This window comes from Mustela nivalis (assembly GCF_964662115.1).
Source record: "Mustela nivalis genome assembly, chromosome: 2".
NCBI lineage: Eukaryota > Metazoa > Chordata > Mammalia > Carnivora > Mustelidae > Mustela > Mustela nivalis.
This window is the reverse complement of record NC_139021.1, coordinates 54,784,555-54,856,643: the sequence shown is the minus strand read 5'-3', so window position 1 is coordinate 54,856,643 and position 72,089 is coordinate 54,784,555. Positions and strand designations below refer to the sequence as shown.

The window sequence follows — 72,089 nt, the reverse complement described above, 5'->3', positions numbered from 1 at the left end:
TAAATAAAGAGATGAAATTCAGATGAATTAAATTCAGCGCTAATACTCATTACTCTAACTCCCCTCACTGCTATACCATTGTGTCAGTGGGGTAAAAGTAAATATAAACATAGAAGACTAATAATAATTTCATATTTTGGAAGGGCTTTAGCTTACCAGATGCTAAGTTATACATTTTATTTTTAAATTTATCTTCTGAAAATTATATAATGACTATTGACTTTTGAATCATTGATAAAACATTTATTCAACAACTCATTTTAAAATGTTCCATGAATACCTACTAGGTACCTACCAGTGCATGTATTTATTTACAAGCATTTATTACTTGCCTAGTATGTAGCAAGCATTATCCTGGTTATTGAGGATCTAATGAACAAAAGAAAGAAAGATTATATTTGCTTTTTCTTTTTTTTCAAATGTATGGTCTACACAGACTATAAATAAATAATTATATGGGGTTTTGTAGAGTTACTCTTATAAGACAAAGAATATAAGTATTCTCTCTCCTGGAAATACATAATTGAATTAGACAGATAAAATACACATATACGAACACTAACTTGTCATGCAGATCAGCCATTATAAGTGGAATGCTGTAGTGGACACAAAAGCACACTGCCGAAATCCTCCTTTTCTCAGCAAGGACTGGGTGCCTCAGCCATCAGTCAAGCCTCCTTTTGTTAGCATTTTCATGGTTAGGTGCAGCTATTGATAGCCATGTTATATAAGAGTATGCCCTTCCTGTGATGACCCAAATCTAATGACTGATCAAGGTAGTAGGACGAAAGCCCAGTCCCCACTAGAGCTGAAGGACCTTTCTGTTGAGATATATATACTTCATTAAAGCTTCATTGGTTTTCTTTGTAGTTTGACTTCTCCCTCTGACCAATCCTTTATCTCTCATCTCTCTCTTTAACAGTTGCCATGTCCTAATAGATAGCCTGCACATTAAACCCCACCTCAATATCTGGTCTGATTTTGAAAACAAACAAACAAACAAACAAACAAAAAACAACTATGATCTTTGGTGTTGGGAGTCATCCTAGAAAACAGGTGACAAGGTGGCATTTGGGGAGCTGTATCCTCCACAGTCTTTGCTGGCAATGAGAAACTCCATAAGCAGTAGGTTGAGCACAGATAGTTCCTGGCATAAAATGATGATCCAACTATTAAAAAAAAAACTCTCACTGACAGTGAATTGAGATGTTATAACTCATCAAGCAGTCAAAAAGTTTGGAAGAAAGACTAAATTGAAGGATAATGAGTTTGGATGGCTATTACTAAGTGCCACTGATAACCTATACAAATATAAGTATGAGATGCTAATAATTAACAAGCACTTGAAAACCAAATGTAAAAAACATTAACCTTACTAGAAATTTACAAATAAGCTCCATCTCATGTCTCAAAAAAGAATAAGGCAAAGAAAGGTGAAAATCAGGCCTGGAGCTTAATAATCAGACCATTCCAGCAAACTCCAGAGGCTAAATGCCAACAAGTCAGATCTGTTATGCCAAAGGCAGACCCTGCTGGAAATAAACAGGACTCTGATAGTTGAGATAGAGACATTTAAGTGAATTCTTATGAAAAATATTGAACCCACAAACATTCAGAAACCTATATGCATGCAAAAATGATACATTTCTTCCTCTTAAGAATTAATGCTCCATACTTGTCTGAATAAAACTGCAGATGCCTTTTTGAACAAGACAAGATCTGCCTCTCCTTCTCTCCATCTGCTAACCCTACAACTAGAGTCAAGTCATGACATAAACTAATTTGGTCTAATAAAGAAATAAACAAACAGATCTATCTCCCAGCGATACCTAGACCTAACCAACATATACCATCAGGAGCCAGGAAACAATGTATGGGAATAGATTCTTAGGATACTTAATCTAGGGGACTGGAACATAAAACTGGATCAAGGAGCATTTATTCATTTGGGAGCATTTTCCCAAGACATAGATTTAAATGCTCTAGCAATGACCCCATGAAACGTTGAGAACTCACTACTAGCATGGCTTCCAGGGGCAGGGAAAAAGCAATGGCCCATGATAATTAAAATTAAAATGCCAGAGCTTCATGGCAGACTGTGAAAAATGGGATTAAAAGGCTCAGTAACGTGAACATGCTGGAGTGAATAAACCGTGTAAAGCAGAAATACTCACTGCAGAGGGCATAGAAGTTATGCCATTACTAAGGTCTTAAGGAATGCACTAGTAAGAAAGGCAGTGGCAGTACTGAAAAGTTTGATAGTGGTTCCCCTCTATAAGGAGGGCTGACAGTAGAAGAGATTCACTAGTAACAATGGCCATGCTAGGACCTTGAAACCATAGAGGCCAGGAAGCTGAGTTTAAACACTAGAAGCTAGAAGAAAGCAATTTTACAATGAGTTTAAGGGCCAGAATGATAGCCGCAGGTGCTTGATCCACAGAGTCATGGAGATTGTTAACAGAAGATGGCAGCCCTGCAAACAAACTAGATGGGCAGCTAACAAAGGCACTATCCAACTTGTACCATCAGAAGAAATCAATGTGAGCTGGTAGGATCTGGGCATTCATTTCAACAAAAATCATAATCCTTATTCCAAGTTTCCAGACTTGAAGGAAGGAGTATAACACCAAGACAATTTTAAACTATAACAGTTCTCCTAGTCTTTCTTCAAAGGGATCCATAGTAATTTTCTTAGATAATCGTGCATTGGGGGAAGGGAAAAATTTTCATGTTGGATACATGGAATGAAACAACATTGATACCTGAAATATAATGTTTTGCTAGAGTGGGGGACATGCATGCCACGTAATAAATCAATTCTAGTCTTTCTTTTTGTATACCCAATGGGTCTTATCCCTGAATGTTTGACTGAGAATGGCATAATTTGTAGTCAAGTAGTTAGCACAACCCGCCCATTGAATCAGTCTTTGGCCTTTGGAATAAGAGAAAATATAATAAATGCATTATTCAGAAGTCTCCAAAGAAATGGAACAAACAAAACTTTACATTAACACACACACACACAGAGTTAAACATACACATATAAAATTATAAGTTATAAGCATATATTGCATACACATGAAATATATATATATAAATATATGCTTATATAGATCTGAAGTTCTTTATATCTTACATATATATGTCTTACATATATAAAGACATTTGTTATAAGGAATTGCCTCACATGGTTGTGGAGGTTGAGAATTGTAAGATCTGAAATTAATAAGCTAGAGACCGAGGAGAGCTGATGGTTAAGTCTAGTCTGACTTGAAAGCCCTGAGAATTAGGAGACTGATGGAGTAAATTCCAATACAGAAAAGGCTAAGCTTAAGCCCTAGAAAGAGCTGTTTTAATTAGAATCTGAAGATAAGAAAAAGACAAGGTCTCAGGTCAAACAATTAGGAAGGAGGGGTTTCTTGGTTAAGGGGGTACTGGCTCTTTGTTCTCTGCTGGCTTTCATCTGATTGGATGAGATCCACTACTTTAGAGATGGCAATCTACCTTACTCAGTCTATTAATTAAAATATTAATCTCATCCACAACACCCTTGCAGACATACTCAGCATAATGTTTGACCAACTAACTGGGCATCCTGTGGCCCAGACAAATTGATACATATTAAACCAATACAGTGAAGAAGACCAATGGGATCTTCTGAAACTAATCTTCCGACAAGATAAATAGATAAATAAATAAATAAATAAAAATTGCATTTTAGGAATGATCAAAAGTTGGTGCTATCCTTAAAGATCTAAAAGAGTAGTAGTGTCTATCACATCTTGATTTAATTTATGAATCTGGCTTTGTAGAAACCAGATGAATTCTAGAAGATTAGAGTAGATGACTACAAACTCATACTTCAATTTTAGCCACTTTAACAGTGTATTAATGGTGACTTTTAAGGTGTATTAATGGTGACTCAGTTACATGAAATATACCCTTTGATCTGATGATTATTTTATAATTTAGTCAAACTAGAAGAAAATGTACATTCAAATAAAATATACAACTTTACAGCAAAGAAGGTGTTGCAAACCCATGGCCATGAATCCACTGGCTATTTACACACCACACCATATAAAATCTTCGGTCTTGGTGGAGTGTTGTAACTATGTGCTGACTTGCAGCAGAAGCACTACAGTGGAGGTAATAAGAGAATCAGCTGTTATCATTTAGGATGCAGGACACACATTGCATCAAACATCTTTACACGTTACTGTGTTCCCATTAGGAAAAATATATAGTTTTGGAAAATAAGAGATTAAAAGAGAAAAAAATTCCACCTACTATCATTCCCAATGACCCACTAGAGTTCCTTGTCTTCCCATCTGCACAATTCTGTGAGATTAGAGATTTTGGTCCCCCTATTAGTCAGGGTTCTCCAGAGAAACAGAACTAACATAGAAAGTGATTTTTTATAAGGAATTGGTACATGTGATTATGAAAAATGGGAAGTACACAATCTTTAGTGTAGGCCAGCAGAATGGATACCCAGGGAAAGTGATGGTGCAGCTCCAGTCCCTAGACCAGTAGACAGAAACCCAAGAACACCAATGGTGCAGATGAGTCTAAGGCAACATATGGGAGAATTCCCTCTTGTTCAGCCAGGCTGGTCTTTTTCTTCTATTCAGGCCTTCAATTATGGATGAATCCACCCCTATTATGGAAGACAATCTGTTTACTCAAAATTCACTAAGTTAAATATTAATCTCATCCAAAAACATCTTCCAAGTTGGCATATAAAATTAGCCATTGCAAATCTACCTTTTGTCAACTGGACACCATACTCACCTCCTTAAATTATATATAATTTCCAAATACAGACAATAACAAGGTTATGCTTCCACCTAACATGATGCCTAACTATTCTGTATAAAACAGAAAATGCACTACTACTTCCCCTAAAAGAGGAAGCAAAGTCCTTAGATAATGTTTACTCTCATTCATTATTGCTTCAAATATGTCTTCTGTTCCTATTTCTCTTTCTTCTCCTCCTGCTATTCCATTGCACTTGTTATACCTTTAGCACTTGCCCTATAATTCCTGGATATTCTGTTGTTGTTGTTTTTATTCCTTCCTTTTTCTATTTGTATTTGAATTTCAGAAACTTACATTGATTTCTTTTTAGGCTCATTTAGCCATATTTAGTCTACTGGTGAGCCAATCAAAGGTATTTTTCACTGCTGATTAAAATGTGGGTTTGTTTTTTATTTGTTTTGTTTTTTAATTTCCAGCAATTCCTTTCTTAGAGTTTTCATCTCTTGGCTTATATTATCCATATGTTCTTGCATGTCGTCTACTTTCTCTATTAGCTCTTTCAGCATATTGATCATAGTTGTTTTAAATTCCTAGTTTGATAATTCTAATGTCTCATCATATCTAAGTCTGGTTCCGATGCTCTTCCTCTTCAAATTGTGATTTTTGTCTTTTAGTATGTCTTTTAATATTTGGTTGAAAACAGAATGTGATATACTGGGTAAAATCAACTAAGCTGGGATAAATCTGCCTTTAGTGTTAAGTTCTGTCTAGAGACTAGGCTCTATTTAATGTAGCTCTGTTTAATGTAGCTGTGGCTTACATTTCTTCCAGTACCCTGTTCTTGTTTTCTGGATATCTTTGGGTTTCCCTAGAGATTTCTTCTTAAATAAGGTTTGAGACTTGCAGACTGTAATCATTTGTTGTTATATAGGAGCTCTACTGATGTGGTGGTAAGGTATGGGGGAAAGGAAGGATAACATTCCATATCTTATGATTTTGTCTCAGTCCTTTTATAGGTGTGACTTCCCAAGTACATCTCAGCCTATTTACTTAGGGGGGACAGGAAGGCTAGAGGGAACTGGAGATCACTTAGTCTCTAGTTAAACCAAGCTCAGCTAAATTCTAATAAAGTAGTTTCTCTTGAAAGCAGTCATTGTTAGAATAGGATTCTCTGGATGTATTTGTAAAAGGTTACTTTTTCCCCTCCCTCTGTCAAAAGCATTGGTTCTTCTCCAGCCTTCACTGTGAGAACCTGTATTTCTTTCATGGAGATAAACAATTTTCAAAAGTTTGGAGGCCTCTTTAAGACTGCCTTTTCTAGGTTTTCATTGTTGTTGTTGTTTGTTTGTTAATCTCTCAAATTTGTCTACAATGTGCCTCCAGCAATCTGTCAATTACAGTTTAGGTCTTCTTATACAAGCACTGGTTCCCATGCAAGTTCTGCATCTTGGCTGTGCCCTGCTAAGCTGTGATTCTCTGTATCCATCTGTCAGTCTCTCCAACTTTGGGGGCAAATATTAGCTCTGCAACCTTGATTATTAGATGTATCTGAGAAGAGAGGTTAATTTTCAGTTTAGTCAGCATTTATCTTGCTGTGAAGTTTAGAATGATGCCTACCAAGCCTGATTTTACAGGGGTTTTTTGGATATCAAAGGACTGGATTTTTGTGTTTAAAGCAGTCTCTGCTATGGCTGGTGCCATAGCAGTGTGTTGATCAGGCAAGCTCCCCATATCTCCCCAAAACATGTCTATGATTACCTATAATGGCAATTTTTTCTATAGATGCTAAAAATATATTTGATTGGACTTAGCCTTCATTTATGAAAATAACTATTAGAATTAGAATAGGAATAGGATAGTTTCCTAACATGATAAAGAATATCTACATAAAGTATTAGCAAACAATATGTATTATAGTAAAATTGGAAGAGTAATTCCACTGTAATGAGCTGCAAAACAATAATGTCTATTCCTGTGTCCATAATTCAATTCTGTTTAAAGGTTTTACCCAGGGCAGCTGGGTGGCTCAGTGGGTTAAGCCTCTGCCTTCAGCTCAGGTCATGATCTCAGTGTCCTGGGATAGAGCCCCACATCAGGCTCTCTGCACAGCAGGGTGTCTGCTTCCCCCTCTCTCTCTGCCTGCCTCTCTGCCTACTTCTGATCTCTCTCTCTGTAACATGAAGAAATAAAAAATCTTTTTAAAAAAAGTTTTATCCAACAGAATCAGAAAATAAAATATGAGTTATAAATATTGGCAGGGAAGAAAATAAATTTTCATTAGTTGCATGTTCCCTTGGGAGGGAAAACAAGAGAAGCAATGTAAAAAAAAAAAAAATTTAAACCCTCATGAGAATTCATAAAATATGTCTTTCATTAACTAAATATGCAGAATTAAATTGCATTACACAGTATTTACAAAAACCAAGCTGAAAACAATATCAGGATATAATTTACAACAAAAATAACAATAATGAAACATCTTAGTACAAACTTAATAAAAAAGACATTTTTAAATAGACAAAAATTATAGAAGAGTAGAAAATAAAATACAAATAAATGAAGATCCATAGCATTATTCTTGGTGCAAAACTCTAATATTGTAAAGGTGTTTGGTTTCTTCTAATAAAATTAATTCAGTTTCAACAAAAATTTTGTGGTCTCACACTGGATAACTAAAGCCATCCAAATATTAATTTTTTTGTACATTCTCCAAAAGCCATTCAATCTCACAAAGGGAACATTTAAATTACTCATATCTCAAAGAAACAAGGATGCTAAAAAAATTTAATGACATGTGTGTGGGGAAATAAACATTCTGAAACCATTACAGCCAATCCTAGAATACACAACAGAATTGAGTCAGACAAATAAAATGAAAGAAATCACTGGAGTCATACCAATAGCCAAAGAAAGGGAAAAAATTTTTTTAAAGGTTTTATTTATTTGACAGAGATCACAAGTAGGCATAGAGGCAGGCAGAGAGAGAGAGAGGGATGCAGGCTCCCTGCTGAGCAGAGAGCCTGATGTGGGGCTCGATCCCACGACGCTGGGGTCATGACCTGAGCTGAAGGCAGAAGCTTAACTCACTGAGCCACCCAGGCGTCCCAAGAAAGGAAAAATTAAACCTGACCCCCACCCCCCTAAAAAACCTTCTACACTATGTGGGAAAATGTTTAAAACAAACCCCAGACTGATTCAATCAGAAAACTGCTTGATGGGGAAACAAAGAAAAAGCTGGAGAGTTCATAAGAACAGAAATAACAGTCATACACGGCATCATTTCTAGGAGTTCACTTAGGACAGGCAGACACCTCTTAGATAGAACTAGAAGAAAAGAAGGAAGTGATAGACATTAACAATCCTACAGAAACAAGATGATCATGAAACCAGAAGACCAACCATCTTCTACACACACACACACACACACACACACACACACACACACGATTCAATAATGTGTTATTCTGTAATTCACTATGTGGGGGTCGATTCTCCATGGGGTTCTTATGTTTCTGCTCATATTTGGGGAAGAAATACTAATAGCCCCTTTTCTGACGTTTTTAATGAAGAGTGCATTGCTAACACTTTGGAAGATGGAGAAAAATACCTTCCTCTGGGCAATGGTCTGGCAGTTTACATGGAAGCCCATTTTGAGAGATTTGGATTGCCCAAGGTTTGTACTCTGAGATGTTATACAAACCCACTATCTAGTAATGCAAAGCCTCTCTCTGGGCCATTCCATGTTACCCTTATGGGACTTTGGGAGCAAGTAAAACTGACATGACAAGGAAGCATATGGTGTTTGATGGTTGTGAACAGTAAAGCTTTTTGTTTCTATATTTTCCTAACATCTACAAAACAACAGCAGGTTCAGTGGCTGATTTGCAAGTACTGCAAAATCTCTACTTCTTCCCTGTACTTACCTCCTAGCAACAGAGAGGTTTTGAAATAAAAACATACCTCTTAATGTTTCTGATTCTAAAAACTGAGACATTTGAAAAAGAATTGAAAAAGGAAATCAGTACCTATATTACACCTCTATAAGAATAAAACAGAAAATGTTAATTGAAACATGTTAATTGATGGAGATGTTCACCAATAAACCACCACAAATCAAGGAATCTTGTGAAGTAAAACTCCGGAAAAAATGCACTACCAGAAACTTCTTTAAGACTCACAGTGGAAGCAGACCAAAAAAAAAAAAAAAAACCTTAGAAAATGAAGAAAATGAATAAATTCATTGCCAAAACGAAGCCTAAATATAAGGTCCCCACAAGATAATAATTTTGTCCAAAATTTTAAAAAGGCATTGAGAAAATAGAAAGAAATAAAAGTTGCAAAGAAAATGAAGATCAGGGGCGCCTGGGTGGCTCAGTGGGTTAAGCCTCTGTCTTCGGCTCAGGTCATGATCTCAGGGTCCTGGGATCAAGCCCCACATCGAGCTCTCTGCTCAGCAGGGATCCTGCTTCTCTCTCTCTCTCTCTCTCTGCCTGCCTCTCTGTCTACTTGTGATCTTTCTCTGTCAAATAAATAAATAAAATCTTAAAAAAAAAAAGAAAATGAAGATCAAAAAAGAAAGTTTTTAAATGATTCAAGAATTATGTGCCTATATAAAGATAACCAACGCTGAATTATAAAGAGCAAAGGAAGCTAAAAGTGCTGTCCTGTAATTGACTTAACTTTGACACATCATTTTCTAGTTGATTTAAAAAAAAAAAAAGTAAAATATTTTGAATTAATCGATTGCCTGTCACACATATTCTCTAGAAGCCAGCCTCAGAAAAAGTTTAAACGGACTTCAACACACACACAGTTTACTGGGGAGCGACTTTGGGCGCAGCACCTATGGAAGGGAGGGGAGGCTCTTGGATTGAAATGGCCTGTCCAATGATTGTCTCACTTTGAGCCAAATGGTTTGAACTTCATATCCCCCACTTCCCTCAGTCGCTGGATTGCCTAGGGAGGGTATGAACTTGGATGACGAAGCTCCATGCAGCTGAGGCAATTCTTACGGGGATAGCAGTTTAAAGGTTATTTCATTCCAAGCAGTTACATTCCAAACAAGTGGGAAAACAAGCCCGTTCAAGGAACCGAGATCATGGGTGGTGCATCTGTAGTCTAACATACCAGCAAAAGGTTTCTTCTCTGAATAAAAATTAATTTTGTTCTTTTTCCAATCATTTCTAATAAAAGTTTTCACACATATAGCGAAACTGAAAGAATTTTATGATTTCCACATTTCCACCACACAAATGTTATCGTTGACATTTTATTATATTGCTGTATCACATATGTATCTGCCTATCTCTGTCAATCTGTCATTATATGTTCCCGTCAAAACATTTCTGATGAATATCATTAACTATGATATCATTACTTGTTTAAAGTTTCATGCAAAATTTACATAAAATGAAATACACAAATAGTGAGTGTATATTTGCTGAACTTTCTCAAATGCGTACATCTGTGAAACCCAAACCTCTATCAAAACATAGAGGATTGCTATCAACCCTGAGAGTTCCTTCATTTCTTTTCCCAGTTAATCCTCCCACCCACCAAGAAGAAACCACTGCTCTGATATTTTGTGACCATAGTTAACTTTTTTGTCTGTTCTAGAATTTTGTATAAATGAAATCCTATAGTGTATACTCTTTCGTGTAAGTCCTTTTGCTCTTTAGTATAATGTTGACTTTCGTGTATGTTGCATTGCTATCAGGAACTAGTTTGTTGGTTTTTGTTACAGACTACACTTCTATTGTATCAAGTTTGTTAATTATTTTCCTGTTGGTAAATATGGGCCGTTTCCAGTTTTTAGTTTTATGAATAAAGCTGGTAAGAACATTCATGTACAAATCTTTTTCTGAGTGTTTTTTGTTTCCCTTGCATAAATACCTCTGGGTGGAAATGTAGGGTCACAGAAGAGGTTTATGTTTGGTTTTATAAAAACAGACGTTTTTTGAAAATAATTGTATCATTTTATATTTTGATAAAAATTAAGGTTTCATTATTTTCACATGCCTGTCAACATTTGTTAATTGTCAATTTTTTTAATTTTAGACATTCTGATACTTTTGTAACATTAAAGTGTTTTAATTTAATTATCCATTATAACTAATGTTGAGGAACACTTGGGTGGCTCAGTCTGTTGGGCATCTACCTTCGGCTCGGGTCCTGATCCTGGAGTCCTAGGAGTGAGCCCTATGTCTGACTTCCTGCTCCACAGGGAACCTGCTTTTCCCTCCTACTCTGTTCCTCCCTCTGCTTGTATGAGCACTCTCTCTCTCTCTGTCAAATAAGTAAATAAAATTAAAAAAACTAATGTTGAGTACTTTTCTATGCACTTATTGACTCAACATATTTTCATTTGTACGATAATTTTCAAATTTACCCAATTTTTACTGAGTTGTATTTTACAATTAGATTAAAAGAATTATTCATAATTTTGGATACCCGACCTTTGTCCGAAAAATGTTTTGTGAATAATTTCAGCAGTCTGTCACCTGCCCATTTCTTTTCTAAAGTGTGGTCTTGGTTAAATAGAAGTTTTTAATTTTGATGACTTTCATTATTTTTGTGGTTATTAATTTATGTGATGTGTCCAAGAAAATTCCTGTTGTTGTTATTGGTCAAATATTTCATTTTGGCTTATTACATTTCAAAAGGAAAATTTTTTACACTTAAATCACAAAATATTCTCCAATGTTTTTCTTTTAAACAGTTATGGTTTTAGTGTTTACATTTAGATCTATGTTTCAACTCTAATATTTATATATAGTTAGAGGAAAGATTTGAGTTTGTTCTATATGTATATGAAAATATTCTAAAACTGTTGTACGCACTTGTATTTCTTCTACTTTATTATTTTGGCACTTTTGCAAATTCAAATGACCATGTAAGTGTGAGCTTCTTTCTGACTTCTCTATTTTGTTCTGTTCTACTCATGACAATATCATGCTCTATGGATTACCATTGCTTTATAACAATTCCTGAAGCCAGGTGGTCAGATTTTCCAATTTTGTTCTCTCTTATAGACTGCTTTGGATAGTCTAGTTATTTGTGATTCAATATACATTTTGGAACCATCTTGACAATTTCTATAAATATGCCTGTTAAAATTACTATCAGAATTATGCTGAATCCATAGAACAATTTGAAGATAAATAACATCTTAAGAATACTGAGTTTTGTAATCCATGAATATGGTGTATTTCTGCATTGACTTGGGTTTTCCTTAATTTCTCTCAACAATGTCTTATTTCTATTTTTTAAATGTTTGTTTATATTTATTTTTATTTTTATATTTATTCATTTACTTTTGACATAGAAAGTTGTATATATTTAAGTTGTACAACAGTTTGCTCTGATACAGATCTGCATTCTTAAACGATGACCACAATCAAACTAATTAACGTATCCATCACCACCCATTGTTACTTTTTTTTTTTTTTTTCAGCTCAGCAATCTCATTTCTGGGTATGTATCTAAAGGAATTAAAATCACCATCTCAAAGAGATATCTGTACTTTCATTTTCATTGCAACATTATTCACAGTAATCAAGATACGCTAAAACGCCATGTCTGTTGACAGATAAATGAATAAGAAAATGTGGTAAGTATATGTATGTACGCAATTTTCATATAACATATGAATATATATAATATATACATATTGTATTCTATCACATATATATGTATACACACACACACACACACACACACACAGAATGGGATTAAATTACCTTTAAAAAATAAGGAATTCTTCCCACTTTTGACAACAGAGATGAACCTGGGGAACATTATGCCAAGTAAAATAAACCAGACACAGAAAAAGAAATATCACATAATCTCACTTACATGTATTTAAAAAAAAAAAAAAAAAAACAGACTCACAGGAAGAGATGGCAGACAGGGTTTATCAGAGGCTGTGGGTAGGGGAAAAGGTAGATACTGATCAAATACTATAAACTTTCAGTTATAAGATGAATAAATTCTGAAGACATAATATATAGCATGATGACTATAGTTAATAATAATGTATTGTACACTTGCAATTTGTTAAAGGAATAGAAATCAAGTGTTCTAACTAGCAAAAAATGTAACTATTTTTACTGTACACATCAAATTATTGTAACTTTTTAAATATAGTGCTGTATAATTTGTTTTTTGATGCCATGATAAATAAAAGTCATACCTTTACTTTCTAATTTTTTATTGCTAGTTTAGAAAAATGTAATTGACTTTTATACACCATGTGCTCTGCTAATTTAACAAATTCAACTTTTAGTTTTTTTATACTAGTTTTTGTTGTAGTTATAGTTGTTTTTAAAGATTTATTTGTTTATTTGAGAGAGAGGGAAAGTGCATGCGAGAGCACATATGTGAGGGATTAGAGGGAGTGGGAGAGGGATAGAATCTCAAGCAGATTACTCACTGAGCAGGATCCTGATGCTGGTGCTCAATTTCATGACACTGATATGATGACCTGAGCTGAAATCAAAAATTGGACACATAACCTACTGAGATATCCAGGTGCCCCATACTAGTTTTTTATAAATCCTTTAAAATATTCCATCAACAGATAAATGGATAAAGAAGATATGGTATATATACACAATGGAATACTATGCAGCCATCAAAAGAAATGAAATCTTGCCATTTGTGATGACGTGGATGGAACTAGAGGGTATCATGCTTAGCGAAATAAGTCAAGCAGAGAAAGACAACTATCATATGATCTCCCTGATATGAGGAAGTGGTGATGCAATATGGAGGCTTAAGTGGGTAGGAGAAGAATAAATGAAACAAGATGGGATTGGGAGGGAGACAAACCATAAGTGATTCTTAATCTCACAAAACAAACTGAGGGTTGCTGGAGGGAGGGGGGTTGGGAGAAGGGGGGTGGGGTTATGGACATTGGGGAGGGTATGTGTGATGGTGAGTGCTGTGAAGTGTGTAAGCCTGGTGATTCACAGACCTGTACCCCTGGGGATAAAAATATATTATATGTTTATAAAAAATTTAAAAAATTAAAAAAAATAAAAATTTAAAAAATAAAAATTTAAAATTAAAAAAATAAAAAATAAAAAAGTCATTTTCATAGATTCTTTAGGATTTTCTATATAATAATATATTAAGATGTTATCTTATTTCATTCATATATTATTTAGAAATATATTGTTATTTTCCAAATATTTATTTTCCCTAAATATCTCATTATTATTGATTTCTGCCTTAATTCTATGTTCATCAAAGAATATACCTTCTCTAATTTCAATCTTTTTAAAAAAATTATTAAGACTTGTTTAATCCCTAGCATATGGCAAGTCTTGGTGATCAAACCATGTACATGTGAAAAGTATGTGTGTTCCACAACTATTGCACATGGTTTTTCAAATAAAATTTCATTAAAGTAGTTGATAGTGTTGATCATATCTTTTATATCTATAGTGGTTTTTGTCAAATTATTGTTAGTTGCCAAGAGTGGGGTATTAAACTCTCTCTTTATAATTATGGAACTTCCTATGTTAGTAGAAATTTTTGCATTTCTGTGTTTGATATTTTATCAGTTATTAGTTCATCTGTTTTGATGTTTGAATATAAGGTACATAAAGATATATTAATATCATGTCTTTCTGATGAACTGATGTTTTTATCATTCTGAAATGCCCCACCAGTACTAATACTCTATTTTTTAAAGCATAACTTAATCTATTATTTCACATCAAGGCAGCACACAGTTGTATTTTGTTTTTTAATCTATTCTAGCCATCTCTAAATTCAGATTAGACTGTTCAGTCTATCAGCATTTAGCAAAACTATGGATATGGTTGGATTTAAGTCCATTATGTTAATAATCTGATTTCTGGTGTTCCATTCCTTTTTAGTTGCTGTTTTTGTTGTTGTTACTTTTGTTCCAACTTTTCTTCCTTCTTTTGGGTTTTTATATTTTTTGAGGAAGGAAATTATACTTCTTTGCATTATGGGCTGTTCTAGAAATTATATTATATATTTTTAACCTTCATACTCTATGTAGAATTACTATTGTACTACTTTGCTTTTAAAAAGATCCACATTATCCTCCTTCATTATGATCTAAGAGAGAAAACATTAATAGTAGTGAAGCAGTAGTTTTCAAACTGTGTGTGTGTGTGTGTCTATGTGTGTCTATGTGTTAGAAATGTCTTTTCGAATAGAATCTTATGAAGTTCACTCTAAAAAGAAAAAAAAAAACAATTAATTTAGGACATCTAACTGAAGTGCTACCTCAGGCCTGACTGGGAAACCACCTCTGGGACTTTTTTGAACTATTTGAGATCCACTAATGTAGAGATTGGACTTAGTAACCATAAGAACTCCTTTCAATTCCGAAATTATTTTACATTATCATATGTGTATTTAGAGTCTGAGATGGTGATATGCAAGTTTTAGGAATAGGAGAGTGGACATTTGAAGGTCATGGCTGAGGAGTCATGTAATCCTGCTATCGGTTCTTTTAGAATTATTTCTCTTATCAGTGCTCAGGGGTGATCAGGCCCCACAAATGTGCATAAGAGCTTAAGACACCATGGTTCTCAATTATTAATTTTTAGTGAGACATCATTGCCATGGAAACTGTAAAACTCAACATTTAAGTGATTAAAGACATTCTTTCCTATAACAGAGATGAACAAGTCACCAAATTGTAATCTGACAGTTTATTACTCTAGAAAGTGTAAAATTAAAGTGAAAGAGATAGAAACATTCTAACAAGAAGTCCTTAAGCTAAGACTGCTTGACACTCTTTCCTAATACAATGAAAATCTTTTCAAGGGAGTAGAATTTTTGAACTCTGAGTCGGGCTTCCACTCAGTCAGTGCTAAATGCACCCTAACCAATTTCTGCCTTTAATCTTCATAGTTGTGTCATCCTTAGGTGATAAGGTTTTGTGTGTTTCTTTTTTTTTCCTTTATCTTTACATGTGCTGTATTAATTTCCTAGGGCTGCTGGAACAAATTATCATAAACTTGGCAACTTAAAACAACAGCAATTTATTTTCTCATAGTCCTGGTGGTTAGAAGTCCAAAATCAAGGTGTTGGCTGAGTCGTGCTCTCTCTTTGAAGGCCCTAGGGAAAACTCCTTTCTTCCTCTTCCTAGGTTTTGGTGATTGCTGGAAATCCTTAGCATCTGTTGGGCTAAAGCTGCATCTCTCCAGTTTCTGCCTCCTGCTCCCATGGTGTTCTTCCCGAGTGTGCATCTGTGCTTTCAAGTAGCATTCTCCTCTCTAAGACTATTTCACTGTCCAAATATCCCTCTTCTTATAAAGACATCAATTATGTTGAATTTAGGGTCCATTATAATTCATTATGACCTCATCTTAACTTGATTACATCTCCAAATACACTATTTCCAAATAAGATCATATTCTGAGGTTCCAAATGGACGTGGATTTGGGGATGACTCCTTTAAAACCAATACATATGCCCATCACAATGTCTAGTCAAGCTTTAATGCATGCACATATAATATTTTGTCTTATTCTACACTCTGATTCAAGGCAACATTTCAACAACCAATTTACAGGTTATTTTGAGGGATATATTCCCCATTTTCCATTCTTTCCTTTCCCCTGTCCCACCTCATTGTTAGCATCTTTCTTCTTTACCCTAACCTTATCCTCTCATGTTTCTTCTTACGTGTCTTATTTCTCAAATGCGGTTATCTCTACCACAACTGATTCTAAATTTACTCATTCTGCCAATGACATGTTTCTCTTATCTTTCTGCTCTGAACTTCATTCTAGAGTGGGAATGATTGATTCTTAATGTTTAATTTAAATTATAACTTGCTTAAAATGTTCAATTGGAGAAGAAGTGTACTGGACATGAAATAAGGAGATGGTCCCATAAGAGGCCATGTATGTATTTCCAGAAGTTCAGATAATCTGAAAAAGCCTGTCACAAAATAATTATTGTTTAACTAATGTGTTTTATTAGTCATGTGCTATAATTTATTATGAGGTTTCAAATTAATATAAAGATGGATATGATAAGTATCTGTTTATCAAAAGTAAGTAGCCATAAAAAAATGAAATCTTGCCATTTGCAACGATGTGGATGGAACTAGAAAGTATTATGTTAAGCAAAATAAGTCAATCAGAGAAAGGCAATTATCATATGGTCTTTCAGATATGAGGAATTTAAGAGACTGGGCATGGGGTTGTGGGGGGAAGGGAGGGGAAAAAATGAAATAAGATGGGACCGGAGAGCTAGACAGACCATGAGAGATTCTTAATCTTGGGAGACAAATTGAGGGTTGATGGTGGGTAGGAAAATGGATGGGGTGGCTGGGTGTTGGACATTGGGGATGGTATGTGCTATGGTGAGTGCTATGTAAGACTGAGGATTCACAGACCTGTACCCCTAAAACAAATATGTTAATTTTCAAAAAAGTAAATACGGATTTTAAAAGATTGAGAAACATTAAAAATATACTGTTTCCTTCAAATATATTTCCCCCTGAAATGGCTGGTGAATTTCTTGCTTAAAGCGTAAAGTTAACAAACATTAAGAGACAATTGAAATTAAAACACTGGCTATAAAACCTATGATACCCTTGCCCAAATGTGTGGCAATTACCCACATTAATTGAGTAAACTTAAACGTAGCTATCTTCAGGTTAAAAAGTGTTTTTTTAGTATCTATACTGAATAACCTGCTCATAATAAGGAAGAATTTCAGTAGCTTGCTGGAAGGGTCTGATAGAATGGCCAAGATTTTCAGCAATTTACAGTCCATAGTACACTTGTATACCACTCAGTATACTATATTTCCTACACTGCCCAGTTCCTATACTATTCAGTCACAGGAATCCCTTCTGTGATTCACTGGGACTGAGCAGTCGCGCACTTGGATTTTAGTTTTTCTCCTGGTCTTTAACCGGTCTCTGACAAAGAGTCAAAAAACTCTAGGAGTTTGTTGTTTGACATCAGTGATTTCAATTCTTTCACAGTGTAGGAAAAGCATAAATTTTAATCAAGTTCTCCTTAGATGGGGCTAAATCTCTTCAGTGATAAAGAGACCGTAAGAACAGTCCAAATTTCATATATGAGCATATATGAGCATGGTGCGGTTGTTCTCTACTCATCACCTTAAAGACAATTGTCGTTAACTGTATGAAGCAGTTCCATAACATGTTCCCATTATTCTCCATTGAATCTTATAAGATGAATAATATACTTTTATAGCATTTGTAATATGGAAAACTGGCAAAAATCGCAACAGTATCCCTTGAAAAGATCAAATATCTATGCTCTTTACCAACGTTTACTTCACATTAAGAAAATAGATTATATTCATGGGCTACTACAAATCACTCTGCAATAAGTACCCATCACATGGAGACTCCTGAAGGCAAAGGGAATTTTGTTTATGCTCTCTGCCCTCCTCACCTACCCTCTACCAAATCTCACCTGCTTCTAAAAGAAAGTGACCCAGAACAGGAATGATGCAGTATTCTGTTGAAGATTAATCATTGTTAAAGGAGTTGAGCTTGAGTCAGCACTGGTAGACTGCTTGCTAGGCTATCTTGCACAAGTTTCATGATTTCTTGATGCCTCAATTTCTAAAGCTCTATACCAGGCATGACAGCAATGACATCTCAAGTTTTTATTAAAGAAAGAAAGAAAGACTGCATTCATGCCTTTCAGCACTCTCAAGAAAGGTTAGCTGTTATTTAAATTTTGTTTTCCTTTTTGGGGAACTCTTTTGTACTTCTGAAATATAAAATGCAAATAGTCCGTGAGTAAAGATTAGAGAAAAGGTGATTCTATTTACACTTAAGCTAAAGTATGTTATGATACTCACAAAAAATTAAGCATAGTCAAAGATAACATGTAGCAATAGCTCATCAAGTGGATCCACAAAGAATTAAGCATTGATTTAATGACACAAACATTGTCTATGGTGGATAGCCATGGTGGCACAGTGGTGGTGGTGGTAGGCATGGCCATGTGAGCATATAAGAAGAGAACTGGGCACAATGTATCTGAACAGAATTACATCTCCAAATAAAGTCTTGAAAGGTTTCAGGGAGACTCATCAAACTTCCCTGGGATTTAACATGGAATAACTCGTATCAAGATTTTAGCTAAGCCAATCCATGGTATTGCTATGTCAGCAACCATTTTGTTTGGCCAAGGAGACTGTGGGAGTTCTTAAACCAACACTGGTCTCCTGGTGCAAGTGTTTGGCTTAGATAACAGCCCTTGGGGCCACAAGCAAATGTGAGCTACTGATTGGACTTCCCCAATAGTCTCCCCTGCCTCCCTAGATAAAATCCCCAGGCAGATGTCCAAACCCTCTTCTTTTTTAGTTTGAATTGACCAATCTGTTAGACGAGGAACTTTAAAACACTCCTCCCACAGGCCTTAATAAAATCATATGCCCCAGCTCCTGCCTCTCTTTCTGCCTACTCCCTGCCTTGACCTCCCCTTGTGGTCCTACGAAGCAGAGGACCTTCTCTGGAGTGTACCTTCTCCAGGACTTCTGAGTAATAAACTTTTCTCTTATAATTCCTCTTTTGGTCCATTGTTCAACTATTGAATTGGGACTCCCCACCTACAGCACCTTGTGCTCCCATAACAAATGTTAATTTGGGGCACCTGGGTGGCTCAGTTGGTTAAGAATTTAACCCTTGATTTTGGCTCAAAATCAAATGGTCTCAGGGTCATGAGACTGAGCCTTGCGTCAGGCTCTTCGTTGAGCATGGAACCTGCTTAAGATTCTCTCTCCCTCTCCCTTTGTCCCTTCCTCCCCAGTTCACTACTACTTTTCTCTCTCTTTAAAAAAATTAAAAAAAAAATTAACAAAGTCATAATACCTCAACAGAACCATGATTCCAAAAGTATTTTGCTCAATATAAAGAATAGAAAGAACAAAAACTTGAAGCAGAAAACCATGCAGCATCAGGTCAACTTGAAAAAATGGCAGTCATAGTTTTATAGATGAGAATCTGACAATTTAAAAATTGTTTTCTCTTGATTATGTGTGGATTATAGGGTGTTATCTAATCTCCACATATTTTCCAAATCGAGTGTTCCCATTTTAAAGATAAGATAGCCAAGAGATGCAATATATCCCGATTTAACTACAAAAACCACTTCTGTATTTGAGACAGCAACTGCTTTTCCCTTAGTTTCTCTTGGGTATTATATGTAATATTACAATATGAACTATAAAGGAGGTTGAAATGAGGAAGAGCCAAATAACCGCTAGCAAACAGCTAAAGGAGAAAATAACAGGGAAAAAGACAAAGATTCTTCAGAGATGACACTATATAAGAAAACTAGTCTCAGGGCTTCTTGGAGAGCATGGTTTTGATTTTTAATGCTTTTGCCATAAAACTGTAACTTCCCCTAAGAAACTATTCTTATCCTATTGATATTAAAGCAATATAATACTTAGCTTAAAATTACTCAGCTGGGTCCTGTACTTGTTCTATATCTTGAAAGGGATAAATACTTACTTCCTTTGTTGAATAGAAATAAAAATACAGAATACAATTCAGGCCACAAGGCGCCGTCTTAGAGAGTTTGAAGCATCTGTTTTTTCTTCAGTCATTCAATGAGAACATTTCTGCACAGCTACAATTTGTGACATGTAACCTTATATAATATACAGCATTTTAACTTTATAATGATTCTTTAAATTTATATTTAAAGGGGGTTCTTATGTCATTCAGAATAACAGGAACCCATGTTCAGCTTCCCCTGATCCTGATAAGGTATGGAGGAGGGAAAGTATTCTATAGTCTTGTGATTAGTTCTGTCTTTGGGTAAGCCTGTACCCATGGACTGCGCCCTTCACTAGTGCATACCCACTCTCCTCCCTCCTCCTTAGATGAGACAGGGTGGCTAGAGAGGGGGTGAAGTTAGGCATTTCCCTCCCCCTCAGGTAGATTATGCTCCAATGAGTCTACAGCAGTTTAGGATCTGGTTAAATAGTTTCTTGTAAAGGCAGGCCTTGTTTAGGACAGAATGTTCTGAAGTCTTTCAAAATGGTTGCTTATCCCCGTTCCCCTGCTAGAAGCAAGAGGGAATTTTTTTTTTTTTTTCCTGATAACCACTGTGAGTACTAGTAGGATTCCTAGATATAAAACTCACCATGATTGGATCCCCTGGAGTTTTTAATTCTCAGAGTCGTCTACACTGAGGCTCCAGCAATTGGCCCAATTACACTTAAGGTTTTTCTGCCCTGACTCTCGTTTCTGCAGTTTCTGCTCCAGTAAGCTGTGATCCTCTGTATCTTCCTGTCTGTCTCTCCAACTTCGGGAGCTGCAGTTTGCTATGTGACCACATTTCTCTGAAGGATCATAGAAGACATATTGCTCTTTCATTTTCTTCAATTTTTAACTTGTTGTTACAACGGTGTGATGACTTCTAAGATACTTACATGCTGGACCAGAAACTTGAAGTTGAGACTGGAAAAATTTTGAAGGACATAATAGAGAAAGCCTAAATTGCCTTATTTAACCAGACTGTTAGTAAAAATCTAGAATTTTAGAACACCATCACTAAGGGCTCAAAAGGACGTCAGGAAAACATTACTGGAAAGTGGCAGAGAAAGGATGGCTGTCAGGTAGTCGCTTAGAAATGTTTCCTCTTGGGACACTTGTGTGGCTCAGTTGGTTAAGCATCTGACTCGTGATTTTGGCTTAGGTGGTGATCTCATGGGTCTTGAGATGGAGACCTGTATTGGGCTCCACACTCAGCGGGGAGTCTGCTTTGGATTTTCTCTTTCCCTCTCTCTCTCTGCCCCTCCCTCCAATCCCTCTCTAAAATCAATCAATAAATAGTTTTTAAAAAGAAATATTGCCTTGACTGAAGTCATGTGAAAACAGCATGTGTAAATGATGCTTAGTTATATAGTGAAGGAGAATTTCAAGCAAAGGTTTAAAGTTTCTTCCTGCTTATAGGGATGCTTTTTGGAACCTATGGAGGACCATATAGTCAAGTGAAAGCACATACCCTTAGAATAGTAGAGCAAAACTATAGATTTTCTGTAGACAAGTTCTCTCCCTTTAGAATATTGTTGGCTTTGTGACTGGGCCTTTGTAGAGACTGAAGTCTCAACCATAGAACATAATGGTACTGTGTAGCCTGAACTGCCTATCATGCACTAGATGTTGTTTAATGCACCAGGTGATAAGACTGGGACACAGCAGTACTCTGTCTTCAAATATAAGTGGACTATATGATATCAGACTCAAACAAATCCTGAATACACAGGTAAGTTGCATGTGGAAGTGGCTCTCAGTGGTCCCTACTCCTGATACATTGCCTTTTCTCTCACTCAGTCAACACCTATGACTCTATGAGAAGTTCCCTATGACCAGTATACCAAGGTAATTAAAATTCAAGTCTGTTTAGCTGATGGTTCAGATACCACCGGAGAGGCAATCATTGCAATACTTCCTTCCCACACTGAGACAACTCTGAAAAACAGTGGTAGAGGAAAGTCATCAAAGTGGGCAGAAGTTCAAACAGCCCATTAGCTAGTAATTTTTCCTGGGAAGAAGGATGGACAGTGATACAAAGCTATTTCAACTCAAAGACCATGGCCAGTGGTTTGAATAGATCTTTAGGGACTTAGAACAATATTGGAAAATTGATGGCAAGGAAGTCTGGCGAAGACATATGACCTCTTCTGAATGAATATAGATTATTAGGAGATTTGTGTCCCATGTAGGCTCTCCTCCAAAAGATAGCCTAAAAAGTAAAGAATTTACTTTTAATCAAGGGGATAGGATGACTCAGTCTGTGGATGCCAGCCAGCTTCTTTCGTAAGTTTCTCCTGTCATTGCTCAGTGGGTTCATGAACAAAGTGGCCATAGTGGCAGGAATAGAGAGAGGTTAGGAATAGGCTCAACAACATGGTCTTTCACACACCTAAGGTAACCTGCAATATAGTTACAGCTGTGTGCCCAATCTGTTAGCATCAGGGGCCAATACTGGGTGTCATTCCCCAGATACTTGGTGTCAGGTTGATTCTATTGGACAACTTCCACTATGGAAAGGGCAATACTGTGCTCTTTCAGGAATTGACATTTACTCTGAAAATAGAATTCTATTTCTTGCTTTCAATGATTCTGCCAAAACCACCATCCATGGACTAATAGGATGCCATATCCACCATTATGCTACTCTAAGAAGTCTTGTTATGACCAAGGAATTCATTTCACATCAAATAGAGTACGTCAATGGGCCCATGCTCATGGAATTCACTGGTCTTATCATGTTCTCCATAAATCTGAGCAGCTTGCTTGATATAAAGGTGGAATACCCTTTAAAATCTCAGATATGTGATAATACCTTATAGCATTGTATACTATACAATACGATTGTAAGGATGCAAGGATGTAGTATATGCTCTAAATCTGTGTTTAATATATGGTCCCATTTCTCTCAGTCAGAAACAAAGGAGGGGAAATAGGAATGGCTTTTCTTACTCTTACTTCTAATGATCTTCTGCAAAACATTTCTTCCTGGTGCCCATGAATTTAGGCTCTGCTGGTCTAGAGGTCTTACTTCTAATGGCAGAAATACTTCCAACAGAAGACACAATAATTCTATTAATGAAAATTTAGGCTGCCACCTGGACACTTTGGTCTTTTAATGTCTCTGAATCAACAGGCAAAGAAAGGAGTTACTGTACTCCCTGGAGTGATTGATCCTGACTATGAAGGGAAAATTCAGTTGCTCTTAAACAAGGAAGTAAAGAGGAGTACATCTGGAATACAAGTGAAGTTCTGTGTTGTGACTGAAGTAAATGGAAAACAATTCAAGCAAGACTCTGGCCTGTACCCTTCAAAATCAAAGATCTGAATCACCTCACTAAGCGAAAAAACCATGATCAGCTGGAGTATTTACTGAGGCCAAAAGGAATACATAGAGGGTAAAGGAAAAAGCAGTTATTAATACCAGCTATGATCACATGACCAGTTGTAAAAACAAGAACAGATCGAGTAGTTGTAATTATGTTTTTTTTTTAATTTGGTCTGCATATATATTAGCCAACTGTTTTATTTTTCTTCTCTCTTCTTATCATCTACTATGTGTTAATAAAATAAGGTTTATTTTTAAGTATTGAAATCATAGAATATTTTGTTCAAAGACTTTGTATTTCTTCTGCAGGTTAGTTTAGTGTTTTTTGGTGTCTGTAGGGCAGTTGCTTTATGGTTAGTGAATCTAATACTTTGCTACTATCTTTATCTGGAAACTGAGTATGATTTAAAGATATGTGTACATACACCTGGGACACAATAGGTGGATTCATTAGGCTTAGTGATGTGTCAACATGGGCATGCTAATCTGCATTCCAAGACTTTCTTTTCTGCTAGGTTTCCAGTTAGGGTAAATTATAGGGGAGTTTCTTCAGTAAAAATAAAAAAATGTAGGGAGAAAGCAGCTACTTAGAGCAAACACACACTTTCTCAAAGTGATTCCATCAAACATTACTCTACATGTTGCTGTAAGAAAACTTTGTAGATGCAATTACAGTTCCAAATTAGTTGATTTTTGAATTAACCGAAAGGGAGATTTTCCAAGTTGGACTTGAATAAATCCAGTATAAACCTTTTAGAAAGGAAATAGGCCCTTCCTGAAATTTAGGGTCTCTGAGGCACAGCTGTGACTGTAATTTCTCTCCCTTGGATCCCCAGGATCTTTCCATCCTAACTGCTTCCTCGTGGACTTGGGTTAACTTAGCTTGCAAACTGGCTTCCTTACAAATCCTTCATGTGGACATGAGAGGAAGGATCAGCTGTCCAAGGCATCTGCATGAGAGCAGTGATGCAAAGAAACAGAGGCAGGGGGGATTCTTTTCTGGCAAGGACATTGGCAACACTGTTTTAGCAGTGCTAGAGCATGAATGTAGGATCAGGGGCCCTCTTCAATGACCGTGTAGACTGCTGCTTCACGAGTCTAGTAGTAATAACAGGGAATCGCTCTGTGCTGTAACTGCTTCTGCACCAGCTTTTTTATTCCTGATCAGTTTCTATCTCAGTACTCCAGAACTCCTAAGACATCTGTGAGCTGCGTGATACACTTTCAACATTTCTCCTTTCTGATTAAAGAAGCCACCAGTTTCTGTTGCTTACGACTAAGAACCCTGCTTGGTATACTTTTCACTTGGACTCAATAACCTGAGATCAGAACTGTTTACTCTGTTTCCCTCCTGTTGTTTCCTAATGTTATCTAAGAAATGCTTCTTGCATGTATCCATAAATATATGAATCCGGGTCTCTCAATTGTTGCCATATTCCCAACCAGTTTGACTTGTCTACTGATACTTTCCTTTTGTTCCTTTTGTTCATTCTTCCGCATTTTATTTTATTTTTTTAGTAGAGTGGTTAAATGTAGTCTCTAAAATCGAACTAAATGGATTTGAATACTGGTTATAATTTTACTGGCTTTGTGACCTTAGGCACAGCACTAAAACTCCATATGGCTTTTTATATTAAAAATTGGCTTGATTCTAGGATCTAACACAAAAGGTACCAGTAATTAAATTTTAATCAGATAATGCAAATAAATGACCTATTTGCTATTTTTGTTGCTGTTTTTACAATCATTTAGAGCACCTGCTAGGTTTTTTTTTGTATTTTTATATTTTCATAATAAAAACTTTATAAGGGAAATTTTATCATGTAATTATACTAAACCAAAATATTTAATATGTTATAATTATCCGTAAAGCAAATTTTGTTTATGTGGTATTTTTAGATTCTAAAAACCAAACTAATTTGTGTAAAATCTGTAAAAAAAGAGACTACTTCCATCCCTTCGTCGAGTAGGATTTCTTTTTTTTTTTTTTTTTTTTTTTTGATTTAAGAGCAGAGTCAGATCATTATATGGAGACACTCAGTAGAGGATTTAATGATATCATTATGTAAGTTTGTCTTCACTACTCTTTTCAGTAGTTGTCCGAAGTTTAAATATTACGTTTATCCACAAAACATTTTGATGGGGAGCAATAAAATAATCCATGCAAACAAATATTACATTGCAGAAAGCCTAAAATTAAGTATGGCCACCGCTTGAAAAAAATGTAATGCAGAAGCATAAAATACGTATGAAATTATGTAAATAGGGTGGAAAAAGCATTCCAACTAAACTTGACTACTAGTTTTCTGAAGGCTTGCCAAACTCCAAATAAAAGCTGCATTGAGTAGAATGTTTAGACATCTGGATACTTTTTCTTTAAATTCCAGGAAAATATTCCGCATTTAGTTTGAAATGTGGCTACCTAAGTCGCTATTTCCACTACAGTCAAAATAGTTATTCTTTGTAATTTCCTGTTTGTCATATTACTTCTTTTCAACCAGCTGATGATCAAAGATACTCACAATATTTTTTTAAACTGTTTTTCCTGCCTAATTTTCTAGTTAGTGTTTTAACAGGCTTGCACTGGCAAGCCAACTTTTCCTTTGACCTATTCAGGCTTTCAATCTTTAGACTTCACTCAGCTGCCAGAGCTATGCAATTTATTAAAATTAAATTGAACACTGCAAAAAATATTAACAAAGTTCAGCAGTTCACCAAATTTAATGTTGAAAATTATTTTTCCAGTCATGTTCATGTTGCAGGAAATTCTTTGAATACTGAATCTATCTTGGGCAATCTATAACAAAACCAGGAAGTAGGCCTTATACTATTATGTGACTTTCTTCTTCAAAATCCTATATGTTAACCTCTGGAAAACTAAATGTGTTTAGTTTAGTTCTGTTACATAAACCACATTTGGTGTCCTTATTATTTCACTAAGAATCTCCCAGTCTGAGCCCTAGCTCAGTCAACATTTACTTAATCACATATTAATAAAATGCAGACAGTTAGGGTGGTATTCGAGACAAGGCTTTACATAGTTAATCCAACTTCTGAATAAAGAAATTGGAATTCACACAAGTTAAACATATGTTCAGTGGAAAATAAAGTGTCTTCACAATGTATTCAATCTACTTCAATGTTATTTCTCACTTACTTCTCAACGACAATCAACATGTGCACTAAAACAACATGGCAGACACAAAAGAATGCTCCATCTGAAAATAGAAATATTTTTTGCTCACCTTTAGAAATTATTCAAGACATGAATTTACAAATTACCTGTGACTGCTGGCACATAAAGGGTGTGTTTATCTTTTTATTGTATCACATAGTGTTTTCTGAGTATATTCTCCTTGAGAAATCTTAAACCCCATACATTGCTTTTTGTCACAATATGTCATCACATGTCATCATCAAAGAATTGAACTCTTCTCTTTTTATTTCTGTTTATGAATATATAAAAACCATAATTCTTTGAGATGTTTATTATTGTAGCAGAGACTAGTTCCACATTTAAAAAGAAATAAGAATATCTATAAATACCCAGACCAGTTTTGGGGTTACTCTTGAGATAGGAATGTATTTCTATAGAATGTGCCTCTTTTAATTTTCTTTAAATTACTTTGTTTTCCATATATAGAAAGAAAATAACTAGAACAAAGAATTTTCATAAACTTTTAATAATCAAAGGATGAGGTTTAATATAGATAGAACTTAGTACTAAATATGTATATATAAGAAACTCTTTAATGAACATTTCATCAGAAGCTTATTATTACCATCATCTCTGAAAATTAAGCTTGCATAGGTAATAACTGACTGTAAGAATGTACCTGAAGATTGGAGATTTTTAAACTAATACACTGAATACTAGTAAAAACTATTTAAACTCATTTAAGTAGGTACCTACTTGTGAAAAAAAATAATAGTGGACTAGATATTGTATAATGTTTAGAGTGTTACTTAAATTTAATCATTCTAAAGTCAAAAGAATGACCATGGTAGCCCAACTTTGATGGGTATTTCTGTCTTCTCTGTGTTACAATTAGTCATACATGTGATTGTGTTCTGTTTAGGGTGTCTCTGTATTCCACTCCATTAAATAAAGTTTTAATAAAACTGAAATTGAAAAAACAAATATGTTTTCTTTGCATAATGCCAATACCAAAATATAGAGGGACCTGTGAAGTAATTAATGGACTGCTTCTTAAATAAATTATTTATGATACCAGCCAATGAAAAGTTTTCAGAGGAGGTATAAGAGAGGAAGGACTTTAAAATGGAGACTCAGGGGCACCTGGGTGGTTCAGTCAGTTAGGAGTTTTACTCTTGGTTTCGCTTAGGTCATGATTTCAGGGTTATGAGATTGAGCCCCAAATTTGGCTCCATGCTCAGTGTAAAGTCAGCCTGAGATTGACTCTCTCTCTCTCTCTCTCTCTCTCTCTGTCCCTCCCCTCCTCTCAAATAAGTTAAAAGAAACAAAAAAAAAAAAAACAAACAAAAAACCTTTAAATAAATAAATAAATAAAATGTAGGCCCAAGTGTATAATGACTGTTCTCAGCATAATACATTAACCTGAGATTAACACTTTATTTATAGATGAGATAGCCATTTTCCATGATTTATTTTAAATAATAAAACATTTAAATATTAATTTCATGGAGTGAAGATGGACTATAATTAGAGAAGGCAGAATAGTTTTATGTTTGTTCAGTCTTAGAATCTTCTAAATTGGAGTTAGGAAAAGAGATGATTATAAAACCAGATAAGTTGTTCACATAAACCAGGAGGTTTTTCAGCTTGTTGTTAGTTTGATGAATTTCTATCACCACAATAGAAATTAAGTTTTCTCTTTCATAAGCTATATTTTTTTTTCTGGAGACATGATTTGGAGCTAGGATGTATTTATCTTGTAACAGAATAATACTAGAGTTAAAACTACTTAGACAATCCAGGTACATTATTTTTTAATTATGTTTAAGGCTATTGGTGAGTTGCCAAGTCAATCAGAACTTGAGGAGCTAAGCTCTTGGAAAATAAAAATGTAGAAAGATGAGAATCTACAGATCACAAGCCAATTTTCTTCTGGCATAATGGCTAATGATTGGCATTACACTGGATCCCAAGAAGTGAAACAAAAGCCTACAAGTAAGAGTCATAGAAGGTTTTAACAAAGGCAGAAAATTTAATAATTATATAAAGCTGGTATAGCAGAAAACAGAGTCAGGGCCATCAAAGCAGCCAAAACATGTTGATTGAAAAATGAAATTCAAAGAAGTGAACTCTATATTCAACAATTTTGCTCCTTGGCATTAGACAAATTCTTAAACTACAACATAAATAGAGGTTAAAAATTGAAGTAAAGGTCCTCTGAAGAGCAGGGTGGAACATTGTACAATCTCAAGAAAAGGGAAAAAATAATTAGTTCAGGAACTGCTAAAAGGGAAGATCCTTAGTAAGCAGCATATCTCATTTGGGATCTCTGGAGAGCTATGTTCTAAGAACCAGGGTAAACCAGAGATGAGTGAAACCTTATAAAAAGTCTAATCCAACTTTTAATCAGATGATTAGTCACTGAATTAAAGTAATTCCAACTAAGTTTATCAGCGCATCAAAGGAAAGAATAAATCCTCTCTGAAGGAAGATCACATCATTAAAAATATTTATCATACATAAAGCATAACATTCAACAAAAAATTACTAGATGTTCTAAGAAACAGACATGCACTGCCCTCTCCACACATATACACACATAAACACAAACACAAACAAGAACAATAAAAAAAAGGTGATAGAAACAGAGTTAGCCGTCATTGAATTCAAAATTGCTATAATAAAAATGTTCAAATACAGATGAAATATTTCACCAAAAAATTAAAACTTATAAAAAAACAATGGGACATTTATAAAGTTAAAAATGAAATTATAAAATTGTGAAAGAATTGGCAGAAGATTGGACATAGCAGAAGAGAAAATTAGTGAAGGGAGCAATAAGTTCACTAATTGAAATTAATATGAAAGTGTCTAGGACAAAGCTCAGAGAGCACAAAGAAAAGCCAATCTTGAAAGGAATGAAGAGCAATGGAGATGATAAAACATGGATCAGCTTAAACAAATGTTGAATATATTATATAGAAATAAAACAACAATGTCTTTGGGATATAAAAGATAGAGTTAAAATAAATGACATACTATGGGGCACCTGGGTGGCTCAGTGGGTTGGGCCTCTGCCTTTGGCTCAGGTCGTGATCCTGGGTCCTGAGATCGAGCCCCGCATTGGGCTCTCTGCTCAGCGGGGAGCCTGCTTACCTCTCTCTCTCTCTGCCTGCCTCTTTGCCTACTTGGGATCTATCTCTCTGTCAAATAAATAAATACAATCTTAAAAAAAAAAAAAAATTTTTTTTAAAAATAAATAAATAAATGACATACTAATATAAAAGAGAGAAAAAAGATATGCAATTAAAATGGTCCAAATACTAACATTGCTTGTAAAGTAGTAGATTATAATATGATAAGGATGCATTTGGTAATCTCCAAAGAAATGTAGAATGATAAAATGATAATTGACAAGTTAATAGAAGTGGAAAATAGGGGGAATGTTGGTGGCTCAGTATGTGAAGTGTGTGCCTTCTGCTCAGTTCAGATACCAGGACCCTAAGATTGAGCCTGAGCCCTACATCAGGTTTCCTGCTCAGCAGGGAGCCTGCTTCTCCCTCTCTCTCTGCCCCCTCCCTCCCCACCCATGTTTTTGCTTGCTCTGCTCTCTCTCTCTGTCACTTTCTCTCAAATAAATAAATAAGTGGAAAGTAGACTAATACAAATATTTTGTGGGAAAATGTGAGATAAATAGGAAAAAATTGATGCAATTTTATGTATTTAATTATAATTATATATACAATTTTTATATTAAATATACATGGATTAAATGTTCTAATTAAGATATCAGCAGAATGGATAAAAATAAATGCTTGTTACAAGACATACACTTTAAATATTAAGAACACAAAAAGGTAAAAATAAAAAATTAAAGAAAAGACATGTATGAAAACACTAATCAAAGGAATCTAGTGTAGTTTAAACCATATTAGACAATATAGACTTAAGGGTATGATACATAATGCCTGATACCTGTTGAAGCAGGTAATAAATCATGGCATTTAGGAAAATATAGCTGGTCTTCTAGCCGTCAAATCAAATTTGTCAGAATTGAACAACACTAAAAAATAACTGGTTAAATTTTAACAAAATCTAATCAGCTTCTGAGCAAAGGTGGTGGTAGATGTGTAGAACATACTATTCAAGAATTGATAGATCAGAAATACTAAGAAATTTAGAAGGATATTCTCATGTTTCTAGGTTCCTAGAACTATGACCTGAATTTTCTAAATAACAAGGTTGCATAAATTGTTAATCCTGTACTAAAATATTTAAGGACACAAATTGTGAAATTAGACCCAGATTTGGAGTCCAGACCACTGCTTGTCTTTGTGGCCTTGCCAAATAAGTTATCCACTGGAAGCCGCAGATAATTTCAGGGACCCAAACTGTCTAGAAAGAAGTTGTAGCCTCTGGGTGGGCATACCCCCTTAGCTGGCTAAAACTTTGCCCTCATGGGGACAGGAGATTCTTGAGGACATGCTGAAGGGATCTTTAAAGTGAGGTGATCATGCAAGGTCTTCCAGGTCTAAGGTACCACTGTCCACTTATAATATGTCAAGTTTTAGTATTTAATGTTTACCATATTTATCATCTCCCTTTCATTTCTTGCAGCCTGAGGACAATTTATGACCCCTTATGAATGATTACACTGGCACTAACAAGGAGTAGATAAAGGTATAGGTGAGTTTCTGAGATGCTAAGAAAATGACTTTTAGTTCTTTAGATGTGCTTCATGCATTGCTGTCATATCATCACTCTAAAAATTTGATTTGATTGTTTAATGCCCTAAGGAAATAATTTCAAAAGTCATATTAATAGCAAAGTCATGCATACCTGTTTGATTCCTGCACTATGATAACCAGGATTCTCACATGCCCTTTACTAGACATTTATGCTCACATTGAGTTTCTCCTAGATTAATCCACGATGATGATAAATTTAAAATTCTGGGAGTTTTTGCACTAAAGAAATATGACACTAACATACATATGATACTAACACAAATAGAAAACATACAAAGAAATATTTTATTCAAATATAAATGAAATGCTAAGGTTACCTTGTCAGTGTCTTTATTTTACCAAAATTTGATTATACAGTCAACGCTTGATTATCTGTGGGCAGCTTTTTATTATTTTAATTAATATGAGCTGTATTTTATCCTCTCTTTCTTTTTAGTATTGTTATTAAATTTTATTGAAATCCCCTGTTGATTTTCCCCCACTTTTATTCATGACCAGGTTTAGGCTTACACTAAAGAAATGCTCTTTATGGTACACTTTAAAAACCAAGTACATAATTCTCTTCCCCCCACTGTCCTCCTCAAACCTCATCAAAGATAGACATAAAGAAACAAATGAAAAACTTAGGGAGAATTCACATTAAGTCTTTGTGGGAGATGATAATGGAGAAACAAAGAATGGGACAAATAAATAGCATAAGGAAACTACATAACTTTTCCCAACTTTTCAGTTCAATCCTTCAAAATGTATTTTACCATAGCATCTAGTGGAGAGCCAGTGTATCTTAGGTATTCAATGTTTTTGTGCTGACCTATATCTATATCATCTATACCTACCTATATCTATAACTATATCCGTGTCTATATCTATATCTGAAATCAAACTTCCAATAGTGTAGCAGGCTTTGTTAGTTTTCATTGCTATTGCTTTAGTTTTTTCCATCAAATTTCAAAAAATTTGTTCTGCTGTAGCAGCCAGTGAACTGAACTGGAGAGATGAGATGATAGTGAAATCCCGAACACAAAAAAGGTGTGTCTGATTGCAATGACAAGGCTGCCTTAGTAGTTTATGATTTAGTGAAATGTAACCTGTGTCTCAAGAATACAAATTATATCTGCTTTGTGATATAGGCATTAGGCAACTCTAAAAGCAATGGAGGAAAATGACCACTAGAACTTTTATTCTCATAAACATCATACAAAGCTACTGTATAACTGGGTCTTAATCTATTTATCACTATCTACCTCTCTCTCTTTGCAAATATATATCCATTTGTATATATTTATGTATATATATATATATATATATATATATATATGAGAAAGAGTAATAAGCACATTAAGAATTAAAAGGGTGAGGCCAATTAAAAGGACCATAGATAATTTACATAAACTCTTCATTTCTTGAAGTTTATGAATCACTTTCAGGAAGATATGGATGCATAATTATCAAAATTTGACAAAGAGGGGAGTTAGGTTTTGGTAAATGAGGTTCACTAAATTTTAAAAAATCAACACTAATTTATTGTTTTATTTCATTTTTTTTCAGTGTTTTAAGCTTCATTGTTTATGCACCACACCCAGTGTTAATTTAATATAAACAAGATAAATTTCAGAGACCTCAAAATGAATTTAATAAAAGCAAAATAAATTGTGTAAATTTTGTATTCTTTCACTCTAAACAATGAACTCTAATCAACTGCATATATATATGTTGCTATGTCTTAATATTTCAATTCTAAATGAAGAATACTAAACTCTCTCATATACTAAACTCTTTCATATGCTAAAAACTACTTTTCATTAAGTAACTCCAAAAAATTAGGTTGAGCTACAGACTGAACTATACAGTCGCTGATCTTTAGAAAAAAAGAAAAAGAAAAAGAAAGAAAGAAAGATGCCTATATCAAAATCAGGTAATAAATCCACAATGAGCATATATATATATATATATATATATATATACACACACAAACTATTTCATTCACTTGCTTCTGGAAGTATACCTTTTCTTCTCTGTATGCAAGCATTTTTGTGTGTTTTAAATATGGAATTTGTGATTATACAAACAAAATATATTGTAGAAACCAATTGAAGCAAATGGAAATTATATTATTTTCTGTTATTATAGCTGCAGTCTAATAAACTAACTAGTCTCTAGGAAACCACTTAGCACCATAGAAAAGGTTACTTGTACTTAAGACCCATTGCTCATAAAGAGTTAATCTAGTCCCTGTGGTGAAGCACTTTACTGTCAGAAAGCTCTTTCTCTTCACTCCTGTTCACCATAGGAACAGGCCAATTGATAATAATATACATCTCTGAAACTGCTGTGATGAATAAACATCTCTCCAAATTACTCAAATTAATTTCAGCAGGTTGCAACATTTTCTGGTATGGATTTTTTTTTTAAGTCCATCTTTGTTCAAATGAGTTTTTCACAGACAAAACAGTTTCCCAGACCTGCATGCCAAAACATAGGCAAATGTGCAAAGCTATGGCATTTAAACAACATAAAATGGGCCATTAAGCATTCACAAATATTTTGGCTAGTAGTCTTTAGTTTCAGTCCTCAATACTAAACATTACTATTTCCATCTGAACCCTTTATGCACAAGTGTCATAATTAAATATCACTGACTTGCTCTTCCTATTGACCTTTGATGCATGTAAATAGGCTCTTGGGAAGGAAGGTGGGTTTTGTAATTCTGAGAGCTTTTATTGCTCTTATTAGTGTTTTTTTTTTTTTTTTACCATTTTTTCAATGTTCCAAAACCTCCCTAAAATACTATCTTATGTTTATATAGATATTCTTCTCTCAGAAACTCAAGATATTAAGAATATGACACCTCAGCCACCCTCAGTTTGAAGGTGGAAACACAACTTTTCGTTTTACAGAGGACAAACCTGGTGGAAATTTAATACCAAGGGTTTTCTTACCTGCACTCTCACAAATTGAATTAAAGATTTGCATAATAATCAGACTTAAGGCAGAAAAAAATAGTGTACTTTTTAAAAAGGGCTCCCTGGCTGTGTTTGAATAGTACAAAACATTACTCCAGGTTATTCTGAAGTTCTATGCTTATAACATAAAGTTCACTTTTATTCATAGCTTTAAACAAATGAAGGTATTTCTAAGAATCTTAAGATGTGAATAACAGAAAATTCTAAATTCCACTTTCTTCCATTTCTCAAGGTTTTGGGTTTTCAAGGAAATTGGGATATTTGTGTTCTTCTGATGTGTTTGCGGGGAGGTTAAAAATCCCTGTGGGTGCTGGAGATTGGCTTTTTAAAAGGAACTGTAAGTTTAATAATGTCTTAAAACTCTTCCTGTGATTGCTTAACTGTGGCCAGTCTTTAGCAATCACATATTTAGAATGCAAACTTGACACATAGTTTCAGGGTAAAAGAACATTTAGTAATCTTTCCCTTCAATTTCATTAAATGTTACTTGATGCTAACAGCATCAGTACCTTGGAACACATAGGCATCCATCTTGTTCTTCTGTTCTGTGACAGTGATATAAGTGTGACATTTGCAATAAAGGCAACATTCTACAGAATGTTCATTTACTTTCTTTTTCATTTTAACAAAAATGTTTATTAAGTGCCTCCTAGACTTAGAGAATGTTCTATGGGCTGGATACATAATAGTGAAAATACAGATGAGATCCTTGAAACTGAAGGTATATTCAGTGATGCTATAGTATCAGAAGTATGGATCTACATAAAGAAAGGAAGGGCATAAGAGAAGGAGTAAGTGAAGTTAAAATAAATTTTTTTTTATTTTTCTTGTTCCATATTAATATAACAAGCAACAGTTTCTTCAAAATAAGAATTGCAAAACTATTAATAATTATCTATGCTTATGTATATTTTATATTTGTTTATTTATATGTTTATGTATGCTCACATGTAATTAAAATTAATGGCAGTAAAAATACATGAGGCTGGGGAAAAGAATTAGAACCATTTTGTTATTATAAAGTACTCACATTACCTGTAAGTGGTATACTATTATTTGAAATGAATTTGGGCAACTGCTAAAAAAATAAAAAAAGAAGTATAACTGAATGCCAAAGAAGGAGAGAAAAAGGAATAGCATTAAATGTTTAAATAAAATCACAAAAACAAAGAACTGGGGCAACAAAGAGGATAATAATATTAATCCAAATATATAATAATCATTTTGAATTCCAATGGTTTACAAATAGAGAATAATAACATGATAAATATTACCTTAAATATATAAAAATCACTGAGTATCAGTGGTTTAAATTTGCAAATTAAAAGACAAGGATTGTCAGAGTGGATCAAAAAACAAGTATCGGGGCGCCTGGGTGGCTCAGTGGGTTAAAGCCTCTGCCTTCGGCTCAGGTCATGATCCCAGGGTCCTGGGATCGAGCCCCGCATCAGGCTCTCTGCTCAGCAGGGAGCCTGCTTCCCCCTCTCTCTGCCTGCCTCTCTGCCTACTTGAGATCTGTCAAATAAATAAATAATATCTTTAAAAAAATTATCAAACTATATGCTATCTATGAGAAACCCACTTTAAATACAGAGACATATAGATTAAAAGTAAATGTATGAAGAAAGATATAGCATGCTAATAGTAATCTAAAGAAATTAGTAGTATCTATATTAATTTTGGAAAGAGCAGACTTCAGAGTAAAAAAGATATCAGGGATGAAGAACAGCATTACATGATGATAAAGGTGTCAATTCTTCTAGAAGACATATGATCCTTAGTGTACATGTGCCTAACAACAGAGTATCAAAATACATGAGGCAAAACTGATAGAACTGTGAGAAGAAATAGATGAATCTGCTATTACAGTTGGAGACTTCTTCAGCATCCCTCTATCAGAAATGTACAGACCAGCAGACAGAAAATCAGTAAGGATATAGTTGAACTCAACAATACCATCAATCAACTTAATCTAATGGATATCTATAGACTACTTTATCCAACAACAGCAGAATACATATTATTCCTAAGCTAACATGAAATATTCACCAAGATAGATTACATTCTTAACAAACTTTAACAATATTAGAAAAACATAAATCATACAATGTCTGCTCTCAGAAATAAATAACAGAAAGATAGCTGGAAAATCCCCAAATACTTGGAGAGTAAAAACCAAACTTCTAAACACCACATGGATCAAAGAGAAATCTCAAGAAAAATCTAAAAATATTTCAAACTAAATGAAAATGAAAACACAACTTGTAAAAATTTGTGGGATGTACAAAAGCAGTGCTTAGAGGAAAATTAATAGCATTGAATGCATATTTCTAAAAAGAAAGGTTTAAAGTCTATAACCTAATATCCCACCATAGGCAGCTAGGAAGGGTGAGGGGGAGGCAAATTAAATCCAAAGCAAGGAGAAGAAAAATATAATAAAAATTATAGCAGAAATTAATGAAATTAAAAATAGGAAATCAATAGAGAAATTCAAATAAACGAAAGGTTGGTTCTTTGAAAAGATGAAAGAAACTGATAATGCTCTAGAGAGGCTAAGAAAAAAAGAGCAAGAATATATATTATTCATATCAGTAATGACAGAGGGGTCATCACTACAGATCCCATGGACATTAAAAGGATGATTAAGAAATAGTGTGAACAACTCTATGTTCACAAAATTCATAACCTAGGTGAAATAGACTGATTCTTTGAAAGGCACAATCTACTCAGTCTCATAAGACAAGAAATAGACAATCTAAATAAGCCTATATCTATTAATGAATGTATAAAGAACTCCTCCTAAAACTTGAGAATAAAAAAATAAACAACATAATTAGAAAATGAGCCAAAGCCTTAATTCATACACTTCACAAAAGATGTATAGATGACAAATTATAAGCATATGAAAAGATACTCCATGTCATATGTCATCAGGGGTATGCAAATTAAAACAATAGTGAGATAGCACTACACAGCCATTTAGAATAGCAAAAATCTAGAACACTGGTAATACCATATCCTGGTGAGGAGCTGCAACAAAAACTCTCATTCATTGTTGGTGAAAATGAAAAGTAGAATGGCCATTTTGGAACATAGTTTGCCAGTTTCTTATAAAACTAAATACACTTTTACCACACAATCCAGCATTCATGCCCCTTGGTATTTACCCAAAGGAGTTGTAAAATTATGTCCACATAAAAACTGCCACACAGATGTTATAGCAGCTATATTCATAATTGTCAAAACTGGAATCTGCAAAAGATGTCCTTCATTAGGTGAATGTATAAATAAATGGTAGTATATCCAGACAATGAAATATTCAGTGCTATAAAGTCATGAAGAGACATGGAAGAAACTTAAATGTATATTGCTAAATGAAGGAAGCAAACCTAAAAATTTTACATATTATATGATTCCAAATATATAGCATTTTGGAAAAGGAAAATTCAGAAAGAGACAAGTAAAAAGATCAACAGTCTCTTTAGGTGTTGAGAAGGAGAGATGATTACACAGAGAACAGGTGATTTTTATTGCGTGAAACTGTTCTGTATGAAACTATAATGATGGAAACATATCATTACACATTTGTCAAAACTCATAGGATGAACAACCCCAAGAATTAAATAAACTATGAACTTTGGGTGATTATGATGCATCAATATAGGTTCATCAGTTTTAAGCATTGTACTTCCCTGGTGGGGGATGTTAATAACAAGAGCAGCTCCGCATGTGTGGAGGAAGAGGATAGATGAGAAATCTCTTATTTTCTGCTCAATATTGCTGTGATCTTGAAACTGCTATAAAATATGAAGTCTATCTAAAAATAGAACACAAAGAAAGGGCCTTATCCAAAAAACAGAAACTCAACTATGAACACTAAGAACACCCCCCCCCCAAAATTAAGGAAAAAGTATTGGAAACAGTAGTCAAACATACAATAAAATGCTTTTGCTGGAGAAAATTTGCAGTAGAGAAGGGCTCTACCTTTTCCATGCAAATGGGATACTGGTAAAACATTTGAGATGAGATCATGGAATCACTGTAGGTTTGACATCCTTCAAAAAGGGCTTCCTTCACTGCAGATGAGCAGATCTTTACTACCTTGGAGACAAATAGGACAAATAGCAGTGATCTTAGGAGACAGTACCATTCTAGTATTCATCAATAACACCTTGAGATGGCAAAAGGCAGTGGCGGGAATAACAGTTCAAGAATGAAATAAACCAGAACCCTATGCTTCTAGACACAGTCACATAGTCCTGGCTGAAATCTGTGTGTGCCTCTGGTTTCTTAGACAAAACAAGGTAAAAGGATAAAGAATAATGGGGAAAGAAGAGAGTGAAACCACCCATATGACCAGTGTACACTTGAACATGTTAATTAACAGACTCCAAGAAGATATAATCCTTCTTGATTAAAAGTCCATATTACATTGATGTGGAATCAGTCCATTGCTCTTTGTTTTGTTTTGTCATCAAGTTTAGATGTGTGAGACTCTAAGTCTGTTTTGAATACATAGAAAAGTAATTGCCAGGGCCTCCTAGGTGGCCAGTCGGTTAAGCATCCAACTGTTGATTTCGGCTCAGGTCATGATCTCAAGATTGTGAGATCTAGTGAGAAGTCTGCTTGACATTCTCTCCCTCTTCCTTGCCTCCCCCCCAGCTTATAATCCTTCTCTTTCTCTTGTTCTCAAATAAATAAATAAATCTTTAAAAAATAAGGAAAAGTAATTGCAGTAGGCTGAGTCACTAAGCATATATTTAGATTTAATGTAGAAAGCAAAAATTAAATTACTAAAATCCAGAAAACAAAATGTCAAGGAGGCACTTAAAATGGAAACATAGAACAAAAATATAAAAGATAAAAGTGAATCAGCCCAATCCAAATATATGGTAATAAGTGAAATCAATCAAAATCTAAATATATACTGATTTAAGTATCTAAAATAAAATAAAAAGACTTAAAAACAATGGTAAGAGATATGTCAAACTAAGGTAAAATTAAAGCAAGGTGTAAGGGATAGTAAAATTTCAGGTCCAAAGAATTAATGGAACAAGAAGGTTATTTTCTGCTGATGAACACTTAATGCATATAATTTGTATAGAATATGATAGCATTGAACTTATATGTGCTAAGTACCACTGCATCACTATTACAAAATTGGGGAATACTAGGAGAAATTATATAAGTAAAAATTTTATGGGAGAATTTTTATATCATGTACTCACTTTCTAGTAGACTGAATGGACAAAATATAACTAAAGACAGAAATGAATGATGTAATTGTTAAGGTATAACACATATATATATCAAATTTTTTAATCTGCAAACCCTCCTAAGTGTTCATAAACATTTATAAAACCAATCATAAGCCAGACCATAGCAAAAATTAATTAACTTCAAAAGTTATAAATGGGAAGGGTTACATTTTTTGCAAGCACAACAAAAACAACACAACAAAACAAAAAGATTTATTTAACCTCTAAGTGTTTTCAAGCAGCAAGAGTACCCTTGGTAGGTTAACATATGCAGCTCATTTGGGAGACTAGCTCAAAAGGCTTTAAACTGAGAAAGTAATTATTGCATACATACATTTACTAAATATCTGAAAGTCACATCCTTATGAGTAATTTCTACACTTTTGTTTTTATGTGTCTGTCCTTATCAAATATAAGTGTTGCTACCTGTCCTTAATGTATTTTTAATGTTTGCTTTCTAGCTTAATATCTATTCTGTTCCATCCCAGATAATTTAATGTATACTCATATCATCAGGATGGTTTTATATCTGTTATCTATATGCCCCAGTCTAGAGTTAGTCACCAAATGTACTGATTGCCCTTTTCCATCTGACACAGTGCTAAATAGTTTGTTAAAGAAATGAATAAAACATGGACTAATTCAAGAGGTGCAGAATGGCCTGTACAATCTCTTCCTGAAATACTGTAGCAGAAACATATGCCTTGGGGCGCCTGGGTGGCTCAGTGGGTTAAGCCGCTGCCTTCGGCTCAGGTCATGATCTCAGGGTCCTGGGATCGAGTCCCGCATCGGACTCTCTGCTCAGCAGGGAGCCTGCTTCCCTCTCTCTCTCTCTGCCTGCCTCTCCATCTACTTGTGATCTCTCTCTGTCAAATAAATAAATAAAATATTAAAAAAAAAAAAAGAAAAGAAACATATGCCTTGAGTCTTGTGGGATTTGGGAGGTTGTCTGAGTATTGTGAACCAGTGGTCATGGACTCGAGGAGGCAAGAAAAATATCAACCAAGAGACAATGGATAAATCGAGAAGTAAGAAGGAATAATGTAGCTTGGGAAAAGAAGTGAGACACAGAAGGGACTGGATGTTCAAAAGTAGACCCTCCTTGGCTTTACACCATCAATACAGTCAAACACAGAGTGTCTGCAGAAGAACAGCAATGGACGGAGCTTCATTGAAACTCTTCAGGAGCATTCCTGAAAACATTCAGTCTAGCATACTCTGGATGTATTTTTTAAATAGTAATAATTAACTTTAATAATAATAATAATTTTATAATGATTTTAAATAGTAATAATTTTAATACTCATTCAATCTTTATCATGATTCCAAGTTCAATTTTGGCTTTTTATTTTACCCTTTTGCAACTGCACATTCAAATTCCTGTGTCGGCCCATTTGCGTGGTTACTCATTTACTCATTCATTTACTAAACAATTGGTGAAGCATTTCCCAAGGAACGAGAATTGAGGAGGTGATTTTTTGAAGGTGAATACAAACTGACATTTCTCCAGTGTTCCATTTCTCTTTTGAGTCTAGTTACTTATTGTCTGAAGGCTTCCCAAGGAGTTACAAACATTGCAAAGTTAGTACCAAATGAAATAACTTTGATATAATTAATGAAGAAAATATATCCCAAATAAAACATTAGGGTAGGTGAGGGGGGAAAAAAAAAAAAAAAAGCTGAATTTTCCATATTTCTTGCTAGTTTAGGTATCACTAGTCTAAGCCTAAATTGCCATGTCAATAAAATGCCTTTCTTTTCTTCATATTAGTTATTATATATTATTATGGCCCAATGACTCTGTTTCCTCACATTTTTAAGAAACAGAATGCGTTTAGATCAAATACGAATTTTTGCTGTTGCTCCTGAGGTAATACATGCGAGCATTTACCCCTTCTCACTGCACCTAAGGAAGGAAATGTATCAGATGTAGAGTATTATCTGAGTAAAGGCTTCTTACATCTGGAGAAGCATAGAGCAGAACCACAAACACTAAGAGCTTTTTCAGAAGACAGCCTTCAACATATAGAGAAGTCGATAGACTGGATGGGGCTCAAGAAAACCTCTATGTACAACAGGACATATGAGGAAGTTGGTGCCAATATCATCAAAAATGATGTAGTTAGAACGTAGTTAGAACTGGTTTCATGGTCCTCAAATTAACTGAGTTATCTGACCACGATGTTTTTTCACAATCATTATCTTTAGATAGGCATTTAGTTTTATGAGCCAATCAGAATGATCTCTCCTCTCCAAATAGCCAAGGCCTTCTAATGTTCTAAAAAAACAAAACAAAACAAAACAAAACAAAACAAAAAACAGCCACTCTTCTGCGTCTTACTGAGAGGTTTGCTGTGCGCTTAATTGGAGGTACGGTATAATAAAATCGCTTCACCAGATGACTTACCAACTTCTGCCTTTTTTTTGAAGGTTCACATGCCAGATGCACTTAAATTCTGTCCATGGCACATGGCCTTGCAAATTGTAAACCTACCTAAAAGAAAATATTGGAGCCCAATTTATAACTACACCTTAAAGAATACTGCTGTTTATCGCCTCTCCTTCCCCCCATCCGTGCTTTTCATGTGTTCTAAAGATTCAGATTCTCAGTATTCTCCCAAAGGGTTGAGGATTATTTGAGGCTGCCTAATAGGAGGTATTCAAACAAGATACATATATATATATATATATATTTTTTTTTTTTTAAATCATGGGTTTTGCATCATACAGGGGCCAACTGCACTACCTTTCCAGGGAAAGGATACTTTTCTGTAACATTTAGCCAGTGTGCTACATATCTGCCAACAACACTGCTAAAAAGTCTCACTTTCAAGGGGAAGAGAGAGAGAAAGAGAGAGAGAGAGAGTCATTTCCAATCAAGCATCATTAAATTTTCTACCTTGAGATTGTCAAGACCGTGCTACAATGATCAATTACATATAGCAAATCACCTTTACCATACTCTGTACGGTATGAGTTTTATAGTTCCTAAGTCATCATTTGTTGTCGTTGTTACACCATCAAATGTCCATTTATGATTAAGATGGCATTAGCAATGCATTCAGAAGTTGTGGATAATTAAGTACAATGGAGATTGGAATTGGAAGTGGAAAACATTCAAACCAAGATTCTAGTCCGAGTATTGTGGAAATGACTTGATCTGAGTATGTAGGGCCAATATCCCCTGAACTGTCATATTAGTGTCCCACACTGATTAACACTTCCTAAAAACTTAATCCCATCAGAAATCTTAAGGTAGAGGGGAGCTTAATTGTCTCTTGAAAGTCTGCTACCTTTCACCTGCACATAAGACAGCCATGATGATTTTCTTTTAAACCAGCAAGAGGGACAGAGAAAGAAAATCAGCCAGAAGTATTTGTCGGCAAGATTCCTTAATGTCCGTTTCAAAAGTCACAGATTACAGTTTAAAATGGAAGTCCCCTTTTGAACAAAGAAGGAAAGGTTATGAGAAAATACAGTTTGCCATTATTGATGTACAAAGCCAGCTCTGATTGCCTCTGTCCTGTAGCTCCCCCACATGCACCACTTGGATATTGCCTAAATCTCTGGAAATGAAAGAGAGGAGCTTCTGTCAGAGCGCTCCCCGCTGCGGCTATGAGAACCCAGCTCGCAGAGCATCACATCCAACCTGTTTTTCTCATTGCACATACTTTATAGACTGCTTGTCAGGTGGTCTCTGTGTGGTTTGCTCAGGTAATCCTAGAAACATGTAAAAGTCATACAAATTATAATTTAAGAAAAGGAAATAAAGTCAATTGACCATTGATTGTTCTTTCCTCTTATCCCAGAACCTGGTAAGAGCATCCAAGTGTAATGATTGTTAACTCAAAGAATTTCTGTCTCACTGCACTTTATCTTTGCTGGTAATGAAGTTAGTGGTTTCAACTTTAGTCTCTCTGTCTTTTTCTTTCTCTCTCCCCTTCTGTCTTTCCAAAGGCCACCTCCATGAAAGACAAAGAGTAATTATGCTGTTTTAGCCCAACAGTCAGCCTTCTTTCTGTCCTTATCCCTTAGTAAATGAGGGAACGCACTAAAGAAACAGAAGCAGGCTACTTAGAGAGCGAAATTTAAAATTTTGCTTGAAAAAGCGTCAATATAAAGAATAGAGCTGACCTGAGTTTTAGGAATATAATCATTTCCTGATCATCTGTTGCTAATAACAGAGTAGGGTTTATACTTTATGTCCTAGTTTGTCCCAGTGGGTGACCACCTCCTATAACCACACCCTTCTCTGTTTGGGTTGCAGAATAATATTAACTTGTGTGAAACGTCCTGCTCTTAGACTGTTAAGGGATATGGGATGTTTCCTCTGGTATTCTGTGCTGGACACTGGCGCAGAGGGCTTGAGAAGCCTTTGCATTTATATAGATTTCTCCAGCCCCTTTTCTTCTGTATGTCACTATTCATTCCTAAGCGTATTCATCTACATTTTGTTAATTGTGATTTAAAATTCCATCTTAAAAGATGTACATCTATACTACAGTAATTTTGAAGGCAAGCTGTTATTTCATTGGATTGTCACTCTTTCCAGAAATCAAACCCTCCCTGTCACATATAAATAGATTGCTTGATATACATGCAATATCCTGTTGGTGTCATGCACTCTTTTCTTTAATCTGACTGACATGGCACATAATAAAATGCTCACTTCAATATATGTCTGTTGCATTTTGCCTAATTCTGGGCTTAGTTTAATATTAGTCATGAATATTTCCTCCAACTAGACGGGAATTTGAATCTGTATAAAAGCACAGTTTATGTTCATGCTAAAGCACAAGCTTCAACCTTATTCTTTATTGCTGACTCCATTTGTGATGAATTAAGTCATCTCAAGGAAAGACCTGAAAGCAACAGGGACCAGAACTGTTATCTTTATCCAAGAGTCAGGTGCAGAGCGAGGAGGTGAAATTCAGCTGCTGTGCTTTACTTTCCCTGAGCTTCAGAGCCGAGAGTTGGAGGGAGCTGCTCGGTGGGAGGAAATAAGAACAGATGAAACCATATTATATCTCTGGACTCCTTTTAGGCTAAGAAGCCACAGTAGACTCAAATGCCAAGATAACGTTATATTTATTTTATATTCCTTTCTATCATAAGTAGGGACGAGTTCGTCATCATTTCTTATTTGTATTTTACGTATCAAATTTAATTAATGGAAGAAGAAAAGTCATTACAGTGATATGTATGTGAGTGTGTGCATCAATGTACACATGTCCCCACACCCAAAACATGTAAACACGTACATTTGTTTAAGCAGATGCGGCGGTGCCGATGGGATTTTATCAGTTTAGGTTCTAATAACTTGAGAAAATTTTCTTCCCGGATTAAAATAATTATAAAATATTTTGAAATTTTTCTTCACCCTCTCAAATTTATCAAGAAAAACAATTCATGCTCCTTTTCTCTGTTACCTTCTATTTTGTAAATGCGTATCACGTGTTAACAGCTGTAATAGTGGGTTAATATTCCTTATTTTTTTTTTTTTGCATCCTCTGTCTCAAGATGGCAATGCCATATTTAATATGAGAATCCACAGGTCAGCTGGCTTGTATATGGGGCTGTGATATTCCTATGCAGGGAGAGTCTCTAAACAGAAAGAAACCTAAATAGAAAGCTATCCAGTAAGAAACATCCCATTATAAAGTGACTTTCTATCATAAGGATTTAAAAATCTTAGAGGGCCAAACATGTTCTTCATGAGCACCATAATGTACATTAAGTGTTCCTCTGCAAATAACAAAGAGAGGTTTCAAAGAGTGCTGCCCACCTCCTCTAAAATTAGAACGGATTTTTTTGTGTTTGTGTCACTCTAGTGTTTGTATGGATATATGTATGTATCTGTCTTGTTTCTGGACATCTCTCCTCTCCTTAGCAGTTCTGCTGTTGTATATTTTTTTTCTTGTGGCTCTATGAGATATTTTGTTTCATAGTCTGTCTGGGAAACAAAAATTTACACCATTTCTACAAAGAAAGAGAGCACACATTGTTTGTACGATGGGCAGCGTGGACTCCCAATGGATGGAGACAATAGATAAAATGAACTACTGGCTAAAACAGATTAGATGCCAAACTCAGTTAGTCCTTGCCTAATTCTATAAAAGTATGTCAGTTAGGGACTTACTTGACCTAAGGAAAAAGCAAATCTCGAAACAATATCCGAGCTGATTACTTATTCAAACTGATTATGCTGCCGCCACTGCTCTGTTGAAACAAAATACAGTCATGTAAATTTAGCCCATTCCCTTGGCCAGCCTGCATAGAGAAACTGCCATTACAAGGTATTTTATTCAATGACACCGGCAACATAGAGCAGATTAATTACAAAACAGAACAGTGAAACAGAAATTATATCCTCGTTACAGCCATTTTCTGTAAGAATTTTGCATTGTCCTCACTGAGCACTTCTGCTATGCTTGAAGTTTCGTGACACGGTTGTTCTGAAAATCTTAGGATCGTCTACAGCCATTAGCTTAATACCGTGAGTTTTATTAGATAATTACTTCTGTCACCAAAATGCTAGAAGATGGGACAGAACTAAAAAGTCAAATATTGGGGAGACAATGCAAAACTGATCCCCAGGAGTCCGAGTAACCAGGTCCCGGCGCAAGAAACATTGACCTGGTACGCTGGAATCCCTGCTCTGTGGGTAGATGCTATCATGCTCAAATCAGACGGTCCAAAGGGGAGGAGAGCCAAGTTTAGAATTGGAAATGGTCCTTCTCAGAACGATGCTGGGTCAAGTACGGCGTGCTCACTAACATGGGTATGGAGTACAATATAGCAACTTGTATTTTGAAAAGCCGGGCACAGTCTCAGGTAAGCCTATTGTTCCCCAAAGGCCGTTCGCAGTTACTGTTAACACACTTCCCGGCTTTCACCAGAGCCTTCAGGAGCTGTGACAGTGCTTGTAAATGGGATGCTCACGACCAGTCTGTCTGCTTCTCAAGCATGTCAGGAAAGCCGGACACTATTAATAATACTAATGGAGAGATTATCTTTAGCTCTGATTTTTTTTTCTCCTTTGAAAATAAAAGTGGGAGGTTTGTTTTAACACCCTGCCCTTTTCATAAAGGTTGTGGGAAGCAATTGAACCTCTCCGCAGAAACCTTCCTTTTCAAGTTTCCGCTTAATTAAAACACTGCATTTACTTGGTTATGAGTGAACTCTTCGCGAGGATATTTTGGAGCGATAAAACACAATGGTAATAAAATTAGCAGTAACCCTTTGTCAGAAGAAGAGCATATTTGTTCGACTGTATGGACAAAGGGACAATTATATACTTTTAAATGACCCATTAAAGAGGCAATGCTGTGCCTGGGATTCCTTATTACAAACGTCTCTTCGGCCAGGATACCATAAAGTCTGTAGAATAGCCAATTAGATAGAATTAATGCACAAATTTCTGCAGAAAAATATGTAAGCAAAATACTTAAAACCATTCAGGAGTGGGCAAAATCAAGTTGCTAAGACAAAATAAATAACCTGGTGCTTTGCTACGCCGCTGTGGACCTCTGCTAAGCTGATAGGCTGTGCTCAACATAAACATGTTAAGTCCATGACAGACAAGACCCTGCTCAAAAACGAAGGTCCTTTTTAAAAATGTGTTCCCCAAGTGCTTCCTCCCAATTTCAATTAAGTCTTGAAGATGGAAATATTTTTCATATTTTCATGAAACCGGGCATTACACAGAATACATATTTCAAGAATTTCATACTTTTTTGGCAGACCCACCTCCCCGAGCCCTTCTAATAAAGCTCACGATCCCCCCTGCACAAGAGCCATTTCATGCTCTTTCTCTTTTTTAGTCTTTTTAAAGCTAAAAGTTAAAACAAATCATTTTATAAGACCAAAGTAGGAAGGTCAAATTGTTTTCCTTTATCTGGAATGGTTACTGAACCCTGGTGTTTGTCTTCTACCCACGTTGGCATTCTGCCTGCCTTTCTCTTTTGTCATGGATTTTCAGCTATAAAGTGTGTTCGTCTTTAAAACTAAGCCTCCCTGTGTCATATGTGCAACCCTGCTCCATACAACCCAACACAACTTATCACACACTGACAGCTAATATTTAAAAGAGAACACACACGTATTTTGAGGTTTGATAACTGCTATCAATCTCGATAATGGGTATCCAATCCAAAATTGTGACAGATATCTAGTGGATTGAGCATCTACCATGAGCAGCTAATGCTGGAGTAAATGAATCAGTGAGGCAGCTACTTCACACCTATAATTAAAAACAAAACAAATAAATGCCACACAAATAAGAAAGCCAGAGAAATCTATGTCAGACCTGCAAAATGCACCAAAGGGTGAAACGTACGGACACCAGTTACTGATTTAGCTTTCTTGTCCTTTGATTTGCTTAAAATAGAATAGTGTGAGATTTTTCTAAAGATTTTTTTTTAATGGTTAAAATTTCAGGATTTCCAGTTCAATTTGTCATTGCACCTTGTTTTCACAGGAACTGCCAGCAGAGATATAGTGGGCCCTGAAACAGCATGACTTTGATGCTTAGAAAATGCTCTCTTTTAACAAAGTAAATCAAGGTACAGTGACCTCCAAAAGCCAAATTGCAGAACAGAGCATAATGGGTAATGGTATGTAAATTGCCATGCATGCAATTGGGATGTCATTACAGCCAGACCAAATGGTGGTAGCTAATGACCTCGACATTTGATTTCTAGGTGCATTTTATTTTATTTTTTCCTGATTTGAAAATATATCTGTCCGAGACAGTAGCTTTAGCACACTGATGAGCCTGAATAAAGAGTGCGAATTTCTCTACAATGACTATTGTGCCTTAAATCAACCGAATTTGAAGACAGTAGCAGAATAGCCCTCAAATCACTCTCATGGATATATGTAATTTGTATGATATTAATCCTCATTTTCAACTTGAAAATAAATTTCCTTATAAAATTGTCCTCCTAAGGAAAAGATGAGGCATAAATATTTGGTTTTGGCTTTGAAATTATTTAGGCGCGGAAAAGAGAAATGGGTATACAATTAAATATGCGTGTTCTGGCCTCAGAATGTCCATCCCACATTTAGTAGTAAATTACTTGGGGATTGAAAGGACTGTACTGTGTATCCTTAATAGTCATTTGTTCTAGGAAGTTCAGTTATTGAATATTGTGGCATCATTTCTGTACTGCAAATGAGTTTCACTGTACAGCTGGTTCGTTTTTGTTGAGGTGAAAATAAAATGAAAATGTTTCACTATGAAGTCTTCCCATAACTCTAGTTAGGATTTTAAAAATAAATCATAACAAGAGCTCCAAGAAAATATTTATTGCTCTTTCCAAGCATTAGGAGAAATGCTTGCTCTGGACCTGTCATTCAGAGCAAATCAAGATACTGCTGTTCAGACATTGCTAGAAGAATCACTAAAGCATTGCTGAGAATAACAGACCTGAAGAAAAGATCCAATTGTCTCTTAATTTATTAACAATTTAAAGTATTTAGAACTGACTGATGTAAAGACGCACGAAGTAGTTTTTACTGTGCTGTATCCTAGGGAAGTTCAAAATAGTTTTAAATTACTTTTTCATTAAGTTACATGATTTCTTAAATGATCAGATTACTTAGGTCACACTAGACCACCTCTCTAAAAATTACATTGTCATTCGTGTAGATTACTCAAAAATCTGTGTTTTTGTCTTTCTGCCATGTAAGTACTTTTTCAGATATAAAGGTCCTAGAGGAAATATCTATGCATACATGTATAGATACACACACACACACACACACACACACACACACTTTCTCTCTCTCTCTCTATCTCTCTCTCCATTTTAAGTATTCTTGCTTTTATTTTATTGCAGGTAATCAAATTGCTTAGGACGTCAACAAAAATACTACTAAGGTTTTATTTTTTTTCTTGTTAAATTGTCATTGGAACAAAATGTTACTTTCTTTTTTAATAATTGTAATCCATAGGTAAAATTTTATAGATGGCAAGAATGTCCATATTCTATACTGACTTCTATGCCTCATGTATGCTCACTTGGATTTATTTTATATCCCATTATTGGTTTAGTTCAAGACAAAATAAATTAAACAATGAATAGACTACAGATATTTCCCATGGGGTAAGGGCACTTGATTTTATTTTCCCCTCTTCCTACATAATATTGCAATAAGTGTCTTTTGAAACTTATAGCAAGCAGTCCATGTTACTGCTCTTTCTTTTATTCCTAAATACAGCATATGCATAGGTAGTGTTGGACATGAAGCCTTTTTCATTAAACATGTTTGCACATTAAAATTACTTGGGTAAAATTTTAAACACATTTTGGTTAACATAACCCATGTGTATTTCTGCAGCACCGATAATCCCCCTGCACACTTTCTCAGAAAGACTGTAACAAAGGAGCAGCAATACAAACCAGAGAACAATTCTGCTTGATTTTCCTTTGCAGTCATTTTATCAGGGACCAAGAATATTCCGCAGTGGTGCCCAGATGAAGGCTGCATGCATTCCCGAGCATTGCATTGTAGAAGAAAATGAAAAACCTAATAGCATTTTGACGTATTCCAGTTAGGTTTTCCATTAAGAGAAAAAGGTGATATGTTCACACCATTTGTCAGGAAAAGAAGAAATGAAGAAAATGTTGACAATTTCATTACACTCTGGTTATGGGGTGATCTGAACTTACCTATTACAAGATAAAAAAAAAAAAACTATTCCAGATATTATTAGTCGAAAACATTATTGTTTATAGTTACTTTAACATGTGCCAAAACTATAGAGTTGATATAACTGTATATGCTCAGATTTAAAAGGAGATATTTTATATCATTTACAACCTTGCTTAAAAATTTGTATCCTCTGAATGCCAGAGCATCACACCAAGTCACGCGTTGCCGGACATTTCGCTGATAAATCCAGCCCTGAAAAGAGGATGTACAGATACTATAAAAATGCTTCTAAGTATATCATTCTTTTCTTGACCTATGTATTTATTCAGAAGATATTTTCTCCATTTCTCATATTTTTTTTTTTGCTTGTATTATTGACTATAGGACTCCCGGATTTTCTGCTGAGAATATTTCCCTAGGGAGAACAGGTGCTGTCCATTTAAAATCAAAGTTAAAAAACTGAACATTTTTTCTAGGGTGCCAGAGAGACAAGTGTGCATTCAATCTGTTCAACTAGAAATTGAGGATTACACACAAAGATTTAGCTTTATTTATACTTCCTTGATTGATAAGCAGTAGCTGAACCATTAAGGCATTTCACAGGAAAGCACCTTTGTTGCATATATGCTAAAGCGTATTTACTAAAATATTATTTAGTTCTGTGGTTTTGGAAAGAAGTTTATTTAAAAGGTCTCAGGTGTAGATTTCAAAATACCAGAAGCATAAAGCTGCGTAAACATAAGAACTTTTTATCTCATTTTTAGTAAGTTGGCTAAGTGCTTTTACCTGAGTATAGCCAAGCATATTAATCATTTCTCTCTCTCTCTCTCTCTCTCTCTCTCTCTTTCACACACACACACACACACACACACAAATGTCTAACAAATATTGCAGCATATGTGTACGAGGACTGGGGCTCGACTGGTGTGGAGAGCACAGAATGGTCTAGATGTATGACAACGAGCAAGAAGAGGCTGCTGGGTAGCCGGGAAAGAGCAGGGATGAAAAGAGGCATCAGAGGATGAGGCCTGGCAGGAAACTCAGGTGATACCGAGCTGACCTCCCTATCAGAACAGACTGTTGTATTCACGAGCACCAATATTATCTTCTTTTCATCACATTCGTGTGGCAAATCATATTCGTGTATTTACATTGTATTGGATACTCGTGTGCTAAGGGCAATTATCAGACTCCACAGATTTCCTGTCAAGAGGGGAACTCGGAAGGCCACCTGGTTCGTTCGTAGCATTGAGGTGGGCTTCATGGGCCCCAGTCCGAAACCAAGTTCTCTTTGCCTGAAGAGGATGTTCTGAAATAAACCATGTCTTGTTTTCTGACCAGTTGTGGAATGAGTTTTAAAATATTAACTTTGTCCCAAAGTAAGACATCATTATTTCAAGTCAGCATCAATTAACACATTATATCATACCAGTTTAAAAAGATATTAGCCACATAGAAAGTAGGAAGTTCAAATTTTTGAGACTGTGACAAGTATAATATGCACCTCATATGTAAACTCAATCCCTTGCTCCGCATCATAAGGGTGGTAAATGTTGATGCGCATCTTGTCTTCCAGTTAAGCTGACCAGAATTCTGATCCTGGCCGGTACATTTCATTTCCTCCCATGGTACGATCTAGATTCCAATTTGCGAAAATGTAAACAAGCTTAGAAAAATTACTTTTTTTCTTTTCTTTTCTTTTTTTTTTTTTTAAGATTTTATTTATTTATTTGACAGAGAGAGATCACAAGTAGGCATAGAGGCAGGCAGAGAGAGAGAGAGAGGAGGAAGCAGGCTCCCTGCTGAGCAGAGAGCCCGATGCGGGACTCGATCCCAGGACCCCGAGATCATGACCCGAGCCGAAGGCAGCGGCTTAATCCACTGAGCCACCCAGGTGCCCAGAAAAATTACTTTTTTCTAATAAACAATTATAAAGAATCTTCTATGGTAAAACTTATTTAAATATCTTTTAAACGTCTTCAATTAATGTCTGTGACATTCCTTTTTGTGTTTTGTTTTTACCTCTCTTTTTGTCCAAGTGAGTTTGCGTGAGAGTCAAGTGAAGCAATTAGAAGAAAACAAAAAAGGAGGAGAGGAGGCAAATGAAAGGAAGTTGGCATCAAGGAAGTCAGAGGGCAAATATTTATCACACCTTAGCACCATTGATGTGGTGGGAGACAAAGTCTATCAGGCTCCATGACCTGACTTGAGGATTTTAATGTGCCCCTTTTTCCAAAACCTTCCTTTCCTAAAGGAACTAAAATATTGCACAGTCAGGACAAAATCCCATCATTGTGACAACATCCCCAATGTCCTTTCCTGATTTCTTGGCTGGATTTTGGGGGCTCTTATTTTTTTTTTTAAAGATTTTATTTATTTATTTGACAGAGAGAAATCACAAGTAGATGGAGAGGCAGGCAGAGAGAGAGGAAGGGAAGCAGGCTCCCTGCTGAGCAGAGAGCCTGATGTGGGACTCGATCCCAAGACCCTGAGATCATGACCTGAGCCGAAGGCAGTGGCTTAACCCACTGAGCCACCCAGGTGCCTCTGGGGGCTCTTATTATTTCAGAAGTTAGCTTGTGGGAGTCTCAATCGTTAATTTGAACACCTATTTAATTTATAGCACTTTTAGTTGAACTTGCTATGGTGCAAAGCTGCACTTGAACAAAGAGCCTTAGAAATAATTGTTAAATCCAGAGCTACTGCAAGAAGCTTGCTTTCAGACTATTCTAACTCTTGAAGCAAAGAAAGCAGTGAGAAAAAGCTAATCAAAGAGATTTCTCACAATTTGTGATTTTTTTTTCAGAAAATAGATTCATCATTGTTCTGCTCTCAAACAGAGTCAGGGAAACAGAAGGAAAGAGATAGATACAGAGAAATGACACGTCTTAGAAATCCTTTCTGCAGAGAGAAATAAACAGCTAGTTCAAATAAACTAACTCCATTTTTGAGAATAAAATATGAGATCTAAACATGGTCCATGACATTACCAAGGATGTGTCATTGCACCTGGGTAGTCTTCAGACCTTACTAGCTTCTGACTTTTGCCCCATCCACGGACAAAGCGAAAGTGAACTAAAGATGCCAGAGTCACAAGAGGAGGATAAACTCCCCTCTCTCCTTTACTGTATCACTCTGGGGGTAGTCCAGCACATCTGCTTTGGGAGATATGGCCGCTGAGGGCGGATGGAAGTCCCAGACAAGACACAGCAATGGTCCCCATGATACCCTCCCTCATATCAATGCTGCGGAGACAAGCGCATTTCACACAAACTGGCAAAGTGATCTGTGACAATCAACATTAAGGAGAACTGGTATTTGTGGAGCATTCGGAAGTGTGTATGAAGGGTTTTTCTTAAACAGTATCTTTTTTCTCTGAAAAAAAGTCAATATTACTATCATTATTTTGCAGATGACCATATGAGAGTAAAGAATTTAAGTGAACCCAAGTTCAAATTCCAAACTTCTCCCATCACATTGCCTAGATACTCAGTTGTTCTTCTGAACCCCTGTCATCGTGGGTACTAAATTCTAGAAAAGCTGATGCCCTGTTTCTACGATCAATGAGAGGTAGTATAGCTCAGGGAAAATTATCTTAAATGAATAGTACTTACTCAAACAGAATATTCCAGATTCTCAACATAAAAAAATTTTGTAGAGAACCACATTGAAAGAAAATTGTAAGAAAGAGAGAATAATTTGTTGTATTTCTATTTGTGGCAGACTGTTCTTCCCCATAATGTGCGAGTATCAGAATTTACATAGTCAATGTCTTTTGAGCCCTGGCTGATTTAAATATTTTTCTTTAGCAATATCTCAAGGGTTATTTAACTCCAGATTGCTTGTTTAAAAGACAACAAAGATTTACTAAAAATGCTCTATCTAAATAACATCACTAAAAAAACTTTCTTCTTGGTCAAATCAAATGTAAATGGGGCACCTGGGTGACTCAGTCCTTAAGCGTCTCCCATTGCTTCAGGTCCTGATCCTGGGGTCCTGAGGTCAAGCCCCTGGGATCAAGCTCCTTCTCCCTGTAACCTTCCACCCCCTTAGGCTCTCTCTCTCTCTCTCTCTCTCTCAAATAAGTAAATGAAATCTTCAAAAAATTAAGTAAACACATCAAATATAATACAGTTGTAACCAGCACTAGATAATATAAAATTTAACCTCCAGCTCCTTCTCACTTAGTAACTAGTGAAAACTATAGCTAGAAATGGGCACAGGAGATATCTCTGTGTGGTCCTCTTTAAATTCTTTTTTTTTTTTTAATTAAAGTTTTCTGGATCACCATCAGTCAAAAAAATCTTGTAAAGCATGAAAGAGAAGCAGTGGTCACAGCAGAAATTTTCCAAAGAAGGCAATAGCTGGTATATACCAGCCAGGGAGATAATAAGCCCCAAAACTATACTCCTATTTGCCACTGACTGTCACATCATTCCACAGTGGTGACAGGTAGACACATAAGGCACTGTCCTTGATTGCCTTGCATAATCTGCAAAGTATAAGATATAGAAATATACATGATGTAGATATAGATATAAATATTGATATTAGATATAAGCATATATACAAAGAGTACGTGAGGCTCTTGAGGTTTTCACTAATCTGCGTAATACGTTCCCATACATCACAGGTAAAGAGGACATAAATCCAGTTTATGGGGATTATTCTACTGCCCCATTAGTTAATGGCTTCTTTTTTTCCTCAGAGGTGTCATAGATCAGATAAAATAATAGATACACACTCTGTTCATGGGAATTGGTGAAAATAATCGAGCACATGGAACTTAAAGAGCTGTTTATCAACTTTATTGTGAACAACTTTTGCGATACGAAAGCATCAGGAGCTGTGCAGATAATTCGTGAGTCTAGTCAGGATAGAAACTCGAAACCAAAGTTTAGATTGCACGTGGAATAAAGCAGATCATCTGTGCCAGAGTTCCTTGGGTGTCTAGGTAGAACACACAACTAATCACAGAGAGAAGCTTCACAATGTCACCTGTGCAGGGGTTTTTAAGGCAAGAAGGTGAATCTAGTACTATAACTTTGTGCGAAGTTGGAAAATGTTTGACTGAATCAGTAGTGACCGGCCACATTTTGTCCAGTTAATGATGAGAACATGAAAGACAATCGTGTAGGTTCGTGAGTAGAATCAGCGATTTACTCATTTACAAGTATATCTCACAGAGCGAGCAGTAAACAGACCTTTCAGAGACACATAGATATTTGGAAATATAAATAATAAATCACTTCTAACAGCTAAATTGAGTTTCACACATCCTTGCAGAGTGTCAGCCTGGCGATTGAGATTTATAACAGTTGTCTATTTGCATAACCTGTCCCAATGTGCAGCTGAAGCAAAATCAGGATAATCTCCGTACCAAGAAGAGAGTCTCTCATCCCATAAGGACAGATTACCAGTTATGTTCAGAGGTAAATGAAAGGTTGAACTGAGGCACAGGTCACCTAAAAGATCATCGGGCTAAAAATAAAATAAAATTTGAATGCAGCCCATATGTCTATGGTTTCAAAATTATCTACCCACTAAAAATAGCATCTAACTCTCTATCCACAAATATTTGCTTAGTTGTTTCTGGGAGTTCTCAAAATCTCTTTGCGGTCAATGTTTCAGTTGCTGTGTTCTTCCTCTTCTGTTCTGTCTGCATAGTCCGTGAACAAAGCCACATGCAGAGCCCCAGATGATGCAACTGTACATCTTGGGCTCATCTGTGTATCAACCTAGTTGTTCTATAACATACCTCATTATTTATTTTATTTTATTTTAAACATATAATGTATTATTTGTTTCAGGGATACAGGTCTGTGAATCATCAGTCTTACATACTTCACAGAACTCTCCATAGCACATGCCCTCCTCAATACCCATCCCCCAACACCCTCTCCCTCCCACCCTCCCCCCCTCCAGCTACCCTCAGTTGGGTTCCCGAGATTAAGAGTCTCTTATGGTTTGTTTTCCTCATTTTATTGTGTTTTAGGATTTTTTTTAAAGATTATTTATTTACTTTTGCAAGAGAGAAAGAAAGATTGAGCACATGAGCAGGGGAAGAAGCAAACTCCCCAATGAGCAGGGAGCCTGATGCGGGACTCGATCCCAGAACCCTGGGATCATGACATGAGCCGAAGGCAGGGACTCAACCTACCGAGCCTTCCAGGCACCCTATTGTGTTTTGTTTTATTGCACTTGGCAGGTAGTACGTTTTTGTTTTTTTTTACAAAACTGAAGATCTGTAGCAACCTAGTGCTGAACAAGTCTATCACTGCCCTTTTCCTAACAGCATTGCTCATTTCATGTCTCTCTGTTACATTTTGATAACATTTTACATTCTTGTAAAATTCAAAATTTTTTCATTATTATTATATTTGTTATGGTTTTCATTAGTATTATATTTGTCTGTGATCAGTGGTCTTTGATGTTATCATTGTTCATTGTTTTGGGGCACCACCAGCTGCACCCAAACAGGACAGCGAACTTAGTAAGTGTTGTGTGTGTGTCACTGTTCCACTGGCTAGTCTCTCATCTCTCTCTCTCCTCGAGCCTCCCTGTTCCATGAGACACAAGAAAATTGGGCCAATTAATAATCCCAGGACAGCCCGCTAAGTGTTTCAATGAAAGGAAGAGACCCTAGTCTTTCCCTTTAAATCAAAAGCTGGATATGATTGAAATGAAGGAGAAAAGCATGTCCAAAGCTGAGACGGGCTGGAAGGTAGGCCTCTTGCACTAAACAGTTGGCCAAGTTGTGAATGCAAGGAAAAGGTCTTGAAGGAGATTAATAGAAGTATTACTCCAGTGAACACACAAGAAAGCAAAAGGGCCTTATTGTCGATATGGACAAAGAAGGAGTAGTCTGGATGGAAGATCAAACCAGCCACAGCAGTCTCTGGATGAGCAGGCCAAAGTCTCACCCAGAGCCGGGCCCTGACTCTCCTCAGTTCCATGCAGGTGGAGAGAGGTGAGGAAGTTGCAGAAGAAAATGTGAAACTGGCAGAGGCTGGTTCAAGAAGTTTAAATAAAGAAATTGTCTCCATAACATCAGGGTGCAAGGGGAAGCAGCAAGTTCTCCAGAAGATCCAGCTAAAGTAATTAATGAGGGTGGCTACTCTAAACAGTAGATTTTTTTTTTTTTCAGAATAGATTTTCAATGTAACTACTACTTGTAAGATAAGAAGTAGAAGTTTCTCTAATTTGATCTCTGTTGGATTCCTTTGAAAGGGTCAGTTTTACTAAATAATCACGACTTTCAGTGAGTTCCAAACAACAGAAAACGGAATCAAAACTGCTGAACCTATTTTCATTAAACTTTTTATACACAGAGACATGCGGATTACCTTTATATTAAATTATTAACAGAAAAGATGATAGTGTAAGTGTGACAACAATGAAACTGAAAATAGAAGTATGTGAATAGCACATTGGCACATATCATGTCAAGTAATAAAAAGTCCATAGATACTAAAACATAATAATAATAATAACAATAATAATAATAATGCTTAGGTTAAGAGTTAGCTTAATTACATGTCAGTTGTTAACACCACAGAAGCATCAGCCGGTGTATTTTTCATTTGTTAGTGTCCTGATTTTTCATATTTGCTTCCAGGTTATTTTTTAAATTTATGTATAATGGTCATATTATTAAATATAAACATTGGAAAAAGGCTTTGGGTTAGCAAAACAGAAACATAATGTGAAGCTAGGAGTTAGGTAGCCATATTGGATTCTCACTATTGTGAGCCTGGTGTGATTTTTATGACATTTGCTTTCCCCTGAGGAGTTAAAATGTCTGAGGAGGAGATGCCATGTAATGTTTTGTGACAATAGCATTGCTTGGGTCGTATTGGGCATAATGCCTTATATTTCAGATATGGAAATCTTTCCATCTAAAGAAATTGAGAGTATTGTACAGAAAGGCATGAAAGCAAGATTTCATCAACACAAAAACCTCTGCACAGAATCTACAATTAAAAGAATCCCAGAACACACATTTCCATCCTACAAATGCTTCTATGCACATATTCTGAAACTTTTTTTTAACTAAATAAGACTTATTGGAAGTATGTAAAATAATGTTAAGGAAATTTCCATATATCTGGATTTATACCATGCTGATGACATCGTTAGCACCTATATTCACTGTCCATAATTGTGTATTTTTGTGTCCATGGAAGTAAATGTTAGGGCATTGCATTTCAAAAAGAAAAATGTGATAGAACAGAGAACACAATGTAATTTTATGGTTGCTGATGCTAATAATATAATTAAAGAAAACTCTTAGGTTAGATCATTCCTGCCTAGATTACTTAGAAAATGTATCACATTTTACTGGACAAAGGCTTAGGATATCTGAAAATGTTTCCCATACTCAATGTTTGAGTTGCCCACTGAATGAATATCAAGTATTGCACATGCTTTTATCATCTAGAATGCCTTAGGGATTTACTCTAATAGATTTTGTCAAATTATTATGGCAAATTTCTGATGTGATTTATAAGCTTATTTATCACATTTTCCTATTTGAAGGAAATATTTGTAAGCGCTGTTATATGGTTTATGATGGCTTCTGAAAGAGACAGAATGAGATTTTTTTTTTCTTTTGGTATTGATTAATTTACATTTTTAAAAAATATTTATGTATTGGGGGCACCTGGGTGGCTCAGTGGGTTAAGTCTCTGCCTTCGGTTCAGGTCATGGTCCCAGGGTCCTGGGATCGAGCCCTGTATAAGGCTCTCTGCTCAGCGGAGAGCCTGCTCCCCCGCCCTCTCTCTGTCTGCCTCTCTGCCTACTTGTGATCTTTCTCTGTCAAATAAATAAATTAAATATTTTTAAAAAATAAAATAAAATAATAAAAAATATGTATGTATGTATTTGGGGGGAAAGTGTACCTGAGAACATATGAGAGGGGAAAATAAGCAAGTGGTATTCGCTTCTCATTGCAGCATGAAGGCCTATTTGTTTTAAGTGAAAAGAGGAGTTTGAATGTGCAAAATTATCTGTGAGAATGTTGCTCAGACAAGGCAGTGATATTCTGGGGCCCAAGAGACTGAAGTCTTTACTCCACAGATAAGTACCCCATCCCTGTTTCTGTGCTTTCGGGGTGATCAAGCCATGTAATGTTCTATGAGAACTGAAGAAGTTCATCTATACCTACAACCAGGGCTTTTCTGAGGGACATTGAATTTGGCCACTGGAAGGAAGACCGTAGTCAGGCAACCAAGAAAAGGCTCCTAAGGTTCGTTTTTGGAGAACATATTGGTCCCAGCACTCCATTCATTTTTTCTAGTTGTAAGCATTTGTTTCACAAACAAGCTCTCTGTGTTGGCCTACCTGAATTCTAAATTAAAATTATTTGTTTTAATATTACAGCATACTTATTTCATAATATTTATCATTAAACTTATGGTTCCATGTAGTCAGAGATCATTTCTAATTGCTTTACACCTGTCTATATAGTGACAAGCCCATTTTGCTACAGAGATGTCCCTCTTAGATGCTCAAAAAAAATTTTTTCTATGTACTAATTGACTAAGTGGATGAATTACTGAATGAATGAATAAAATAGCCTCCTGTGTTTCCTCCACTTAACAAAATTGTAACAATCTTTCAAATGCTGGCTAAAGTACCCTCTTTCCACTCCAGTCCCAAACTAATTAATCAATTCAAAAGACTTTACCATGTAACAGTGGCAAAGGTACCAGGTAATGTACACTAGACTCATTTATCTCACTTATATTTTTGTATTCATTATTTGTTGTTTTCTATTATTAATTCCTTCTTATATATGGTTTATATCTGTACTTAAATTATTAAATTCTGGAATATATAATCTGAATCTTATAAGAAACCAGATATTTATATGTTGACTATCTTGTTATCTAATGAAGAAAATTTTCCCAATAGCTTAGCTTAGCTTTTTCCTCATCATTTCCTATGAATTACCATATCCCCATTGTACTGGGTGGGGTCCTTCATTTTTGGTTGCATATCCTCTTGTGTATGAACATTTCCATATGTGGAAAGGGGTGTGGCTAGTAAATTTGGGACTAAGAAAGAAAAAGATACATGTACAACCAGTTTTGCTCTATTTTATTGAGAGCAAATCAGAGTCAGTGTCAGATAGAAAATAAAGTGTGTTTTTTTATATCAAAAGCATGCTTATTTTATGAAATGTTGCTTTTCTAACAGAGAATCTAATCTCACAAATTTCTATATTTTTTATCTCATTAATCAAGGCAGCTATCTTCATTTAGACAAATTACTACTATCTCTGCAAAGAGCCATCAGTTGGCACAATTCCAAGAGAATCTCTTTCATTAGTTGTTGTGTGTGAATAAAACCATTTCACCTCCCCTACAGGAGCCTGCCCCTGCATAGACGACAGCATGAGAGGTATCCAAGATGGAATTAAAAGTCTTGCTTTTGAGAAAGAAATTCACATAAATCACAGTCTGCAAGTTTTCACACCTTTTTCTTGGCTTCTATAACACTTTTACACAGATATACAAACAATTTATAATTCACAATTTTGTAGCTATTTGATTACAAATCATCTTCAAGGTAATCAATTTATATTGTTAACTCCTCAGAGTCCAACCCAGCTCTTGGCACATAGTACATATTAAATAATCATCTAAATATCTTACCCATCATAGGAATGAGTAAACAGCATTATGTATCCATCTACATCATTCATATATATATATATATACATATAAATATATCTCCCCAGGGTTTTTTTTTAAGATTTTCATTTATTTATTTGAGAGAGAGGCAGAGATAGCGAAAGAAAACATGAGCAGAGAGAAGAGAGAGAAGCAGGCTCTCAACCAAGCAGGGAGCCTGATGCAGGTCTTGATCCCAGGACCCTAGGGTCATGACCAGAGCTGAAGGCAGATGCTTAAAAGACTGAACCACCCAGGCATCCCAATATCCCCAGATTTTTTTTTTATTTTGACTATAACTAAAACCCAGCCAAAAATGCAGTTCTTATAACCAATTAAATATCCAATTAGCAATTTAATGCAGCATAATCTACCTCATTATATGTCAGACTAGAAAATTAATAAATGAAAATGTATTTACAACACATAGTTATATTTTTGTCAATGTCTAAATATTTTATTTTACTAAAAGAAATAATTTATTTTACATTTCTCCAATATAGTCATTATAAATTGTGAACAATATATTCAGTGTCTCTTTAAAAGTACTTGGGATACTACTTAATAAAAAGGTCTTCTGCAATAATCTCATAACTTGTAGTTCTGAACCAGTAATAAACAAGTAAAAAGTTACCAGTGTTGCCTATATTCATTAAAATTTCTAGAATATAGGCTTGTACATATTTTATATCTTATTAATATAGTGCAAACATATAGAAAATAATGTTATACAATCATTTACCTGTTCATCTTTTTCACTGTATTTGCTCACTTCTTTCTCCCTTCCTCTTTATATATGTTCCACCTTTTTTCCCCCCTCAAAATAACCAAAGTTTTGAAATTGGTGTACTTGCTTTATACTCTTACTACTGTGAGATCACAGAAAATGTATTGATTGGTCTCTTCCTCCAGTCCCCAGTATAGAGCTCTCAAACATTTGTAATTTCATTAAGTGAAAAGAACACTGTAAGCTCATCTTCTATTAAGGCAACTCTGTGCGGGCTCTCGCATGGGCTCCTGGGTGGGGACTGGTCACCAGAAAGACCAAGACATGATTGGAAGTTACAAATTTTCAGCCCCATCCCCCAATCTCCGGAGAAGGGAGACGACCTGGCAATGGTGCAAAAAGTGATCCTGCCTATGTGAAGGAGCCTCCTTAGAATCACAATGAGTTGGAATTGCTTCTTGGCTGGCAAACACATCTGCACTGAGAAGGTGGCTTACTCCAACTCTACGGACCTTACCTCCAGACCTCCAGACTTTACCCTATGTGTCTCCTCAGCACTATCTTTTATCATATTTTTCACTAAACTGATAAACATAAGAATTTCCTTGAGTTTTTTTCTGTGGGCCACTCTAACAACTCAATTGAAACTGAGGAAGGGATCATGAGAACCTCTGATTTGTAGCCAAATCAGAGAGAAGTTGTGAGTAACCTGAGGACTTACTCCTGGTGACTTTCATCCAAAGTTGGGGGAGCCAGGCAGCCTGGGAGAGGGAGCCATTAACCTGTGGGATCCGACACCACCTCCAGGTAGCATTAGGATTGACTTAAATTATAGGACACCCAGCCAATGTCTCAGACCACCACTTTTGGGGGGAAAAAGCCCACACATTTGGTGGTCCAGAAGTGCAAGAAATGAAGTGTTCTGTATGAGTAGTAAAGGAAACACACAAGAAGAAGACTGAACTGAGATTTTTCCCTACAATGGAGAAAGAAAGACTGGGTTATTAACTTTAACTACAGATATATGTGTGTAAATATATATTCTTTTTAAAAACTATTTAAATTCAAGTTTGTTGACATATAATGTATTACAAGTTTCAGAGGTAGAGTTTAGTGATTCTTCAGTTGCATATAACACCCAGTGCTCATCACATCGTGTGCCCTCCTTAATGCCCATTACCTGCTTATCCCTTCTCCTGACCCACCTCCCCTCTAGCAACACTCCATTTGTTAACTAGAGTTAAGAATCTCTTGTGGTTTTTCCTCCCTCTCTGATTTCATCTTATTTTATTTTTTCCTCTCCTCACTTATGATCCCTTGTTTTGTTTCTTGAAATCCACATATGAGTGAAATCACAAGGTATTTGTCTTTCTCTGACTTACTTATCTTGCTTAGCATAATACCCTCTAGTTTCATCCACGTCATTGCAAATGGCAAGATTTCATTCTTTTTGATGGTTGAGTAATATTCCACTATATATATATATATATATATATATATATATATATATATATATATATATATATCACATCTCCTTTATCCAAATATCCAGTCAAGAAGTGGGCAGAAAACATGAACAGATATTTTGCCAAAGAAGACATACAAATGACCAACATACACATGAAGAAATGTTCAGTATCACTCATCATCAGGGAAATACAAATTAAAACCACAATGAGATACCACCTCACACCAGTCAAAATAGCTAAAATTAACAACTTGGGAAACAAAGACGTTGGTGAGGATGTAGAGAAAGAGGAAATTTCTTACACTGTTGGTGGGATTGCCAACTGGTGCGGCCACTCTGGAAAATGGTATGGAGGTTCCTCAAAAAGGTAAAAATAGAGTTATCCTACAATCCAGGTCAATTTTAAAATAAACAAATCATACACATATATCTATATCTATAGATAAAGATATATCTGTACAAGTACTCCCTCCTCTCAAAAAGACAAGTATTAGTGTAAGAACTCATTTATAAATATTTATTTTGTACTAAGCAATATTCTAAATGTATTACATGACTTTTCTCTGTATTTCTCACAATAAACAAGTATAAGGTGAAGTCCAATAAATAAGGAAAAGCAAGCACTATAAATTTCCCAATTTATAAAAAAGTAAAAGGAGAGAATTAGAAGTTAGTATTTGTCTGTTGTCACTTGTGGCAGACCTAAGATTCAAACCTTAGGAGACAGACTCCAGAATATTCTCTGTTAAGTACTTTATTATACATGAAGTTTGATTTTGTGAACTACCAAATATTTGTTCCTATTTAGAGACTGATGTAATAGACAATAGTACTCCTAAGAAAAAATGGAACTTATGAAAATTGAGTTCTATGCCCTTGATCTTTAATGTTTCTTAGATACTAGATCTCTTTGCAAATCTGGCAAATAATGGGCTTTACCTTCAGAGATTTGGGTGTAAATACATGTGTATGTACATAACATGTACAAATTTACATTAATTTGTGTTGTATTTTAAAGTTTCTTCAGAAAGCCTAAACACCAATTTATGAAAATAAAGTTAAATAAGCATTATGTATAGTATTCCTAGGTGGTTCAGTCAGTTAAGTGTCTGATTCTTGATTTGGGCTCAGGTCATGATCTAGGGGTCCTGGGATTGAGCCCTGCATCAGACTCTGGCTGAGCATGGAGCCTCCTTGGGGTTCTCCCTCTGTGCCTCCCCATCTTTCCTCCCTTTCCTAAGAACATATGTATATTTGTCCATTTTCAATACTTCTTTATTCATTTTAATCAATTTTAATTTTAGCCACAAAATATTTCTAGATAGATTTATTGGTCTAATTTTTAGTAACTTTTTAAAACACAGAACTTAATTTTCTATGAGCAGATTGTATAAATAGTTTAGGGAACTCCCAAAGGCTAGTCAACTTGCTGTGTGGTTTAATTCCAATATAAATATCTTTAAGAGCATAGAAAGGCAACCCAAGTATTTTGGGGCTGAGGATGCTTTTGTGGGCTAGCTGAAAAATGTTTCTACTTTCAATAACATATTCTTTTTGAAAAAAGGCTGATCACATTAAATCAATATGCAATACTTCTCTACTTTGCCTCAATTATAATGGCTACAAACTCTCTCAGGATTTTTTTTTTTAATAGATTCTTGCAGGAAATCTGGTCTCTTTCTGTACTCAAGGCTCACTAAAGAATATGTAGAGAAACAATATGTTGAGTGCCAGAAGTAAGTTAGCATAATAATCATATCAAAGTTAGGAGAGATTTTGTAAATATCATTTTAGTAGATATGGTGACTACTAGCTAAACCATTTTTGGTGGCGAGTGATAAAATAATCCAATGCAGGATGCCTGGGTGGCTCAATGGGTTAATCCTCTGCCTTCAGCTCAGGTCATCATCTCAGGGTCCTGGGATCGAGCCCTGCATCAGGCTCTCTGCTCATCGGAGAGCCTGCTCCCCCTCCCTCTCTCTGACTGCTTCTCTGCCTTCTTGTGATCTCTCTCTGTCAAATAAATAAATGAAATCTTTTTTTTTAATCCAATGCAAATTAAATAGGGTAGCTGAATACAAGTGAAAAGTCTAAAACTAATCTAATCTCTGATTAGCTTGACCAGTGATCCTAACCAATTTTTCAGCCATTTTTTTTACCCTCCTCTGTAGCAGTCTCACTTGTAAACCAGATTCCCTTGTGATGGACAGGAATGCTTACTGCACCTGGGTTACATAGCTTCGTTTTTTAGTACAGGAAGAGACTGTTTCCTACAACCAATCAATGAGTGTCTATTTTTCCCTCTGATGGGACCATCCTTGAACCAATCATTGCCACCAGGGAAAGAGTATATACTAGTAAATATATGAGTTACATAGAGCAATAGCATACATTCAAGGGTCAAAAAAATTTAATAATATTTATTGTTGCTTTTTTCGAAAGTCATGTATTTGAGTGTTCTTAGTATGACAGTTATGGGTCACTTGGCTTCACTAATATACCTCAAATCTTATATTACCAAGTTTCTCTGTGATTCCTGCTGTTCAATTATGAACTGGAAATCTCCTACTTGTCCCCTAGTCACTATTTTGTTCATTGTAAGAATGGAAGTTAAGAGTAGTATGGCAATGTTAATTAGCTTTAAATTTATAATGTGTGGATCCTTAACAGAATAAGCAAACATCAGTTGTTGAGTATTTCTGGAAAATGCTTTTAACGATAGACATAGATACTTTTAGAATCCCCTTGAAGATATTATTCCTTGCTATTTGAAGGAAACTGAAATGGACATAAGGGAATTAAAAACCCAAAGACCATGCCCTTAAAAATGTTTAATTGTGCTTTAGCAATAGTCACTTTAATTAAAGTTTTGTTACATTTTGACAGAGTAAAACACTGCATTTATCAAGAGCCTTCTTTCTTACGTACAAACATTTTGAAACCTGTATCCCCAGGATGGGAGGAGGGGTAGAGGGAGAGAGAGAAGTGAAAGCAGGCTCCACACCCAGCATGGAGCTTGGCATGGGGCTCAATCCTATGACCCTGAGATCATGACTTGAGCCAAAATCAAAAGTTGGTCACTTAACCAACTGAGCCATCCAGGTGCCCCGAACCATTCTGGATAACAGATTTAAAAGTGAGAGTAAATAGAGTTGTCGAAACTCGTCAATCAGCCAATCAATCATTCTCTTTTTAACCAAAGTAGTGTTTCTTTGGCAGTAATAGAAAAAGTATATTATCCCCAAATCATTGTATCCATGTCATGTTTTGGAAATAAAGTTCTTTCACTGGTATTTAGGCACATCTAATATAAGTGTTTATGGGGTTCAACTAAGAAAACATTACCACTTCCTACATCTGTAAATTGGGAAGAAGTATAACTGGTGTAAGCACTTCCTAGAGTTTTGGTAAGAAAGTAGATTGTTCAGAACCAGTTACCAGCTCAGTATTCGATAAGATAGACTAACACGATTTTGTTGCTATTCTTATTTTTACCTTTCAGTTTGTGCTTTTGTGATGTAATCAATCTATATTTCCAGTTTTCTTGAGACATAATTGATATACACCACTGCATATGTTTAAGATGTACAGCATAATAATTTGATTTACATATATCATGAAACAATTACTACAAGTTTTAGTAAACATTCACTATCTGATACATTGACAAAAAAATATTTTCCTTGTGATAAGAACTCTTAGGATTTACTCTCTTAACTTTCATTTACACCAAAAATATGGAACACGTCAAATGGGTGTGTCATCCTTGTAAGGAGCCACACTGATCTTCTCTGTATCATTCCAATTTCAGTATATGTGCTGCCAAAGGGATTTCATATTGTATACAATATATGCAAACATTGTATATATATATATATATATATATACACATATTATATATATATATATATACACATATTATATATATATAATAATGCCTATTTCAGTAGACCTTCTGTCTTTGTCAGACAAAGCAATTTTTTTCAAGAATTTTTTTTTTCTTAACAGTGAATTAAGTCATGAGAAAGTGACATCCTGTGGTGTATTTTAGCAATCAACAAAAGATGAGAGTCTTTCTGAAATATTTATTTTAGGTCCTAGAATTTAAACATTCGACATTTGCTCCTCTTGATCATCTTTTAAGATCAAATAATAAACAATTTGATTTGACATATTTCCTCTTTGGTGTTTCATACATCTGTTCAAACATAACAAACAGGGGTAGTACTTAATGAGAATCTGGAGAAGGATGTATATAAATAAACTGAATTTCAACTTGAAAGTTATTAATTGCTCCTTGGTATTAAAATGGATGTAACATATTTATTATAGGATCTTTCTGCCAAATAACTGCAGCCTATTTCAAATAGGTTATTTCAAATAACAATCACAGTAATATCTTAGTTAAGAAAGCTACATCACAGCCAAAGTATATTAATATCACTATTTTACTAAAAACACATCTAGTTTATTAAATGTTACATATTTCTAAATTTTTAAGACTAAATTTAATTACCCATAGAGGCAAAATTTTCCCCAGATAATGTTATTTTTGAAGTATTTAAACTTTAACATAGGATCAGCTTCTTCTTAGCTCAAGGGTCTTGTTCTATTTCTTTTCAGCATACTTCATATTTACCTATTTTCCATACAAGTAAGTGCACTTAAGCAGATATATTGTTTTCCCAGCCTGTAATAGAGAGAATACGCATCTACTTCTATTAACTTGCTTACCCAAAAAAAAAATCTTTCCGTTGTATATTAATAGCTTTTAATACACTGAGGGCTCATGTTGACTCCAAAAACAACAACGTAACATAGTAAAGCATCCACCGTAGTTACAAACTCCAAGTATTTTAATTGTCTCCATGATAGTTACAGTTGACTCCAGTTTTAAATGTCCTTGCTGGCCCAGGTTGTTCATAAGCTTTTCATCCCCCCTTGATTATTTCCTAAGTGATTCAAGGTTTGGAATCTGAACACTCCTACTCAGAGTAAACATAAAATAAATAGATAAGGCCTAATGAGGGCAAAGCTGGGTCAGAAAGATTTCCTTATAAATGTTATATTGCTATAGCTATCCTCATTTTCACTTTTAGAAAGTTTTTATAAAACAATCAGCAAATTTTTATCATAATTTCTGAAATTAAATCAGTCATATAGTCAACAATTATTTACTGAGGAATGACAGCGGCAGACACTTTTCTAAGGCAAGCAGTAGACATTTGGGCAAGGACCTTGTTTGGGGGTGCTTATATTCTGGAGAGAATTATGGGTGGATTTCAGATAAAATAGTCAGAAAAATAAAGAAAACAAATATATTATTAAATAGGATGATTCAGAGAAGTGATAGTGTTACTAAAAAGAAAAAAATATTTTTGTGACACACTAAGGGGATATTTTTTAGGTATGGTGGTTCAGGAAACCCTTCTTTAGGAGATATATTGGAAATAATAGCTGAATTATACAAAATACTTGTCTGTATGACCAAAGTACTATGTCTGTATGACATACTACTGGATGCCAGAGTGTTGCAGGCAAAGGGAATAAAAAATAGGAAAGAAATTATGGAATATTTATATTTCATCAAAATTTGAACCACAGAAGTTCAACAATGTTTTAACTTTCGAAATATCCTGCAAATAAACTGATAGAGTGTTTTAAGAAATGTTGTGTAAGCATGGAATAAAAATAATAGGCAATAACTTCAGAAAAAGATGTAAGAGAGCCATCTGTGAACCTCATATCCTTATCCAACACCATTGTAGGGAAATTCGTGAATATGGGTGCTCAATTCAACAATAATTTGCTACCTATTTCTTCATAGAAAGGATGCCAAATTATCTTAGTCATTACAAACTTCTAGGTAAACTTCTAAAATATTTGTATGAACTATTTACAAATATTTTGCTGTTCCAACCCACAATGAGAAGTACTTTTTATCCTACAACCCAGCGCTCCCACTCACACTCCCATTCTCTCTCTCTCTCTCTCTCACACACACACACACACACACAGATGTATGTGCATATGTAGCTTAAAACTGTTTCCCAAAACAATGCTATGTGAGATGAACTCTTGGTATTTTCTATCATTCTATTTTTAAAAAATGCTGACCACAAACTACTAAACTATTTTATGAAGCCCCAATAGGTTTTAACCTGAAGATTAAAATCTTGTTCTAAAAGTCATTTAGTGGGGCACCTGGGTGGCTCAATCATTAGGTGGCTGCCTTCCGCTCAGGTCATGATCCCGGGGACCTGGCATGGAGCCGGAATCCGGCTCTCTGCTCAGCGAGAAACCTGCTTTGTCTTCTCCCACTCTTCCTGCTTGTGTCCCCTCTCTCCCTGTCTCCCTCTCTCTCTCTCTCTTTCTCTCTCTCTCTCTCTCTCTCTGTCAAATAAATAAATAAAATCTTTAAAAAAAAATTTACTCAGGAATTGACACAGCCTAATCTATACACCAAAAACAAAACAACTAGGCCAATTTCTATAGGCTAATTAAAGTTATTTATCCTTTTAGGAAAAAGAAAAGTAATATAGTTCTTCAATATTCTCACAAACACTAAATTGAGAAGAAAAAAAAAAAAAAGATGAAAACCAGAATTAATCTTTTCTTTGCCTGACAGCACGGTAACTTTGTGCTTGTAAGGAAGACAACGCTTATATTTAATGGGGTAGTAGAAAAATTTCCATACTTATAAGGAAAGATGATTTTCTGTCTGATCACTCCTGGCCCCAAGTATTGGTCTCAATTATCCCCTAAATACAGAAAGGAAGTATTTAAGAATTTAAATGTAGAGAAGTCTTAAGAGAATTATAGTAAAACTTCAAAATGGTGTTAGCTTAAAAACTTCATAACAGCAAATCTAATATTTACATAATAAACTTCCATAGTAACACTTGAAAGTTTTGCTTAAATTTATCTTTAAAATTTTAACCACCTCAAGTAGAAATGTCACATAATAAATTATTCCAAAGCACAGTTTCACACAAATTTGGTTTCAGAATACATATTTACACAAATATTTGATTTTTGGGAATTTACCCACAATCCACAATAACAAAAGCAAAGTCATACTTTGAGTATATAAATTTCAACAGACTGAAAGCCAGCCTTTATATGCTGCCATCCCTTTTAACTCTTACCCTGAGATGTCTTACATTTCTCATTTGTTACATTAAGATAATTTTTAAGAAATTGTTACACATATCTTGTACAAATAATGTATAAACCAGAAAGTCTAATATGTGTTTCATATTTATGTGGGAAGACCCTGGCCTTTATCATGGGCAAACCCAGGAGCCTTGTAAGTTGTCTGTTGAAATTCCCAGTGAGTGGGCCCCATAGTCTGAACCCAGTGCCTTTGCTAACTTCTCTTGTCTACTCTGGATCACCCTGAACCAAACCACCAACTCTGCTATAAACCTTAATAGATTTTATTGTAGACTTAGGAGGTTCTGTGGTCGGGTCCCATCACAAATCCCATAAATGTTCCCCAATGACTGAGTCCAACCACTCGGTCTATTGCATCTACATTTCCAAATTCTTTCCTATGGAACCCACAATCTCCTGCCCTTGTTTTTGGTGGAATCGTTTCACCACATTCGGGCTTCTTGAATATATATTATTCCTACCACATGGCTTATCTTGAAGTTTCCTGACGACAGGAAATCTATTCTGTGACAGAAATTCTCAAGCACTACTCTCTCTATATATACATGTATTGAAAGCATCTTCTGCAGATCTGAGAAGGTGCTGGATAGATGTCCTTTCACTTTTCTCCGAGGTAACCTCCACTTTAAGCTCTGGTTGACATGCAGACTGCAAGCACTTCAGTACTTAAGGAGGTGAAACTTTCAAGAAGACCGTAAGTCTCATTTTAGTGGCTTAAAGAAGTGTCCGGATACTTCCATGGTGGGCCACGTGATCAGAAGTCTACCCTGGTAAACTGTTTTGTTTTGTTTAAATCAACTTTGTTGAGGTATAATTTGTACTGAATAAGCCACATCAATTTTGAATATATATAGTTCCATGTGTTTTGGCACATTTATACATCTGTGTAAGTACCACTGTGATCGAGATCAGAACATTTACATCACCCAGAAAAATTTTCTTCTTTCACTATGCATCCCTCATCCCTGGTGAGGCAAACATGGATCTGCTTTCTGAATCTGTTGTTTAGTCTTGCCACATTCTAGAAATTCCCATGAATGAAACCATAGAGGATATACTCTTCTATGTCTGGCCTCTCACTCAGCATACCCTTGTTGAGATTCATCCGTGTTATTGAATTTATATAGTTTATTCTTTTTCATTGACAAGTAGTATTCCATGACAGGGACACATTGTAATTTATTTATCCATTCACTTGTTGATGGACATTTCTGGTTCAGGAATATATACATACTTTGTGGCCCTTCTAAAATGTAGTACACTATGTAGAAATTTGGTCAAAGCCATATATTATGGGAAATGCATATGATTTCCACAACAATCCTACCAAATAAATTTTAAAAACATCCTAAGGTTGTTTTTTTTATTTTGTTATATTTACATAATTTAGAAGAGAAAGAAAAAAAAGATGCCTTATTTATATTCAACAAATTCTCAAAAATTTCATATTAAGTTCTTTATTTCAAGCAAACGATTCTGCATTTTTTTTTAACATGAGGGGTTCTATTTAACTCAGGACCATCAAAGGTAAATGACAGTAGTCTCACATTCCCAGGAACTCAGTGCATTTTATAATTGGATTTCTACTTTTCCTTAAACAGTCCATGGTGCCCTTGTTTTTTCCTCACAGATTACA

The 72,089-nt window shown here is 35.3% G+C and overlaps 1 long non-coding RNA gene across 1 annotated transcript; it reads left to right on the top strand.

Moving 5' to 3' along the window:
- Nucleotides 1-35,162: 35,162 nt before the first annotated feature.
- Nucleotides 35,163-51,624, top strand: LOC309854454. The gene is made up of 3 exons (XR_014306245.1): nt 35,163-35,280; nt 48,227-48,311; nt 51,301-51,624. It is a non-coding gene; the product is annotated as an uncharacterized lncRNA (long non-coding RNA).
- Nucleotides 51,625-72,089: the final 20,465 nt, after the last annotated feature.